The sequence below is a fragment of the Dermacentor andersoni genome, chromosome 4 (genome assembly GCF_023375885.2).
Source record: "Dermacentor andersoni chromosome 4, qqDerAnde1_hic_scaffold, whole genome shotgun sequence".
Classification (NCBI taxonomy): domain Eukaryota; kingdom Metazoa; phylum Arthropoda; class Arachnida; order Ixodida; family Ixodidae; genus Dermacentor; species Dermacentor andersoni.
In genome coordinates this window covers 121,332,930-121,393,877 of record NC_092817.1, presented here as the reverse complement: position 1 = coordinate 121,393,877, position 60,948 = coordinate 121,332,930, and the positions used below count along the sequence as shown (strand labels likewise).

At 45.2% G+C, this 60,948-nt stretch overlaps 1 protein-coding gene and 2 long non-coding RNA genes across 5 annotated transcripts; 2 read left to right on the top strand and 1 right to left on the bottom strand.

Moving 5' to 3' along the window:
• Positions 1 to 7,962: 7,962 nt before the first annotated feature.
• SkpA (SKP1-related A) lies at positions 7,963 to 28,569 on the bottom strand. Of its 2 annotated transcripts, XM_055074360.2 has the most exons (6): positions 28,445 to 28,569; positions 27,508 to 27,604; positions 25,156 to 25,370; positions 18,703 to 18,843; positions 10,213 to 10,267; positions 7,963 to 8,480 (listed from the first exon to the last, which is right to left on the bottom strand). In XM_055074360.2, exons 2-6 carry the CDS (start codon positions 27,602 to 27,604, stop codon positions 8,455 to 8,457), a joined length of 534 nt encoding a protein of 177 aa, XP_054930335.1. In that variant the 5' UTR covers positions 28,445 to 28,569; the 3' UTR covers positions 7,963 to 8,454. The 2 variants fall into 2 exon arrangements, with proteins under 2 accessions (XP_054930335.1, XP_050040624.1); XM_050184667.3 differs by lacking the exon at positions 10,213 to 10,267 and having other exon boundaries at positions 28,445 to 28,566.
• LOC129386420 (uncharacterized) lies at positions 8,448 to 8,887 on the top strand. Its single transcript, XR_008613803.1, has 2 exons — positions 8,448 to 8,535; positions 8,567 to 8,887. It is a non-coding gene; the product is annotated as an uncharacterized lncRNA (long non-coding RNA).
• A 739-nt stretch (positions 28,570 to 29,308) lies between the features above and the next one.
• On the top strand, positions 29,309 to 54,780 carry LOC129386419 (uncharacterized). 2 transcript variants are annotated; one of them, XR_008613802.2, is made up of 4 exons: positions 29,309 to 29,479; positions 32,303 to 32,346; positions 41,131 to 41,382; positions 53,887 to 54,780. It is a non-coding gene; the product is annotated as an uncharacterized lncRNA (long non-coding RNA). The 2 variants fall into 2 exon arrangements; XR_008613801.2 differs by lacking the exon at positions 32,303 to 32,346 and having other exon boundaries at positions 29,310 to 29,479.
• The last annotated feature ends 6,168 nt before the right edge of the window (positions 54,781 to 60,948 follow it).

Sequence of the window (60,948 nt, the reverse complement as noted above, 5' to 3'; positions counted from 1 at the left end):
CTAACCTATCGCGGTGAGCGCAGTACGTCTAGAATCGCAGAGTCCTGCGCTCTACGCGGTTGTATGGGACTGGCGGCAGCACAGCGTTACGCAATTCGCGGAACTGTCAAAACTGATCAACAAGGCGAAAATAACTGATATTCGAACTATAACATGAGAAAGACAGAAGAAGCCGTAAAAAATGAACGCAGCCTGAAATCAGTAAAAAAGAATCCTGGCATAGGACAAACCATGATGTATGCACTAAAATATAAGAAGGACAATATCATCAGCAATCTCGAAGATATAGTGAAAGCAGCGGAAAAATTCTAAGCTGACCTGTATACAGTACCCAGAGGAGTCACGATACCTCACTTAGAAACAGTAATGAACAGGATACAGAAACTCTCCTATAACTAGCCATGAGGTCAGAAGGGCCCTGCAAGACATGAGACGATGAAGAGCAGGAGGAAAAAATGGAATAACAGTCGATTTAATCAAAGATGGAGGAGACATAATGCTTGGAAAACTGGCGGCTCTTTATACGAAGTGTCTATCGACTGCAAGGGTCCCAGAAAACTGGAAGAATGCAGACATACTAATCCACAAAAAAGGAGACGTTAAAGAATTGAAAAATTATAGGACCATTAGCTTGCTCCCAGTATTATATAAAATATTTACCAAAATAATATCCAATAGAATAAGGGCAACACTGGATTTTGTCAACCAAGGGAACAGGGTGGCAGATTTTTTACAATGAATCACATCCATACCATCAATCAGGTTATCGCGAAATCTGCAGAGTACAATAAGCCTCTCTATGTGGCTTATATAGATTACGAAAATGCATTTGATTCAGTAGAGATACCAGCAGTCATAGAGGCACTATGTAATCAAGGAGTACAGAACGCTTACGTAAAAAGCTTGGAAAGTATTGCTACATGCGTGTGGTATTTGCTTGTTTGAACGATGCGCGTGGGCGCCATCACTTCAGAAAAGAGGAGGAAGAACGAACTGGGCTCGCGCTGTGAATCTAACCGGTCAGCGCTGCAACCGTTGTTGTAAATATAATCTGTAAATAGTTTCTCGTCTTACTGACTCGTCCTTCGCGGAAGAATATCTACAGAGGTTCTACAGCTACCTTAATTCTATACAAGAAAAGCAGGGGAGATACCTTATCTATAGAGAAAGGGGTCAGACAGGGAGACACAATTTCTCCAAAGCTATTCACTGCGTGCTTAGAAGAATTCAAGCTATTAAACTGGGAAGGCTTAGGAATAAAGATTGACGGCAAATATCTCAGCAACCTTCGGTTTGCCGATGACATTGTTCTATTCAACAACAATGCAGACGAGTTACAACAAATTATTGAAGACCTTAACAGAGAGAGTGTAAGAGTGGGGTTGAATATTAATATGCAGAAGATGAAGATAATGATAAATAGCCGGGCAAAAGAACAAGAGATCAGGATCGCGAGTCGGCCAATTGAGACTGTGAAAGAGTACGTTTACCTAGGTCACTCAATCACAGGGAACCCTGATCATGAGAAGGAAATTCACAGAAGCATAAAAATAGGTTGGATCGCATACGGCAGACATTGCCAGCTCCTGACTGGAAACTTACAATTATTATTGAAAAGTAAGGTGTGCAATCAGTGCATTTTGCCAGTGCTGACATATGGGGCAGAGACTTGAGAGCAAGTTAAGGACAGCGCAAAGAGCGATCGAACGAAGATTGCTAGGCACAACGTTAAGAGAGAGAAAGATAGCGGTTTGGATCAGAGAGCGAACGGGTACAGACGATACTCAAATTGAAATCAAGAGGAAAAAATGTAGCTGGGCAGGTCATGTAATGCGCCGGTTAGATAACCGTTGGACAATTAGGGTTACAGAATGGGTTCCAAGAGAAGGGAAACGCAATCGAGGACGACAAAACACTAGGTCGAGCGATGAAATTAGTAAATTCGCGGGCGCTAGTTGGAATCAGTTGGCGCAGGACAGGGGTAATTGGAGATCGCAGGGAGAGGCCTTCGTCCTGCAGTGCACATAAAACAGGATGATGATGATGATGATGATGATGACGACGACGACGACGACGACGACGATGATGATGACGATGATGATGATGATGATGATGATGGAGGTGGTGGGCCCCCCCCGAAAAAAGATCCTGGGTACGTGCCTGACACGTCTGGTCTGCAAAACCGCTGTCATGTACGTGGACCCTCGGGCACTTTCAAGTGGTTTGCAACCGCTTTTCGCTTGAGGGACCCCGCAACTACCGTGGGTAATGAATTCATCGAAATTCGCAGCCTGAGCTTACCGTCACAGTGTTTCACTCGAAGCCATCCGAGGCTCGAGGCGAAGCTCGCTTCAGTCCTGCCCGGTGTTACCCATAGGCAACAAAGCTAAGAAGTTCACAAAATATGTATTTTTCGTTCCTGGTGAATGGGGCACATTTCGACCAAAATATAAACGTTTCCTTCGGGTATTCTCATGTCTGGCTCCTTTAGGACAATTAACAGGCAATAAGCATATTGCTCCGAAAATGCAGTTCATTTCTCACCACAAGTGGTCAGAAAACGGTAGGTGCATTCAGCGATCAGCCAGGCGCGCTTCGTGCGCAATCAGTCGAAGGAAGGACAGAGGTGGTCTTAAGTCTGGTTTATTTTTCAAGAGGGTGCGCTTTCGCTTTCTTTCTGTCAGTTAAACCATCTGTGCCCTGCGCTATAGAGTTTCCTACAATTACTAGAGAAAACGCTGGCGCTGCCATCGTTCATCCACAATGGGTAGATCATGGATTAATCTGATCTTGCTAGTGGCTTCAGACGATCTTGTGGCTTCATTCTTTTGCGTTTTCGTGGCGTTCGTGGCGTGATGGTTTCAACATTCAGCTTCTGCGGTAGAGGTCTTGTGTTCGAATCCTGCCATCGGACAATTTATTAATGTTTATTGAATTACTCGTAACGCAGTACTTTCCTTTGCAAACTCGCGATGTCATATAAAGCGAGAAGGACGAAGTTTAGGCAAATCGATGTACTGCTCATCGTGCCCATTCCCATGCTCCCCTTGCAGCTTCCGTAGACACTAGCGCCACAGTTCCTCCCAGCGATTGTATGAAACTGACCTACGCATCCTTCCAAACTTTTTTTTTTCTTTACGCGCGTCTTCCTGCGCACGAAAGCCCCGACGAAACGACAGACATGACTGCATTATCTGCTGTAGACAACATGGCGGAATCCAACAATCAGTTTGACAATGTCCAGAACAGTACCCCTGTATTGGCATGCCCGCCTAAGTAGATGCGGAGTAGAAGGTCGACCGGCGGTTTCGCAGGAGGTAAGATGGACTCTAAGCTCCACAAATATACCTGCAATTAGAGTGTTCTAGTACGTACACTCAACTGCAACGCAGCACAAGATGTACACACACGCGTCAATCTCTGGAATGCGGCTTACGTGTGGGTGTACATGTCCATCGTACGAGAACATAGCGAACATAAAGCCACAGAGTTTCATACAATCATTACTAGAGCAAACTCTGGCGCTTGTGTCTACGGGAACTGCAAGCACGGCAGTACAGTCAGCATGGGATTTTTTTTTAATTTATACAATACTGCGGACCTTGCACAGGTACAAGCAGGGGTGGATACAAAAGAATTTGAATAGACAATAAAAAAAGTAGCACATGTCAATGAGTAGTAGGTTCAATTGGGTACAGCATCGAATTTCAGTCGTTAATAGTTCGTGGAAAAATGGATACTTGAACACAACACAATTCAGTAAGTGCAAAATATTGGGTTCAAGTGTGTGGTTGGTGGTGCCGGGTGTGTGTAGTTGTCAATGGTTTTATATTGATGGCCCAATAATTTACGACTAATAAGTGCCGAAAGAAAATCAAGGCGCAGTTTGTTTCTTCATAAAGCTAGAAACTGTATACCATTCGTTACCGCGAGTTCTGAGGAAGAATCACACTGCAAGATTCAGAATATTAACCGAACTGCTTTTGCCTGTATTCTTTCAAGCTTTGTAACGTTAAGTTCGGTATAAGGATCCCAGACTATACACGCATACTGAAGTATAAGCCGGATAAATGATATGTAGGAGAGGAGTTTAACACTAGCTTGGGAGTTTCTTAATTTGTGCCCGAGTGCACTGCTTATGATGGGCAGTAGATGGATTTGTCTAAAATTCGTCCTTCTGGCTTCAAAAGGCTTCGCGACTTTGGAAGCTGATTCTACAAAGTACTCTGTAAAAAATAAACATTAAAATTGTCTGATGGTAGGATTTGAACGCATGACCTCTTGTACAGAGGCCCGATATTGAAACCATTAAATGACGGACGCATGCATCGACAAGTGGCCATAGAACACACTTGTGAATTTCTTGCGGACAAGCCAGCGCGTTGCGATTTGGTCACCTCGACAGGCTGAACAGCGGCAATTAGTAGCGATTGTTCGTGTTCGCAGATCCCTCTGCACTAAGGAAATAGCGCTCTGGAATTTAGGACAATGAAGGCAGATAAAGCGTAATAAACAAGGCCACAAGAACCTCTAAACCTACAAGCAGGAAGATCAAACAAATCCATGTACTACCCATCATTCCCATGATGACTGAACGTTTGTAGGGTCAGAGTTCCCTCTACTAAATATTGTAGGAAACTCCATACACAAAACACCGAGCAGGACGTATGTTCTTGCATTAAACTTACGCTGGCCTTGCGCCTCAGCAGAGGCTCGATATTGGGGCGAGCTTCACCAGTGGAAAAGGCGGCACCGCCGTCAGCGTGACGTAGTTTGAAGGATCACCTCACGCTGACGAAGCGCCGGCTGCTTCGGAAGCGCCGAAGCAAGCTAAACACGGAAGTCCACCTGCGCTGCGGTTCTGATTCGGTGGGGAGGTTTTCCCGTTTGGGGTGTCTGCATGACATCACTTGAAAACACAATAGGCAGTGGCTGCCTTCGAAAGCGTCCAACGTGGCTAAGCTGCCCGAAGCTTGGATCGTGAAACTTAAACCGGCAAGCAGCCATCGGCTATACAAGTCGGGTGTGCGGCCAACACTTCCGCGAGGAATATTTCTGCTACGGCGTCGGGGCTGCGATGTTCAGCGAGTAGCAGAGAGCGCGCACCGAGACGCTCGCCTGCGCTGTTGCGGCTGACGTGTAACACCCCGGGCAAAAAGGATGCTCAAAGACCGTTCCTATTCAAAACGGAGGATGGATTCCTAATTTGCTATGGTTGTCCCGTGTGGTTGCCGGTCTGGCAGGCGCCCCGCAGTGACGACACGCCCCTTTGTGTGTGCCACCAAAGGGAGAACGCATTCCGCGAACCAAATACCCGCGGGTTGCCGCCAGAGAAGGCAAGCCCGTGCCAACTCACCTGGGAGAAGGGATCCGCCGCCTATCCCCGACAAGACTCCCTGGGTGGCCGCCAGAGGGTGCAAGCCCGTGCAAACTCACCTGGGAGCAGGGATCAACCGCCCATCCACAACCAGACTCGGTGCCTGTTACGTGACGTTAACGTGAACAAGATCCTGCCTACGATTTTAGTGGGCCTATTTAAGGGGCCCCGCAATGTACTTTTCAAGTGATTCATTCTCTTCTTATCCTTAACTACCATTGAATAAACAGTGCAAGTTTTCGCACTAGAAATCGGCTCGTCCTTGCCTGGTCGCCTTGGTCTACCGGACGACTGCAGACCGCCGACGCCACGCTATCCAATGGTAATGCCGGTCGTGCTTCGAGAAACAGGCGTCGCAACAGCGCGCGCTGCTCGGCTAACGTCATGAAGCCATGATGAAGCTTTGATCTATGAACTTGATGCTACACTCTTATGCTACACTATGGGGTGTATATTTATACCACACAACAATCGTAATCTGTCTTGCTTGCGTTTCCTTTCTTGAAAACTCTGCGCTCGCTACTTTCCCGTCACGCTGATAACGCGCATGCCGTACGCGACTTGGAAGTACCGGGCTCGCAGCGTTAAAGGAAATGCGGTTAAGACAGATGACGATTATCGTTGCGTGGCAAGATACGACCCAAAGGGCGCAATTTTGTTTAAGGGTGTAGATACTGGCAAGTTCACTGGAATGTAAAGGGAACGGCAAGAAGCACATAAAGAAATCATGGCATATGCTCAGGTTTTGTTAGCACCAATGAATGTACTGGATAAACAGCGGGAGAGTGCTCGCCGAGGACTGATAAACATACAGCGCGATGCAACTTATAGAAATGATACGGAAACGTCGAAGAATTTAGAAGGAAAAAAAAAATTCAATAGTCGCGACGGCACAAGTCCCTAGATATAACGAAATTTTTAACAGCTATAGCGTCCACGTAACAATAGTTGCTTGTACACTGTGAAATGCTCATGAACTGCGGCCACATTCTCGTGGCCCGGTGCCAAACATAGTGCGCGGACATGCATACGCACGCACAGTCCGTCGCTGCGAACCCGTGCGATCGCTGCATAATAGCCCACTATAACACAGCCCACTATAAGGCATTTCAGTTTGCTCTCGGCGAATACCAACCTTTTATCAAAAAATACGCATCTGTGGACTCCATCGCGGCGACAACGCGCACTGGGTGACCACGGCAAGTGTTTGGTAAATAGCGTCTAAACCGTTCTATGCTTTCTGTAAGCTCAACGAAATTATTTCGACAGTAAAACATTTCCGTCGGTTAGAGAGTACTCACAGAATTGTCCAGGAGGGCTCCGCGCGTTTTTATTGAGCGCCGACAACCACATCTATGAGGATCGCGCCACGTGATCCCTCATACTAAGCAAGTGAGAAGCTTCAGACAGATGGCGACTCGGCAAGTCCTCGCCGTCAACAGAAGAATTCAGATAAACGTACAAACGGAAGTCACTAAAAAATTGACATTAAAGGCACTGAAAGAAGAATTGGTTTACATCGGTGAAGTACCCTGCAACAGTGAAAACACCTATCTTCCCACGACGAGACACTTAGTCAGAAAAAAGCGCACAAGCGAAATACACGTCGATCTGACATCGGTTTTTGTGGCATTTTCTAGGGCCTACTTTTAGCGGTACGGATTGACTAGATTGTGTTCTAAAGGAATGAAGTATTAAACATTGGAAGTTTCTGGTACCTTTACCGATCCAAAGCGCCCAAATACGAAAGCATACTTTGGAATCCCCGACGCAACACTGACGTCCAGGTTTCGGCGTGAAATTCGAATACTGGTGCTTTCCCCATTTTCTCATGTAATAACAAACCTATTTTTAAGTGACCGCCTGCCGGGTTCTCAACCAATGCTTTATCAGTCTAAACATATTCATTGTTTTGTCTTAAGTGCCCCTTTGAACTGTAGTCTACACCTATGCAATACAAATGGTTGTGTGGATCGTTGCAGCACAAAACGTGGCTTTCCTGCTGTGTGGCATTTTAATACTGCAACGGGAAACCAAAACACAATGGAGCTGGTGGGCGCCACCCGAGTGCAATGCTGCCAGAAAACTAAGTTTGCACATCCTGCATGTGGGAACAGTGGCGTGCTTGGGTTATTGCTTATTAAAGCGTGCAAGTACACTTCCAACGGCCCAACGCCACCGCTGCTGTGGAACACATGGGTGATGCCCACGGCACAACCAGTGTACAACAGCTACGACGGCAACGTTAGAAGAGGAAAGTGTGCTGGAACTATCAGGTGACAAGTGCGTGGGTACTGCACATGGAATCTAGAGAACTGCTATAAGTGCACCTTGGCCATGCATTGAACGTCGGTGCGAAAGTTTAATGTTGGTGCCAGGAACATATTAATAAGCAAAGCAGTGCAGCTGTATTGGGTCACTGTTTTCTTAACCGTGAACTCTGGCATCAGGAAACGACACTAACCGGGATCGCATAAACAAGATTCTACTGTACACTTTAGCATGGAGCTTTTGTTTTGGCACAGCAATATTAGTCAGTGCTTTTATCATTGCACAAGTCGATGGATAAACACAGCAGAATGACATACGGAGCGAATATATTTTATTCCAGCGTTCACAGAACACTCAAAAACGTGAGCATACAAGCAAGATAGACCCCATAGAACATTGTCACATCACAGAAAAAGCAGGCTGCATACACTGCTACACTGGCATTCAGCAGCTAGGGAGGTAGCATCGTAGTTGAGGGCTGCTAGCTGCGAGGTGACTGACAAAAAGGGAACTATCAGTCATCTATGGAGTAATGCTTGGTTGACCATCTTCACTTTAATGAATAAAAACCACACAAAACAACCTTCAGAAAAGAGCTGTACACAAGTTGCCTTGAAACCCAAAATTTAACATTTTTTTTTCCTCAAGACCTGTTCAGTAATTGCACAGTCCATCGCAAAAGAAAAAAATGTGGCGAGAACACTGAACTGAACTTGAAGGCATGGGTGGACAAGGGGAAGCTACAGTGCCAGATTTGTAAACAAAGCCTGCTCGGCTACCACTAACACAGAAGGTCTCACTTCTCTTCACACCACTCGTTCTCCTTGCGAACCTGAAACAGAACAGGGCAGACCTTAGACAACCAGCATGACTAAGATTAAGGCATGGTGCTGTCACTCACTCAACATCTAGCAGAAGGATGTAAATATACATTTACCAAAGAACATGGCACTCAAAGCTATGGATGTTGCCGAAACCCAAATTACGTCCAAACAGCACTTTTGAGGACCTCAAGACACTATCCACTCTGCAAGTAGCAGCGAGTAGGAAAGCAGTATCGAAAAAATGGTGGCGCAAATCAGCGAAATGCAAAATGCAAGAGAAATGTTATTCAAATAGCAGTGTTTGGGGACTAAGGTTGATCTTGCTCCCTCCCCAGAACACTTCAGAGATCGAATGTGCACATACTGCAGCATGGGATTAGTGAATAAAGGTCCATGCAGTGCTCAATAAGCTGCACTGCTCTCGCCATAGGAAAAAAAAAAAAAAAAGTCAAATGCCCTCTACATCAAGTGACCAAACTTTGCCTTTAACTGAATTTGACAAGTGAAATGAAATGTTAAGACTAGAAACACCTAGTTTCAGAGAGTAGCTGTCTCCAAAAACTTTACATTTGAAATATGAGTGCAGGCATTTAAGAAGGACCTCCGAAACAGATGCATGCGACATGAAAACGATCGGCAGAAGCCACGCATTACCCAGAACATTACGAGATAGTACAGCTTATCGGCACGACTCCAAAGATTTGGTGAAGTCCATGGCACGCTGAAAAAAAAGCCGAGACATGCTGGGACCTTTACCTGGCGATTAGTGGGCATGATGCAAGAGTAATCTGCCGACATGCTGTTTAGAAGCAGGGAAGAATAAAATTGCACAAAGCCAAACCTTGCCAAGATTGCAGTAAGGCGCCAGGCCACATTCAGATGTCAATTTCCTTGAGTAACGTTGACTTCTAGTTGGCAATGTTTCTCATACATGAATATTATTTTCACTTATTCTGTGATGGCTAATGTTAACTAGTATTGTTATATCTTGTGCAGCTTTTTTTTTTACTCTGGAAATAGTCCCAAGGGGGTATTTGTCTTAAAAATATTTGTCCACATCATGTTACACCATTTTTATTACGACTAAATATTTTGAAATGAAATTTTGTGCACCCGCTGCTTACATAGATGCGCAAAATGAACTAGGATAAGAAATTCGTGGGAAATTCTTTGTATTACAGCTCCTTGTTATAAGACGATTAGAGTGGGGCATCTCTTCGTTTCTTTAGGTTTTTAGCGATTAGTTGCTTAATATGCACAGTATTGCTTAGATCCCACACGGCTACATTAATTTCATATAGAAGCTTTCCTCAATTCAGTATTTGAAGAGCAACGGATCACTGTTCGTACAACATTGCAATATTAACATTTTTCGCAAGTCCCCAAATAAAGTGAATTATGTTTAGTACTTTAGATAATGGGACAAATTTAATAAAACGCGCTTCAGAGAAACTTACTATAATTACGGCTGCCGATTAAAAAAATTGTGGCCTCGTACTTTTAACAGTATATACTACTCCGAATTTGCCAAAGTGAAATTTCATTGCTGCTGGCCTTTAAGCATAGTCGCAGCACTGTGCTGTCGTCTCTGCCCCGCTTTGGCATTTTGGAAGATACAGCAACAATCCTAAACCTGCACTTGTCCTCTATCCGCTTTATGAGCTAATGCTGCAGGAGAACACCATGTGGCAACATTTACAGAGAACACTAAAGGAAGGCACAAACAAAGAGCACACACACCGAGTAGTGTTGTGTGTGTATGCTCCTCTTCTGTCCCGTCATTTAGTGTCGTCCCCTGTAATAAAGAACAAACTGTGGGCAGACTGCACACACGGAAGGACAATACAAAATATACCAGGCAACTGATCTAGAGCAACTTCCACAGGCCTAACCTGTGGTTAGCCTACGAGGCTACCTGCTAAAATACCAGACCTTCACAATGCAGGCTTTCCCAACCTGGAAGAGGATATTTGATTATTGCGAAGCACAACAGATGGGTCAAAGTAAAGAGAGACCGACTGGACAAGCGCTACTAACAACTGAACATAACTATTTTGCTACAGCAGGCAAAGCGCACATGTGCCCAAGACACTGAAACAAAAAAGAAAAGTAGGTGCAAAAGGAAAACATCCCACACTGCAAAAATTGCATGCAACAGTGCACAATCTCTTCAGGAAATGAGATAAATGGGAAGCGTGGGGAGAAGAACCGTTCTTGTTGCAATGTCTTAGCAGTGTTTTGTGAAGTTGGCTTAAGTGTTGAGAGTTACAGCCTCACCATGAACGAGTCTTTGCAGCACTGTTTTGGTTTGATCACCCTCAACGGCGCCGGTGCCCTTTCAGCCGGTGCTGAAAAGCTGGTGCTCGGCACTGCTCTTATAGACTTGTACCGTTTATATTTATTATTGGCCTCAACATTGCACTGTTACCTTAATATGAACAAATCTGACTGTACATCACTGCGCTTAGGGCAATTTTCCCCAGTCTTCTGGTTGGAATTTCATAGATGCTAGACGGATCAGGCTCACAAGCACAAGTTTTACACAGATGAGCGCATCTGGTGCGAACCGTAGCTCTAGCCGAGCCTGCACCAAGCACAGAGGCCATGCTTTTCACACAAGACGCCGAAAGATGGAAGGCTGTCCCATAGTTGCAAGGCAAAACCCAAAACGCAGCGAAGTGGCAACAGCAAGATTCAGTTGCTGTGCCCCGAAACAAGATGAAATTCATGCACTTGTGGAGATGAGGTCATAAGGATGAGTGGAAACTACTGCAGCATGCTGGCACTTTCCAAAGAACTTGCCGTAGCAGCTGCAGTATCGCCCAAACCCGTGTAGGGCTGCGATGTTTCTCATGTTGCTTCGGCCGAATAAGTGAAAGTTCAAAAGAGAATACCATCGCGAGCCGTTATCGGCAATAATTTAAAGGAAGCATAGAACCGCAACCTCCAACACTGCAAGTTTACGTGGCAGCAAAGACGTGCTTGTTCATGCGAACTTGAGCCATGCAAATATTGACAAGACACTTGGGCAGCTGTTTGATCAAATTGGTCCTCAAAGAATGCGTAACCCCTTTGACGCTTTCACATTGAAGCTCATGCTGAGCGCGATAGTACACAATGTAGCACATATGGTGCCACATGGAGCAGTTCTTAAAACGAGTGCCACCGTCACGACCTCCAAGATTGGAGACCACGGCAGGGGTACACTGCATTGCTTTGCACTGAAGCACGCCGGAGACATAAAGCACAGGTGCCTTATGGTTGAAAGAGCTACTTTCCTCGTGGCTTCTGCAATTCACACGCGGCACTTGCTCATCTTAGTAGTCAAATGTTCGTTGCAGAGCAGGGGGGGGGGGGGGGGGGGGGTGTGCTGCACTGCACAGTGTGCTTGGGCTTCCATGCTTCACAATTCCGCATGCCCTTTCGTTTTACGGTGACCAGGTTTGAAGTGTTGGTCATAGAAAAACTTAATTGTAATGCACATTGCCTTTGAAAATGTTTGTTATATCCAGATGCCGTTTAGATTGGCAGGGTTGGACAAGCTTAAATCCCATGAAATGTGGTCGAAAATCGTTTTATCCGAGATTGCTATACGAGGGTTTAGACTGTACTACCCAAAACGACTGCAGTGCCAGAGTTGCCTTCACTAATTGTAGGACACTCGAGAACAGATAATCCGTCTATCACGATGCAGCTGGTGGATTTGACGCCAGCGTGCGGCACCATCTACGCATCGCACACAGTTGAAACAAAACTTGCTTACTGCAACCACGACAGCGATAGATTCAATCATTGAAGGAGACTATGCAAGTTTCGAGGCACCCAGCCAACGTGCACCAAGTCAAAGCAAAACTACCGTTTGCCGCATCCACTGTGGCCAAAACCGTGGTCGCGAACGGCATGATCGCAGGTGGCAATTGCGCAGTTCCGAAAGGCACGCAGCCAAAGCATGCACCGAAACCGATGCAGCAAGACGGAACCATGGTCACTCAATACGATCATGGACAACAAATACGCAGTTCCAGAGGCATGTGCACAATGCAGTGCCATGTGTAGCGACAAACGTAGGAATAAGGGCTAGAAAAAAAATAGACTAAGCACTCCAGCATTACAGTCTTTTCCACGCTAATGAATGGCGATGCAGACCAACACTACAGTTTGATGCTAGCGCTGCTCCAAGGTGTGTCCAAACTAGTGTGTGGCCAAATACAGTGGAACCCCGTTCATACGTTTTTCACCGGACCGGGGGAAAAGAAACGTAACAGCCGGGAAAACGCAACAGTGAGGAAAGCTCCGAAAATAAATGAAAGAAGTGCAGCTTCAACTATAGACATTTTCACAACGTGTCCTTAGGACTTAAAGAAGTCCAGAATGGTGGTTTGCCGTTTCTTCCGCTCGCTGGAAATCACCACACGTTTCTCAATAGCCTGGAAGGCCGCATTGCTGTCAGCGTTGCTGTGAGGTGCGACATACCTGGGGAGGAGGTCCAGAGCTGCGACGGCTTCTCCAAAGCTAGGATCTGGCAACTCCCCGGCATCATGTAGCTCGTGCTCCTCGTCGTCATCGCAGTCCGCGGCTTCACTCGCGACCGAGTTCTCAACGATCTCGGCGATACACTGACACGCTGATGTCGCGACGGCAGCATCCACGGTGACGTAGTCGTCGTATGCGACTCCCATGGCACCCAGTGCATTCATTGCCTCATCTAGCTCTTCTTCACAAGAGGCAGTTTGCAATTCTTCAGCCTCCGTGGCAGCTTCCATCTCCGTGTCCGCGCGAAAGCCACACCGCGTGAAGCACCGAAACGGTCGCAGGCTGCTGTCCGCGATCAATATGCGCGAGCCAACGCTTGACAATGCACTTTCTGTAGGAATGCTTCAAGTTTTTTTTATGACGCCAGCATCCAACGGCGGGTCTCTCGAGTGGGCAGCACAATTGTCCAGAAATAGGATGACACTCCTGCACTGGGTCCCCTTGTTATCAAAGTACAGATGAAATTCTTCGAACAAAGAACATGTCATCCATGCGCGACTGTTGCTTCGGTAGTGACATGGCAGCAGGCGAATGTTTTTCAAGCACCGTGGGTTTTGGTATTTGCCAATTACCCATGGCTTGAGCTTGTCTGAGCCATCAATGTTGCAGCAAAGCACAGTCAGTCTTTCTTTGCTACATTTGCCTCCCTGGCATGCTTTGCCCTTCAGGCTTAATGACTTCGATGGCTGCACCCGAAAGAAGAGGCCCGTTTCGTCAGAATTGTAAATGTCACGAGGCTCATACCCTTTAATTATTCCAGATAGGGTGGCCTTCCAATCATCCACTGCTGCTATGTTGACACTCGCTGATTCTCCGCTTACTGTCTTATAAGCAATGCCGTGCCTCTTCTAGAAACTGTCGATCCAGCCATTGGACGCCGCAAAGTCTGTGATGCCCAGTTTGTCTGCTATGTCCATCGCCTTCTCGCACAAAATGCTGCCGTCGAAGTTGACACAGGCAGCGCGAGCTTGCTTGAACCAGGTAAGAAGAGCCTCGTCGAGGTTTCCATACTTGGCGCCACGAGCCTGCTTTGCTTTCGGGCCAAAGAGCGCGGCATTCCGCTATATCGCGGCACTCGCGTTGTCTCGAAGCGTGCCAAGGTCCTTGGCAATGTCTACTCTCTTCCGCGCTGGCTGCCTGTCGACTGCGTTTAATGCGTCCAGCTTTTCCTCAAGGGAAAGCTCTTTCCGCTTGCGCGACGCCATCGAAGCTCAAGTTCGATGTTCACGAGGCTGCACAATGACGCTAGCACGCAAGGAGTCTACCCATCCAATAACCATGCGGTGACCGTAATCAGTGATGATAGTGAGAGCATTTTTCATGAATGGCCACCTAGTGGCGGCCTCTCGAACTGGTGTGCGGCTTCTTGCAGCCAGTTTCATAGCCAAGCCCGGCCAAAACTAGACAAAAGCCAAATTGGTGGTTGGAGCGTGTTGCCTACTTTAGCCCAGGCGGGTTCGGGGTGCCAAGTTGAGACATATTATGCGGGAACGTTTTCACAGCTACTACGTAACAGCGGGGTTCCTTATACATTGGATCCTATGGAAGCTATGCCGGGACCGGATGAAAACGACGTAGCAGCCGGAAAAACGCAGCAGTGAGGAACGTAACAGTGGGGGTTCTACTGTATGTCTAAATGAACAAGAGTTTGATACGAGCTGGGAATAGATCACGATTCAGAGTTGCCCGATTTTAGGTTTTACTGTAATTGTGCGAGGACAAAATAATGGCATACTATTAATTTTAACACCGTCTGCATGATCACATGCAATTTTCTACCAAAGCGCCCGGAGAGAGATACATTTGTGTCTATTCTGCTGGCACCTCAAACCAAAAGCAGTGAAGCCTAGGCGATTTAGTAGCTGCCAACCACGCCCGAACCACGGGACAAACCAAGCCCTGTAGCTAAGTTGTAAATGGAACTGCAACGCTTGGTGTTTGGTTTGCCAAGAGTGGTCTCTTTTCCAGCGTGTTCCTTTGAGAGTTAATGCTGATCGTACTTCTCAAAACACATTTTGAGCTCTATGCAATATTCAGGCCTCGATATCTCGACACCAAGAACAGATGAAACTAATTTTTTTTTTTTGCAATACGGAGCCTACTGTGTACTGCTCAGCAAGCAATGTTTTTTTTTCACTTCGGCCTTAATCAATAGAAGTGACAAGTTAATTATAGCAAGAATTGAGCTATTATGAAACTAATTGCGTATTTGTAGTCTCATGATTTGTGCCACTTTCAAAGTTTCATTAATATTGATGAAAAAAACATTTCAATAGTCGTGTCGACCTTAAAAATGTCACTTCATACACTGCAATGAACGTACCCGCACTTTTGTCCTAAAGGAAATTGTGTGCGTGTGCGAAGTATAAATAAAACACCATGCTAAACAGTCACTGCCAATGCGAGTGCAGATAATGTATGCCTCAACTTAAATATCGAACTTTTTTGTGGCAGAACGCCATCCGTCTAATGCAAAAGGAACCTTGTTGCTTAGAGCGATGAAAGTGCAAGGATGTGCTAACAAAACGAACAGCATAAATTCTCCAGCCTTTGATTGTTGCTACCGTTTGAGTTTTGCAAAGAACAAACTTCCTTGGGAACCTGCTGCGTTAAGCTGCGTGAAGATATGATAGGCCCGTGCGCGAGCTGTGTGGCCAGTTTGATTGTTGAGCATGTGGTGGAGCACGATAACTGCAGCTGGATGGCACATCAGCAGCGATCCAGTGTGTGCGCTACTGGCAAAAACTAGGACTAGCTTCATGCTACAAAAAAAGAGGAAAGGACTGCCACACATTTCCGAGGGCCAAAACAAGGAAAGTTTCTTGTGGAGAACGAAGTTCTGGAATATGTTAAGAGGCTCTGGAGTAAAGGCTCTGCAGTGTCCCACAAGCAGATTCAGAACTACACGCGAGCCCACAACTAGAAATCACGCCATTCCTGCTTGCAATGTTAAAGCCAGCTGTGGTTGAACAAGAATCGTACACCGAAAGGGGCTGTAGCTTAGAAGGCATACAATGTTATGACAACAATTGCCGGTAGGACTGCGAAATCAAGAGTTCCATGGGTGTGTCATTTGGATCCGGCAGGAAGTTCTATGATTGAAAACACCGAGACTGCTTTGAACAGCAAAATGCCACGAAGCAGCATGGTGGAACTGAAAGGAGCGAAAAGTGTGCATGTGAAGACAACAAGCACTGAAAAACAATGGTGCACAGGGATGTGCGAACAACTGACGGCAGGAAACTGCCGCTGCTTGTCGTTTTTGAAGTGGAATACACTTCCCAGGAACTTATCCCAGTGGCATCCATGCCTGTGCTCAGGAGGGGGCCTGGATGTCAGTGGAGCTGATGGTGAACTAGTTGACAGTTTGAGACGGCATCCGGGGGCCCCTTGTGCCATTGCTGCTTGTCGTGAAGAGATTCTGCGGCCATCTGGAGGAGGGTGTCCGGTGCGAAATGAAAAATGCACACGGACATTGCCTTGGTCCCGTGTGGCCCGACGTCTGTGCTGCAGCCCCTTGATGCATCTATCAATAAACCTTTTAAGGACGTGTGGTGGCTGTACACTGGATGGCTGAGGGAAACCACAACCTTACTCCAGCAGGCAAATGTAGGAGGCCGTCCATTGACATGCTCTGCGGATGGATTCGGGAAGTATGGAGTGCATTATTCTCAGCGATACGATCATCCACAGCTTCAAAAAGCCGTATTTCGAACAGCCTGGATGGCACAGGAGATGGACTGTAGGCCGCTGACAACGATGAAGCAGCAAGCGACTAAAAAGGTAAAGTTTTATCAGCAAGTTTCTGATGCATGTCTGTAATATCAAAATTCAACTTGAATATAAATCTGACATAGCGTTTCCTCACTCCAAATTGAGGCCAACAATTCTGAGAAAAATATAGGTTCATTACACCAGTAAATACAGTGCTAAGAGTGGCAATTCTCAAAGAACAATGCATAAAAGAAATTTACCTCTAACATGTACAAGCCTTCTATATACAAGGTCAGTAGGCAAGACGAGGCCTTGAGCACAAAAGACTACAATCCTACATTGTGCTAAATTTAATTTAAGAGAAAAGCTGTAGGAAGGCTTGTAGCATAATTCATGGCCTCCACACAGGAGGGTACATTAACCCTGTCAGGGTCGATTTTTTTTGCCATATGTGACCATCCAGGGTAGATTTTTTATTGAAGATTTATATTCTTCAGGGGCACCTATGTCTAAAAATTACAGCAATTTTTCTACGGAGACCGTAAAGCAAGAATAAAATATTTTGCATTGGTATATATGTACTGCTTATTCATGAACTACAACAATAAAAAGAATGAAAAATTTGCATTGTTGCACACATTGTTCAAAGCTTAGAAAATGCGCACACGTGAATATCTCAAGTGTTACTACTCGTACACCAATATTTACGTCCATAGCGTAATGGAACTGCATAGGCAAGCGCACTCAAGAACTGTATGGTTGTGTGCCCATCGAAAAGCAAAACATGTGACAAACTTCTGCTAATCTTTATCTTATTGCGAACTAGAGGCAATAAGATGAATTATTTGTGTCTAATAGAAAAGACAAAAAGAAAAGGGAACATGCGTGGCAGCATCCTGTGCATGTGCACCCCTTTAAGCAATAAACAAGCAATGAGCAATAAGTAACGACAGCCATCAGGCCAAAACTGTCCACGGAACAAAACCCGAACTGCTGCCCGCCCATGCATGAGGGGTAGCATACAGATGCGCAGGAGCAAACAAACTACCTCTAAAACAACCCATGCAACGAAAACAGAGGGAGGCGTGAGAAAAAAAAAAAAAATTGGTGTATTCCCATAGTAGCAGCACATGCCAGGGAAGATAATGCTAGGAAATTGGGGTGCTTTTTAAACGTACAGACAGCACCGAAAGTATAGGGCATCGACAACTTCGGGCTCGTTCGTGGCGCCGTATATAGTATACGTCAATGACTGAAAGGGTTAAGACCTTAGTAGCAGTGCCAAAGAAATGGAATTCAAACTGGCTGTTGATGCAAACGAAATGAGCACTACAAGAGCTAGGTTGGTACCACCAGTACAGATTAGATTGCAATTCAGAAATACTGTACCAAGAATTAGAGGCAAGTTACGAACCTGAAGAACTGAGTGGGCAAATGTACATAGACGGGACCCACGAGCTTCTGCAATAAAAACTTCCGCGCATTGTGTCAATCTACTGAACAGCCTTGGTTTCTGGCGGCAATTTTAGCAATTAACCTTTTCATAAATCTGCGACACTAAAAAGCGGTAAGAGGTTTTGTAACGTGGAACAGGGTAATGACGTTTTTGCCGTCTGCTCTCAAGATTTCCCATACCAGACAAGATAGGCTACGCTGCACTGTTGCATTGAATAGGTAAACATCTGGGCCTAATACAACATCTGTCGATCCTGAAACAATTTTGCGACATAGAACTGAACGAAGTAGGAAAGCGCAGCAAACTAGCAAGCAAGTTTTGCAATGCACAAATAGGTCTGAAGCACAGAAGCAGAACTTTAAGGCTGTGTTACATTCAATATGAATTACAACTTTGTCATAACAAGGTTTAACTAACATACTGAAAATGCATGCAAGCTCACCTAGACAACATGAACGCACTTGATGCGTGCAACCCTGAACAGCTTAGCCCTGCCTATGGTGCAAAGTACACTTTAGGAATGTTACCTGCTCTTCCTCGCTGGGAGTGAAGTCGTTCTTGATGTTGAACTGTTTACGAATCTCCTCTGGCGTTTTGCCCTTGATCATGTTGGCAACAGTCTTGCAGGTGACATCAAGCAGGCCCTTAATGTCCAAGTAGTTTGCAGCCTGAGAAGAAAGAAGAGAGATGCAAAACAAACGCAATGTGAGCGGAAGGTGAACTTTGTTTTTACTTCAGAAAACATAGCACTGGTCATGAAACTGCCCAGTGGGTGAAGAACATCTTAGTGGAGCATTCTGGATTAATTACGGTCACCTGGGGCTCTTTGCCATGGCTTCAAATCGCAGCAGAGCAGCACTTTTGAACCTTCCCTACATCAAAATACTGCTGTGGAGGCCAATAAATAAAGGCACAATTTGCTGCTCTGCTTGAAAAGTAGCCTTTGGCAACTAGCGAGGAAAAAAGTCCTAAATCGTCAATGCATGCCACATTGCTGGTGGTCCCCCCCGTCACTTGTGTTGGAACTACCTTATCTGTTGCATTATACTGCAGTCACCATTATAGGCACGTGTGCAGGTGGGATACCCATGGAAAAGAAAGGCGTGCACACTAATGTGAGGTGATATACAATAACGGGTGAATTATTCAGCATTAGCGAGCTCGCCAATAACCAAAGCAAAAAGTTGCTTTCACAAGTAATCAGAAAAGCTGAATGCAATGCTGTGTGCAGAAGGGTACATGTGAAAGCCACTGTATTTCAGCTATGGTTATGCCATCGCACAAGAAAGTACCTGCTGTATTTACTCGATTCTACCACGCACCCATTTGCCGTGACAAAAAAAAAAAAAAAGTCCTTTACAGTACCACACACACACCCACCCTTTTATACAAAAATAAAATGCGGTTCCATGAAAACCATGTTCCATCAAGCCAGCAACTAAATAGTCCACCTAAGTCTTTTAATCAACTAAGGATAACACAGGAGTCCAATCACGAAAAAAAATATTGTAGCTTTGCCCAAAGGGTGAAGCTATGAATGAGCTAGCAACATGCTACAATTTTACACGAATTGCAAGACTTGTAGCTGTAGTGGCACCATGAACACAAGCTGACCAAGTGGAAATGAGCTGTTGTTCTAGGGGTCTGTCTAAATCTTGCCATCAGACAATTTAGGTCTATTGAAGTCATCTCAACCATTACTTTCTTGCATACTGCTTGTTTCGAACTTCTCGGGCCAATCCCAGAGGTAGTGCGCAGCCACGTGAATAAAATTCCATCGTGTTCAGGTTTGCACTTACATTGTTTCACACAATTAATATTTAAGTCCAAGAATATGGATGATAAAATGCACACGCTGCATTTTGTTTCCCCGACATTTGCTTGTGGGCTGCCATTCTGAACATTCCGAGGAATTCTCAACAATGCAAGACCTGGTATGAGCAGCTTTAGCGACAGAATGGTATGGCAATATAACCGACACACACAGTCAAACCCACTTATAATATTGAAGTGCCATGAAAATTCTATGGTTATAATCAAGTGTTATAACTAAATATCAAGTAATGGGAAGGCAGAGATGTACAAGAAAACTATAATGGTGTGGGGAGGCCAGTGCCCCTCCCCCCCCCCACCTTCCTACATCTGGCTTTAACTGCTTCCCGGCCGCTCCTACTGCATGTAACAGGCCGCAGCTGCCACCATTACAATGGCAGTGCTATAACAAGTGCAAAGAGGAGTCGTGGGCGGCAAGCGAAATGCGAGCTCCACAAAGGCGTTGCCTGGGTGGCCCCAGAGGGGAGTTTAAAAGATGCTGGAAGGTTGCCGCAGCAGTCCATCCGTTTCGAGAAATCGAAATGGAACACCAGGGCGAGATCGCCAGAAGCATCTCGCCACATGCTGCTCCCTGGCTTCCACGAGGAAACCGTATGTCCGTCAGCCTTCCGTGCGTTACGTGAAGCTTGCCGACATCCCTCTCCAAGGTGCTCTATGTAATGCAGCAGAAGGTTCCTCGGGAAAATGAAGCCCTCGAGGGACCGAATCATCTGCCTGGCCTCCTGCGAGGACAACGTTGAGGCAGCTTGCCCTACTGCAACACCACCGTTGTCGCCGTCCGATGCAAGCACATTCGTGATGATTGCCACATCTGTTGGAAGCAGTTTCCAAACCTATAGCAGTGAGATTTCTTTTCACCGACAATGTCATGCATTGCTGATGATCAGTGGGTGGATCAGCCATCTTCCTGTTTCGGCGTAATCTAATGAGGCCAAGAAACCACGTGGCCAGGAACGATTGTGACACAACCAACAAAGAAACTAGCGATTAAGCCGTTTGCACAACTGCACTGAATGAGGAGACTGCGAGCAATCTGGGAGCAGCGCAGTTGGCACGGTCCGTTTGCGTTTCGAGGGGTGGAAGGGCAACGGGAGAGAGGTGCACGGAGAAGGCTGGAAAATTAGTGCATGGCGGCTGTAGGAGCCATGGTGCAGCAGCTCCAATTTCTTGTTTTCTTTTCAAGGATGTCTTATTTCACTAGCTTTTGGCACTGACAGCCAGACGTCATCGTTATAACCAATAATGCTGCATTGGGGCATTGTAGTCAGCGCATTATTTCACCATGAAAACTCAAAAGTTCACGGTACAGCAGCTTCTCGTAACCAATATTGTAACAACCGTTATTGTTACAAGTGGGTTCAACTGTACGCATACCATATAGCATACACGTACTAACATACGAAACCGCACAGCAATGCCGATGGCAAAAATTGGCTTGGGGTGTCTATGGAATAGCAAGCACGATAAAAATAAATGCTCTATACCAACCTGGAGCAAAGGAATGCAAAAAGCTATCTGGGCCAATTTCTGGCTCCGAAGAAAAGGGTCCCGTCTTAAAGCATGTGCATGCAGGTGCCATGTCAAGCGTGCACTTCGTGCAGCACACACTGCTTTAGCTTGCCATGAAAGCACAGCCATGTTAACATTTATACATATGCAAGCGACAAAGAAAGCAAGTTATTGGGAGACATTGCGAAGCTGCAACGCAAGCCCACAGTGCCTCACTATACATCGGTAGTAACTACATACATGACAGATGCCTTTGTTTCGCCCCACACAGCAATGCCACTGTGTGCGCCCGATCAGCCTCACATATAAGGCGGGGAGCGACTTCCAAGGCTAAGGATTCTGGAAAAGAACTTGCACGCTATATTCAAATGCAATACTGCATGTGACCGGATCTCCAATAAACTAGACATGCACTCAGGAGTACTACAAGCGTTGGTGCTTGGCCCACTGCTTTGGTTTATGCTAATGATATCAATTTATCAGTGCAACCACCTGTGAAGATTACACTTTTTGCAGACAATTGTGTTGTTTATACCAGCATAAGTCAACACTGATCAAGTCTGACTGATTCATTACATTCAAGCAGTGCATGGTGCAACAAATGGAGCTTGAAGATCAATACAGTCGCCGACCGTTTATTCGGACCTCACGGGGACTGCGGAAATGTCCGAATAAACAGGTGTCCGAAAAAGGAGATTAAGAAGAAAAAAAAAATGAAATCCTTTATTTCCACGCACTTATTCGGGCTCGGCAGTAGGCTTAAAGAAATCATGAATGCGCCGTTGCACGCTGTTCCGTTTACGCGCAATCAGATAAGCCTGAATCTCGGAGACGGTCGTACGGTCACTATAGGCGGCTGAAAGCGTAGCCACTGCTTGTACACGATCCGCATGCGACGGCAGCGTAGCACATGGTGCGTCAACTTCCGACTCGGTCATCGTCCGGCGGTGCAGCAGAAACCTGACGAATGATCTCGCCGTCGTCGAGTTTTGCGCATGTCAGTACAGCAGTGTCACCACCTGTGAAACTGTCAATGAGACGGTGTCCGGAATCGCAATGCAACCACTGCGCAAGTCTCGGCAGAAAATTTTCCGCGTCGGTAGGGAGCACATCGGAAGGCGACAAACCTTAGGCCTCCCGGCATCCGCTTGCCGGTATTCCGCAGCGCAGTCTGCGCGGGCACTGTCGGCGCCATTAGAGACTTGACGCGATGTTTCCGTATGCCGTGTTGGATCGCCGAAACCTCGACACAGCACACAAAGTAAACACCGCAGTGCCGACACCAGTCACACAAATGAAAAAACGCGGCCTGCTTGCAGCGTCGTGCGCGAAGAAACAAATCAGCTGCGGATTGTCTTGACATGGCTCACTAAGCTGGAACCGGAACTGCCGCAGAGCCACTCTACTCTATCGAACCAGGCAGAAACGATGATGATGAGCGGGGATTTCCAGTAGCGCCACTTCGTGGGGCAGCAAGGAAGCTCCGTTCAAAACAAAAATGGCGTTCAGCAAGTCGAACCGTTCACCGGTCAGAGTCTGTGCACGGTGCTCTCGACCGAGTTGGCTCAAGGAGAGTCCGAAAAATCAGACGAGAGGTTGCAAGGTGTCCGAACTTTCGGCAGTTGTTATACATTATGGTCTATGGGGAGAATGGCGATGCCGCGAAGCTGACCGAATAATCGGGCATGTCCGAATTTTTGGAGTCCGGAAAATCGGTCGGCGACTGTAGTTCAAAAAAGGGGCAAGCTTAACATTTAGGAACAAAAAATGGTAGGAGATGCTAATCTGACTTTGGAGTCTCTTAGTGGCACTCGTACCCGAGCGTTTGTGTTCTGTAGGTTAAGCAAGCGAATGTCTTTTCCTTGGCAGGATATGCGGGCAAGGAGCAAAAGAGGGCAAGGAGAAGTACAGAGCCTGCCACCTGGCGCACCATATGCACCCTCTCTGGTGCCAAGGTCGGAGCATGTAATGAGCATGCACCCAGCTGTGGCTAGCGAGCAAGCAGTTGAGCGCCGAGAAGTGAGAGGCGGGAGCAATGCCACATCCACTGCTAGGCAACCGTTTAATGATCCGGTGAAATAGCAGGACACCTTGTGTGGAACAGCATTACTTTTGCTTTCTACTTCCAGGAATATTGCCATAGTCGTGCTCATATGGAGAGTGTTTTAGTGTGCGATAACCAGCGATTTCGAATTCCAAGTATTCCATAAACATCAGCAACTCGAACTGTAACCTATGCTCGGACATATCTATAATGAAACGCATAAATGTGTTTCACTTTTTTTTTTATTTCTTTGCCGATATTGAATCTAGTCCCTGGTCATCTTGGGAGGTGAATTGGAAGTGCTGTGGAGAAACAAGTGACTTGATGCTTGTGTCACTAAAAGAGAGCCTTTAGAAGTTGCTTACACCATTAAAAATGCTTATGTAAAAAAACTTTGCAAGTATTTGGGTGTTACACACGAGTTAATTGGGAACCCCATATAGATGTTAGTAAAGCACCGAAAAAGCTTGCATTTTTAAAAGAAACTACGGCATGCGTCACCCACTGTAATGTTAACAGCATACAAAGCTCTCGTCAGGTCAAAATTAGATTATGCAGACCTAGTCTGGAGTCCTTAACAATATTTAATTACAAAAATAGAAAGGGTGCAGAACTTAGCCTTGAGGTTTATCTTCTACCTATTTGTGTTTCTCGAGCCCATCTGTTTTGAAATAGAGCAAAGATGAAAACTCAATTGTAGAATGGTGTCCAGATTAAAACTCCTCTGGCATCTTTACTATGGTCACTTTAAAATACCATGTGGATGGCACATAACCAAGGTGTCCATGCGCTTTGCACTCGCACCTGTAGCAAGTAGGTGACGCCCCCTCGGACATAATCTTGGTTCGCCCGCCAAGCTCGGTGGCCTGCTAAAGCTCGGCAGGCAACATTGGTCGCCGAGCCACAATAAACACCGACGAGGACGGCGGCTCGCCGGTCAGTAATCATTCAGCACCACCACGCTGCGGAGCGTCCGGCTATCGGAGGGTGCCAGAAGCCCTCCCTTGTTCACGACCCGGGGTGGATCGTGACAGCACCACAACAATAAAGTTAGGCAACCATGTAGGTACGTTAAGATACGCCAATATGCCCCGTTTCGTCATGCTATTATATTATAGAATTACCACAAGTTGTAGTTAACACTAATACGATACAATCGGTCGTTCAACTTGTGAATACGTTCTCTTTTCATTATGCTCTACTACACAATGAAGGAAAGGGATCAATTCTTGCGTGTGCAGTCAATGAATATGAGGTAAAATGCTCAATGCACTGAACTTTTATGTGCATGGTATATCACTGCTTTGTTTTTTGAGTTGTGCAGTAACCATTGTTGCTACTCCATATTTATTGATAATTCTACATTGCAAATGTTGATGTCCTTGCATCCGTTTTCTTTATTTTTCATTTCTAGTTGGTCTATTACCAATGATGTAACGACTTCTGTGTATGCCCAAATAGGGCCTGCAGTATTTATTAACTACTGTAATGTAGGACCCATCACACAACTAGCGGATAAACTATGAGGTAGCCTGTCAAGAAGCCTCAATAGATAAGACTCCACAACTGGAGATATCAAAGAGGCTGTACTGACCAAGATAAGTTCGAACAGGGTGCCCTGGTCCACCTTGAGGAAGTCTGCATCCCAGGATGAAATGTCATCCGTGCGCTTTTCCTTGTTCTCGTCATCCTCTGGTGGGGGTGGGTCATCCTTGTGGTATGTGGCCCAGTGGATGACTTTCTTCAGGATGGCAGAGTTGACATTTGGCAAGGGGACCACCTCGTCTTCGTCGTCATCCATGCCCAGGTCTGCATGTAGAAGTTTACAGAGTGCATAGCAGTGTGGCGAGGTGATGTCAGCGGAAGAAACAAGATGTGACAATGGCTAGTCTAGAGCAACTAGCGAATATGCAAACAGCAGTGCCATTATGCAGAGCCCAGTGAGCAGAGGAAGCAGTTTTTGGTAGCATAAGGCACAATGTCATGCTAGCTAATAGGCCGCTCATCTTGAGACAAGATTTCTGGCTACCTAACCAACTGAAGTCTGATCTGGATATAGAGAACCCCAAAAGGAGTGCAAAATAGTTAACTATATCAATAATTGAGTGAATTTACAGCTGTTATGCACAGTTCGTTATATCCAGGCTCAGATTTAGTCATTGGTGTGGTAGAGAACCAAAGTGCATGCGTTTGCTGCGTGTGTCTACTTATGAATGCGGCCCTGCTAGCATGCATCAGGCTTAAAAGAAATGCCGATACATGTATAGGCATGTTTCATAGCACGCCGTCACTTCTGGGGAACCTCCCTTACAAGATGGTGCAGGCTTTTTAGTTTCTGAAACAGCTGCAGCAACTCCTGCGGGTGCTTAAGCATTTACCCAACATGGTCAATAAGAACTAGGAGGGACAAAAGCTGAAGAATTGTCCAAGTATGAAATTTCAGCCATAATTAAACGGGAAAAACTGGATGTCATTGAAGATGCAGCAAGGAGAGAAATACCATGTCAGCAAAAATGCAATGCACACTAGGCAATGAAGTCAGCAAACTATGCACAAGACACTGCAGAACATTGCATAGAGCAGTGGCCAAACAATGGGGCACTGCAATGGTTCATTAAAGTAATCCAGCGAGTGCATAAACACCGCAGCTGGTAAAGATGTTAGTGCAAAAATGGAGCTCGGGGAGATTTGGCAGAAGCGGCCAGTAGAGTGTAAGGCTTCCATTAGAGATTCTATTTGAGTCTTGTGATCAATGCTCTTGAAAGGCCAATCCTTGCGACAACATACAGTGCTGTTCCAAATCACTGACGAAGCGCAAGAAGAAAGGAGAATGAATGCTTGAAGTAGGTGTACCAACTTCCCACAATGACATCAGGAAGCATTTGATAGGGGCTAAGGAAATGCTCATTACGAGAATGAAGAGTAAAATTGTACGTTAGCCAACACAACCTACCAATGTTCGCAAAAGGGACCAAATGAGCGAAAATGAAACCCTGCACAACACTATGCCAGTGCTGTGGATGTGCAAGTAGGTTGACAAACTTGGGAGGTTTTCCCATACGAGGCTCTTTTAAGCAACACACCCTTAAGAGAATTCGGACACCTGGCCAGGGGGCTGCTTGCACTCGTCTGAAAAACCGGTCAGTGCCTGTTGACAAGTATCGAACCAGGCACATCCCGCCTCCAGCCCGCCACCTTATTTCCTTCGGCACATGAGGAGTTATTTTGACTAACTAAGTCAAGCACACACTTCCAAGGTGCACTTCCGAATACAAAGGTTAGTATCCTATAGTAACGAGCTACAAGAAATTTGCAAAAAAAAAAATAGTGCTGCACATGAGCGAGAAAGATTTCCTAGCCAACGAATCTTTACCATAGACTAGAAACTCTGCCTTTACCACTTTTAACAGAGAAATATATGATAGAAATAATAAGAGTGCCGGGTGATGTTACGAGATGAATCAAATGATGCTTTCTTTTTGGATGCCGTAGACGTGCCTTCTATTTTGGCACTTTGCACTGAATTGCCTAGGAGCAGAAGCGTCATGTACTTGTACCCCCCCCACACCCACTGCAATGCCTTGGTGCTGTGGGTTCCTTAAATAAACAAATGAATGAAGCGGGACTATTTTGTTTGCGTTAAGTGTTCCTGAGCGTGCCAATACCTGAGACCACAACGCCACTCATAAGGCCTTAAAAAGTTTGTGCTGTTGAAGTCATACAGCAAAGGAATGACCTGCGGCGAAGCAAGAACGACGTCGCCAACAAACAAAAATAAAAACGCCCCCAACGGTTTGCACCATGGTAGTCCGCTACGGCAGATTGCGAACGCGGGGTCCGCAGGTTCGGCAGCTTATCGTAACAGCACCGACGACTATCACATCAGAAAGCACAAACGCTGTGCACAAGCAATGCCATGCAAGAATCGAGCTACAAATACGCTTACCTTCAAGCATAGTCTTGATTGTGACTGACGCCTTTGCTATTTCGACGTCGATTTCGAAGACTTCCCCATCGGAGCTCTGCAGCTTGATGACCGGCATCTGAAAACAAAGCATCAAACAAAGATGTCAGTGAAAAAGTCCGTTACAAGTAGCTACTTGCTAGTAAATGCCCCAGCCAGTAAAGCGCAGTTTTTTTTTCGCTTTCCCTGCGCTAACTGCAATGTTACAGTTCACACGTGAGAATAGAAGCAACGCTAACCACGTGGATCAGTTTACTAGTCAACGCCACCATGAGGCAACACTAACGCAGACAATGGCACACACTACCAGTGTCACTGGCGCTAGAAAGGAATTCAAACGCAGCTAAATTGACACAAGAGTTTTGCAGATACCGAAGAGAATAACGCGCCGCAGAGCTGTGGCCATTACAGCACGTTGAAGCATTATCAACTTTCGAGCATAAATGCAACGAAGTCGGAAAGACATGCCAAAACAAAAACAAAAAAAAAAAAAAAAAAAAAAAAGGAAATAAAGCCGAAGTAGGGGGAGCGCGGATAAATGGACAGGAAAAAAAAAAAAAAAAACGGTTGCGCAACCTATTTACAAGGAACAATTAGTAGCGCATTCATGACAAAGCAGAGAACAAATGTCTCGCAGCAGCGCTTAACATATATAAGCGCCAGAACTGCTCACGAACAGTGCCGACTGGAAGCCCGGGTAGAACAATGGCAATAATACCAGGCCACATATTAAAAGCATAACACACACGACTCAACACAACGAAAACAAACTGGAACCAATGGTGGTCCAAATCAGCAAGTTAGGCTTAAAAGAATAAAAAACGAACAAACACAGCCAGAGTGTGCTTTTGAGCGACTTCGGAAAACGTACTACCTAAGGTCAACAAATGATGTTACACGGGTTAAATTCGATACTTACGTTGAGTGAAAGTCCGACTACTCAAGTCGCCCGATCAAATCTACAGAGCACTACCTCAGCACTGCAAACGCACGGCGATTTCGAGAGGCTTATGAAGCAATATCCACAACGCAGCCGCCCTCTGCTGGTTCGAAAACCACACTTCCTCTTCACGACCCCTCTATCTTCACAATGCCTGCCCAATGGCGCCAAAGCCAGAGGTGGTCTGTGTTCAAGGTAGGAGCTAATATTGAGAGGGCGCTATTCTCCCAGCTTTTGGAAATCTTATTAATTTTGGTTTAGATAACGTTCAATTTATTTCAGCGCATGTCATACAGTGGAACTTTGTGAAAAGTAGCAGTGCACAATGAAAGTTATTTATGTTCTAACAACACGAACAAAAATCATTTATGTTGTAAACGTGGCGTCGCCCTGGTGGATTACTCCCGAGCATTCAGGCGCGGTAATTTAGGCATTGGATTGGTAGCGACTGGGTAGGCAGTGCAAGTATATGAGAGGGTAGGCCCTCGTGCAGTCTGATGTTTTGCACGTCGCGCACGAGCATCGTTCGAGTCACCTTCGGCATTGTCGTCGTCGGTTAACAATTTTGAGATAATCAACTGCTATTTCAAAAACACATTTGCAAAATTCAAAAGCAAATTACATAAAATAACGCTTTTAGTACAAGCCAGAATGGCGCTGATGTTAATGATACAAATTATAGTGAACTACAAAAAATATAATAAATACACTCTTTGGGGCTTGTCTTGTCCTACAACGACGATAATCTTAATTGGTCTTGACCTCATTTTAAAAGCTGCGAATATGCCGCGAGCCCTGTACTTCACGAGACGGTCATTTGAGGGATGGCCTGACGTTTGTGCGCAGGCGCGCGTAAGAGCGGGCGCGAGAAAGAAAAACTTATGCAGATCCCAGGCACTGTGGGAATCGATGCTAGCGAAGCTTTCCGTGCCGGATGCTTTGATTGACGATAATTAGTGGGGATGTTGACGGCTAAAGCTTAGTTTCTTCAACGTTTAGGCTAACACGAGAGTGGTGAGTTGATGTTAAACGTTACCTTGCGTGCACCACTGCTGTTTGTCTGCGTAGTACACAGAACACACAGGAAGAGGTGTTTGCTGGAGGCGTTGTTGTGCGCCGGCGTTGTCATTTCCTCACATCGCATTGTGGCAGCAGTATTAAATTGAATAGGATTATGGGGTTGTACATGCCAAAACCACACCCGGATTATGAGGCACGCCGTAGTGGCGGACTCCGGATTAATTTTGACACCGTGAGGTTCGTTAACGTGTCCCAAAATCTAAGTGCACGTGCGTTTTCTATTTAGCCCCCGTCGAAATGCGGCTGCCGCAATTGGGATCAAATCCGCTACCTCTAGCAATGCCATAGCCGCAAAGCTAACGCGGCGGGCACAGAAGTGTCGGTTGGGCGGTCGACCGCTTCCGTAGTGTCTCCTGGACCCTGCGGTGCGCTTTGATTAATGCGGCTCTGCTTCTGCACGCACTGCGTAAGTTGCCCGCTTGACATACTTGTATGTCGTTTATTTTTCAGAAATAGGAGCAACGTACTGTACCGTACCTTTAACTTAAGCTAGTGGCGTTTCCTTGCCTTCTCGCGTCACGTCCCCCCCCCCCCCCCCCCCCCCCCTTCTCTTATATGGGAACTGCCTCTTCTATTCCCGTTCCTTCTTCTCCTCTCTACAGTTATATCTGCGTCCCCTCTGGCCTCGCACGTTAGTAGAAAGGGAAGCGCTGTAGTTTCCGCAATGCTTTTGATGGGAGTCACGGATAATTACAGCTGTCAAGCGGTTAATGTGGCGACGGCCGAGGAGCTCCAGAGGGATAGTTCAGCACAATGCGTTGGCGGGCTAGTTGGTGCGGATCCATAAATACTTCGTTTAGCGCAATACAACGGACACAAGAAAGGCGACAGGACAAGGCTCTAGGAGAAATTTAGCGCCTTGTCCTGTCGCCTTTCTCATGTCCGTTGTATTGCACCAAACAAAGTATTTATAGCTACAGAGGGCGTTGTGCACATTCGACGCGGTATTACAACGCTCATAACATCAATACATCCAGCGGTGGGGTGAAAACGAGTTTCTCCCGTCGCCTTTCCTCTGTTACTCACGCCTGTCATCTATACACACGCTCTGAACCACCCCACGACGCGGTGTGCACTACAGCAGCCCACAGCAGCAGCAGCAGTGGGAAAGTTGAAAGAAGAGGCAAAGAAAGCTTCGCTTTAAAATCTGGGGTCTTTTGCTCCTTGAATATGAGTCTGCCTAGGCACTAGGGAGGAGGTCTGTTAGCGCTTGTTGTATGCGTTTGTCCCTAGGCGTGCCGGCATTGTGGAGTGGGGTTGAGTTTGTTTGCGCTGGGATGCTGGCTGCTGGCATGGTGAAATAGGTATTGACGCCCCATGGTTCTTTATTCTATTGCCCCATTTGGCGACCGCTGTGTTGGACAGACTGTCACGCCCCTGCGGCGCTCATGCTTAGTCATTCGTGTCGGATCATAGCTTTATTTCGCCTAACAGCGATGTACCTTGAAAATAACATCACAGATGTTTCCGCGGGAGCAGTAGGGACTGTAGTAGAGGCTGGGCCGCATATATTGAAAATAAAGAAGTCAGAGCGCCTTAGCAACTGCGTTTGAACGCAAGTGACTGAAATGCCGCCGGTGACTCTTGACGCCCCTGTAACCACTATGAGAATAGGTCGCGCTACTCTAATGCCTCTTATGCTAACCTAACCTAACATGGCCGAGACGCAAAGACAAAAATCTGCATGGTGTAACCGCTGTGAGAATACACCGCGCTAACCTAACGCCTTTTACGCTAACCTAAGGTAACCTAAGCTAACCTAACTTAGCATGGGCGAGACACAAAGCCGATAATCCTCACTGCGGCTTTGTATTGATATGATGCACTGGCTACTGGAAACATTTGAGTACACCATGGCATTGAACATAGTGATGCAGCAGTCGTTTAATGGAATCATCACATTGCGCTCTGTGAAATGCATGTTTGTTTGGAATCTCTGTGTTTAGAATGCTCCTTCAACAGCTTCAACTGTTCAGAACTTGCGCTATCCATGTGACTTGTAACACTTGAACTGTCTTCAACGTTGTTTTAGATTAAACATTGTCGCGAATTTAACTCTGTGCACTGAATAGGAACAGATTTCATTGTACTGGCTCTTCTCGCTCCAGACCATATGCACACGTGATGTCTTGGGTTTTGTTCTTGGTGTGTTTAAACTGACCTGATACTTGGCCAACTGTCAGGTGACAATGAGTGAGTGAGTACAACTTTATTAGGGTCTAGTGCAGATGCGGAAGTCACATGACAATTAGCCTCACCTACTCGGGATGGCGCGATCGAAGCCACAGCGTGGCATTTGCGGACAGTAGCGTTGCACATGGGGCACTTTCGAGCGCAAACTGCCGATATTCAGCAATGCGTTTGACGTGAGCACGCACTGAAATAATGCATGTTGTTACTTTAGCAAGGTAGCTCTAGCACCACCTGTGGTGATTGACTCTTACGTACAGCTTATTTCCTGTACAATTTTGAAGTTCAATTCATGCTTAGTTGGGGGTGTTAGAGAAAAAGGTAGATAAAGACGAGCATCTGTAATAAGAGATAACACTAGTTGTGCTACTGTGCAAGGGTGGAAGGAGATGATATATTAGGAGAAAAGCTGAATGTAAAGTGCACACAGCAACACTATCAATACAATGCTGGCTGCCTTTCGACAGGGTATAAGGAATGATATAGGCACATATTGAGAAAGAGGAAGAAGGAAAAGTGGTAATTAGTGCATAATGTGAATGCCCACTATTACATCCTATCATGCAGGCCCATGGCAGCATTATGTTCTCATGGGAGAGCTCAAATTATGGGTAAGAGCAGCTTACTTTCTTCATATCTCCGTGGTGCTGTGTTTCCACCATTCTAACTATGGTACATACCTGCCAATTCTCCCGAATTTCATGTAACGTTTGTAAATTTGGGCCCGCTCTATGATTTTATGGACAATAAATTCTTGCGAAAAATCTTCGCTTGTCGGTGCCTGACCATATCTTTTTAAGTCGTTGAAAGGTAATTACAGGGGTACTGCCTTGCAAGATTGTTCATGTGCGTTCCGGATTCAGGTGAAATCAGCAACAATAGAATCGCGTAGAAACTAGTTGTGATATAAAAACTCTACATTGTTATTTAGTGTCTCCTGCTCCAAGTTCACTGCTGCCTGTGCACTACATTTAAAGGTAAATCATTGCTAATAACATGCATATGTATCTCACAACACGTGTTCTCAGGGTAAACCTTAAAAAATAAAATGTATGCTATTTCTCCCCTCCCCCTTTCGTCTTCGTGTCCGTCAATATTTATGAATTGTAAAGTTAACAGGTTGGCAGGTATAACTCTATATACTTTTACATAGTGACGGTCTAGAAGAAAATGGTGTTATGCTAATACTGTGAGCTAAATATCAAACTTTTTATTGAGTGTACTTGTGCCCAGAAAAGCAAGCAACTCTAAAATCATAATGATACTGGCAAGCACAGTCATCGCATTTCAACTCATGGGTCAAATCCGTCTGCTACTTTTATGTGTATCGCCGTACATTGCAGAGCAATCGCTCATGCTCGTGTACATTAAAAAAAAATCGGCAACACTGAAAAAATGTTTAATATGGTATATGTGCACCTTGCACTGAATGACAAATTGTTAACAGTCATAACCTGGTAAAAAATGGTTGCTGTCAAAAAGCAAAACAATGTGCTATGTGTGCGATAATATCACAGGAAAGCTAGGCATGACTGTGTCATGTTGCAGACTGGTGGGATGCCAGAACAGTGATTGGCTGCAACAATGGTATACAGTGATGAGAATGACTCCACCAGTCACAGCATGGCAAACTTGCGATGGCTGCGTGCAAAATCATCCATAAAAAATCATGTTCATTTTTAATTGGACTATGTGCTAGATAACTCAGCAATGCATTGGATCAAGCTAGCCAATCGATCCCATGGAACAGCTGAAGCGGCAAACGCTGCTCCGAGATGTTTATATGCCAGTGATAGGGAAATATTTTCCACCATGGCAATTGTCCAGAGATGGTGGTTGGCACTGCCTGGACAACTGCTGTGGATGCTCTTGGCCGAGATAGAAAGATTAAAGATGTTATCAGCGGAAATTAGAATGCTATGACTGACACTTCAAAGAATGACTAAAGTGCAGTGAGCTCCACCTCAACAAAGATCAGCAAGGACATGTGGGTGCTGTGTTGCGACCGAAGCAGTCCTCGAACCTGACTATTCCAGCAAAATGTGAGCAGGGGCATGTGGACTACACTGAAAAATTATATGTCCAGTAACATATAACGCCTCTCAAACCTGCATCAGGCGCCAGGCTAAATACATATTTATTTATTTATTTTTTATTTATTTATTTATTTATTTAATAGTACCTCAACGGCTCGGGGTACGGGGTATTGCATGAGGGATGGGTGGTTACTTGAGTGAAGTGTGATTCTATGGCAGCCTTGAAATGATGTAGATCAGAGGGGTGCACGGTGTCAGTGAAAAGGCTATTCCAGCCCCAGACAGTCATCATAAAGAAAAAAAAAGAAGATTTGGGTTGTCTGAGAAGGCGGAGGGTACACGTCTTTTTTGTGGTTTAAACAATAAGATGGACAGTTCATTGGAAGAATGGCTGAAATACTAGGAGAAGAATGATAAAATTGGTGTTAAAGACACAGTCTAAAGAATTATGCGGATGCCATGCACTGTGGGAATTGATGCAGGCAAAGCTTTCTGTGCTGTTTGCTTTGATTGACGATAATCAGCGGTGATGTTGACGGTGAATGTTTAATTTGCTCAGAGAGAGAGAGAGAGAAAAAACATTTATTCGAACCATCGAGGTGGTTGAGCTTGAGGTCGAGTGGGTGGTGTCCTCAGCGTTAGTCCGAGATGAGAGTGGTGAGTTGATGTTGAACATTACCTTGCGTGCACCACTTCTGTTTGCTTGCGTAGTACACAGAACACATAGGGAGAGGTGTTTGCTTGAGGCGTTGTTGTGTGCCGTATTTCATAACCTCTGAGAGGGTTGCGCATTGTCATGGTCTCAACTGGCACATTGCATCCTGGCAGAAATATTAAACATTAATTGAATTATGGGGCTGTTTGTGCCAGAAGCACAACTGGATTATGATGCATGCCGTAGTGGCGAACTCCAGATTAATTTTGACGCCGTGGCGTTCTTTAACGCGTCCCTAAATCTAAGTGCACGAGCGTTTTTTTATTTGGCTGCCATCGAAATGTGGCTGCCACGGAGGTAATCAATCCTGCAACTTCAAGCAATGCCATTGCTGAAACACTACTGCGGTGGACAAAGAAGTGTTGATTTAACGTGCGACCGCTTCCGTAGTGTCGCCCAGATCCTGCAGTGCACTTTAATTAAGGCAGCTCTGCTTCTGTACCCCCTGCATGAGTTATCCGCTTGACATATTTGCATGGCATTTGCTTTTCAGAAAAAGCAGAAACATACCATAATGTACCCTGGAACTTAAATTTATCCAGTTTATCCACAACCACTGTCATCTCTATGGTAGTAGCGTTTCCTTGCCTTCTTGCGTCGCCTTTTCCCTATGCCCCCCCTCCCCTTTTTGAAGCTGCAACAGTGGCAAGGCTGTTATTCACTCATTTTGCGACTGCATCGGTTCTACCCTATTTCTGCCCCCTCTACCATTCTGTCTAGCTTTTCTCTGGACTTGCACGTTAGTAGAAAGGTAAGCGCAGCAGTTTCTGCAATGCTCTTGCGGGGGGGGGGGGGGGGCTTACGGATAATTAGAGCTATCAAGACACTAATGTGGGATTGCCGAGAGCTCCAGAGGGCATTGTCCGCATGCGGCGTGGTTCAAAGGTCCAAATGAGTTTCTCGTGTTTACTTTCCTCTCTTCTACGCTCTTTCCATATGTGAATATATATATATATATATATATATATATATATATATATACACACACGCTCTGAACCACCCCTGACGCGGCATGCAAGACAGCCACGGCAGCAGCAGCATTGGGCAAATTGGAGGAAGAGGCAGAGAAAGCTTCGCTTTAAAACATGACACCTTACAGGTTAGAAATGACAGGTTAGATGACCTGTTAGAAATGCCTGCTTTCAATTTTAGTTGAGAGTCGCTAATTCCTTCTGGGCCATGTTGTTGCATGTTCAGCAGAGGGGGAAAGTCTTCTGTGGCCAAGGCAGCAGTATTGAGGCACTTAAAGCCAGACAAAGCAAGCAAGAAGTAGCCTTTGCTAGCTTTACATCCACCTTTGAGCTAGGCGCAACTACTTCAGGTGCCAGGCAGCGTTCAGAAACCCCCCATATACTTCAGCATAGTGGGACTGCATAATGACATAACAATCTGGCTATGGAACTGTAGAAGCTTTGGAAAAAAATGAAGTAACCTGCAGTTCCACATACAAAACCTTAATGAAAAAGCCCCTAACCTTGTTGCCTTGCAGCAAACTTTTGGCAATGTTAAACTGCCAGAACTATAAAACCTACGAAAACGAAATTTCAGAGAAATGCCGAATCTCCACATTAGTTCAGACAAGCCTAACGGCCGTAGAACATGACCTAGAAATGTCCGACTTGGACTGTCTCCTAGTAGAACTAATTCCAGAAACGGTAAGCATACCCACCACATTCACGTGGAGAGTGTGCCTACCATTTAGTTATACGCCTACGTTTATTATGTAATATATGCCTACCGTTTATTATATGCCTACGTTTGTTTACCATATGCTGTATGCATACAGCAACCCAAAGGGAGGACACGTTACCATTATTGAAGCAATAAACGTGACGCTCAAACTTTTTAAACATAATCCACTAGTTATAGTGGGAGAGTTTAATGCACAAAACATGACCTGGGGATAGAGAGCCAATAAGAAAAGCACGGACATCTGGAATTAAATCCAGGATGCGTGCCTTACCATACACGAAGACCCAATCACCTCTACTAGAATTGGCAGGAGCGCGCAGGTTAACATCTCCGGACCTGATGCTCACAAAGTATATAAGGCAAGTGACATGGCAGAACACCATGACTAACCTAGGTAATGACCACTACATAGTGGAAACTACTATAACTGCCAATTACCTCAGAGGTAGAGGCAGAAAGCCGGTCCACATTACGGACTGGGACAAATTCAGACAACTCTGGGATCAAAACGCAGGGCATCAAATAAGCAACCTAGAGCAATGAGTCAAAGATCTTATCAGTGATGTTAAAACAGTAGCCAATTCAATCCCATTGTTAGAGGCACCACAACCTGTGGACACTCGGCTGCTGCATATGTGGGAAGCATACAACAGTCTGCAGAAAAGGTGGCAAACGCAGAAACTCAATTGGCCACTGTGCATTAATATTGCAAAGCTATCCAAAGAGAAGATTATGCACAACAGCTTGCCAGGCAAAAATGGGGTCAAGTTTGAAACCAAATGAGTTGCAAACTTGGAGTCAAGGATGCTTGGCACCTCCTCAGACACCTGCTGGGTCCGGAGAACAGCAAAACAGCACACAGTAAAAACATCATTAGATTAGTGCATACCCAAGCATTCACAGATAAAGAACTCGTTGAGGAACTCGGACAGAAGTACGTAGAGACGTCAAAGTCTTTCTGCCGAGCTACTTTGGAACCCCGAACTACAAACTGGGTGAGGAGATCCACGAGTCTGAAGTGCGAGCTGCGCTTCAAAGACTCCAGGCCTCCTTAGCTCCAGGCATGGATGGGATTACAAACAAATCACTAAGAAATTTAGATGATGCCTCGATTGAAGCAGTTACTAAATACCTTAATGCATGTTCGAAAAGAGGGGAACTTCCCTCATCCTGAAAGCATGCAAAGATCTTCTTCATCCCAAAATTGGGAAAGAAGCTTGATTTGCAGAACTTCATGCCCATATCTGACACCTCCTCCTTAGGCAAAGTACTAGAGCATGTAATTCTAAGCGGGCTTCAGAGCCACATAAATTACAGGAATTACTTCCCGCACACCATGATAGGCTTTAGAGCAAATCTATCAACCCAAGACATCATGCTAAATCTCTCAGAAGAGGTTGTACATCCTATTCACCGGAAGAGAACTAGAGCTGTCCTAGCCCTAGATCTAACAGAAGCCTTTGATAATGTGAAGCATGAAGTAATCATGCTTGCATTTGATAAAGACAATGTTGGGCACAAAACTTGCAACTATATCAACGCCTTCCTCTCTGACAAGACTGCCAAACTCCGACTAGGCTCCATCGCATCTTCCACATTGCAACTTGGCAGCAAAGGAACCCCACAGGGATCAGTACTATCCCCTTTCCTATTTATCATCTCTCTTATACTGCTAGCTACTGCACTTAGCACAATCTCTAGTTTAAGACACCCACTATGCGCTGGCGATATCACCCTCTGGGCTAATACCAGAAACGATAGTGACATAGGGGAAACACTACAAGCAGGAGCAGATCGAGTGTCATATCATGCGAATCAAATAGGTCTCTCGTGCTCCCCCCAAAAGTCAGAACTTCTGATTATAAGGGCTCAACCGCAAGCAAAAACACCTCACCCAGATATCAAGCTGATGGTAGATGGCACATACGTACAAGAAGTGCAGACGTTTAGAATTCTGGGGATACACATACAAACAACGGAAAGAATGAAGTTGCCCTAAGCAAAATCATAGGGTGTGTTAGCCAAACAGCCAGGCTAATTAAGTGAGTAGCAAACAAACGTAAAGGCATCAAGGAAGTGGATCTCGGGCAGCTTGTCGAAGCCTTCATCCTGAGCTGGAGGCTACATTCCCCTCCTGACCTGCACCCCTACCTGGCTGAAAAGAAGAAAATTGTTTGCCTAATTAGACAATCTACAAATAAGCCCTTCACCCCACTAAGTTACACGGCTAATGGGAAACTCCTAGAATTGGGAATCCACAATGCCCTAGAGGAGCTGGCCAAGGCACACAAACTAGCCCAACTGGAGAGGGGATCCGATATGGATCCACACACACCTCAATATGTAAACTCCCACTAATATACCACAGGAATTTAAGGATTGACCCAATGCCAAAAAACATGCATCCTGAGCATCATAAGGACTGAAGGAGAGCAAGAGCTAAAGCTCTACATAAGCACTACTTGGGCCTGCAGGATATAGTCCACGTCGACGTTGCGGAATACCCAAGCCGAGATGCCTTCTCTATAGGCGTAGTCAACATTGAAGGCCAGACTCACTCCGCAGCAACAGTTAGTTGCATGCATGCATAGGAAGCAGAAGAGGCAGCTATAGCTATGGCTGTAAATGGCACCGCTGCGAAAATGATTTTTAGCGATTCCAAAACTGCAGTTAGAAATTTTGCCTGTGGCAAAATCCACAAACCAGCCCTGCAAATTCTAAACAAATATTCACCATCTGATTGCCAGATTCGAATTGTCTGGGTCCCGGCACATTCCTCGCACCCAGGAAATGAGGCTTCCCACAATTACGCCCGAGGTTTCATCAGCCGGGCATTGGGAGGCCTTGACCTGCATTCAGCGAGGGATTGAATGGTGACATTCCATGAAATTACTATGCACGACCACAAAGGTAGACAAAAATACTTCCCTCCACATAAATCACTGGATAAACTGCAACAGAGTACCTGGAGACATTTGCAGACTGGCTCATTTGCCAACCCTTACAAGTATTCACTAATATATCTGGGCTGCTTCTCACCTAAATGCAAAAACTGCAATGCCCATAAGGGGGACCTGACAAGTGTTGAGCAACTGCCCCAGGCTAAAGCCAAGGGTGGAACTTAATAACCCTTTGGACTGGGAGGTAGTGGTATTCAGCTTGGATCCTGCAGTCCAGCTGCGGGCAGTCAACTGGGCTTTGGAGATCGTCGAAAGTCAAGGACTTACGGCCACCTCATGCTGCCTGGCAGAAGAAAGCACCCAGTAATTCAAAGAACTCTAACATCTGACGAAAGTAAAGTTCTTCCTCCTCCTACTTTGTGGCCAAGGTAAATTAATGACGGATAACACCAAAGACAGTGGTATGAGCCCCACAGATGGCTTTTGTCTGTGTGGCCTGCAGTTTACATTTTACAGTTTCAGTTTATTATCCATTCCACAAACAATGATTATGTACAGAGATTATGTAGCCGACAGTCCCAAAGTCAACAATTGCAACAGGACCCCTCTGAGGCCCCTAATGCATCATAATGAAAATGCCTTCAGATTAAAACATGCCTCTCTATGCACCACCAAAAGTAGCAAGATAGTATATTCAAACACTGGCTAACTACGAGTGCTGCAATTTCTGAAGCATCGCGGCACTGTGTTACGTGTTAAGCACTGCAAAGCCTCAGTTGTCGCACATGAAAACAACGCTGTTGAAAAGTGGCATGTTACAGGTAATGTGGGTGAAAGGCCAGAGTCTGAGATGGTTTCTTGTAAAGAGACAGCTAGCGGGCGTGGTTTCCCTGTCTACAGCATTTCTTAAATGAGCAGTTTAAAGATCGGTCTCTTTATGGAAAAATACAAACTCCAAGATGTAAGTTTCAGATTTAGCTAGGATCATTCAATTTATCTGTATGCATAACTTAGGTGCTACGTGAAAGACGGCATCATATGAAGAGAAACGTGAATTTGCACAGAAATAAATATGGAAAAGTGGGTTAAATGCAACCTCCACAGTTGTTTAGCACTCTGTCCAATGTTCTATGTTCGTTAAAAAGCATTGCATGGATCAAAATTCAGTGACATATGTACTGGGAGCTCTATGGACAAAAGAGCAAATGAGTTCTGCAGTTTTTTTTTCATGAAAAAAAAATGTTTTGTCATATTCATTGTTCCTGCACCTCAAGTTATCGGTTAATTTGGCCTTGCGCTGCCGTCTCCTAGCCTCCTTGTTAGCTCAGATGGTAGAACGGACGTCTGCCATAGTGCATCCATATTTTGAAGCATGGACAAAGAGGCCATGCTTGCGGTGCATCAAAAATACAGCGTGTCCAACTCAATGACTGGCAGGCCGTGTCCTGGAAATGCTTCTGCTTGTCAGCATCATAAATGTTCTTGTCGCAAAAACATTCCTCTAAGCTGATAATGCATTGTAATTGATCTAACATGGTTGCAGACCTGCCAACCTGAATGTTTGAAAATATTAGTCAATGCCCAAGAATACAAAATTTTGTTTAATTAATGCACCAAAAGTTGTTTTAATACTGCAGATGTTTATTGTTTATTAATATAGTTCACAGGCTTTGTTCTGCAGGGATAGTGGGAACAGGCCCTTCTTTATAGTCGCAGCTGGAATGATACAAAAGAAAATATTCACGAGGTATTTATTTGTGAAATATTTTTATAATTGCAGCCAAAAAGTTTGTTTCCGTTACATACTGGTTCTGTTGAGTAGGTGGCATTGCTTCGGGTGTCCATCTGAATAATCGGGCAAGTCCAAAATATCTAGCCAGCTCTGAAAATTTGTTGGCGACCATATTTACATTTTTTGAAATAAGTTTTGCCATAAACTGCATGTAAATAAAGAGTGTGAGCACTTTATTTGCATGAGGGCAAAGTGCACGTGGGCAAAGTGGCATGCTGGAAGCCATGCCAACTAAAAATCTACTTCTGTTCCTTGAACAGGTGGTGCTGATCAGTGCAGTTTTTCAAGCAGAGGCATAGAATATGTCTCCTGTTACACTGGCTTCTGATGCTGCTGGTTTCGAGCGGATCGCCGGCACCACAGCCGCAGCATGAGAACTTGGACGTCATGGATGGATCGTGCGATATTCACCTTGCCGTATAAAGCCGGAGCCCTTGCATGCAACTTCCAGTGGGGAAGGTGGCATGCTGGAAGCCATGTCAACTAAAAGTTGACTTCTGTTCCTTGAACAGGTCAGCTATTACTCCTTCTGTAGTTATAAGAGCGACAATTGCTTTAATATGGTGTTCCCTTGCCCAAAGGTGGTGTATTGTGTGTTTGCAAGTTGGCGTCTTTTGCTTTCTGGAGACATTGAGCAGAACCTGTGTATTTACACAGGCTCTTCTGAAAGAATTATGTGATGGCCAAAAGATTATTCAAAACGGTTAAACAGTCTGAAAATGGCCTACAAATCCTCAAAGAGCACAAAAAGTCAAGCTATCTGACAGCTGACGAAAACTGTAAAAGAAATAGATGCAGCTATTCAAAGGCAACAGGAAAGGCTTATTAGCTTCCAGGATAGGAGCAGATGGAACAAGTTAATGGTATTTGGAATACCGGAGGAGGAGAGTGAGACGCCAGATGGCCTGCACAGTAAAGTGCTAAAAGATGGGATGGAAAAGAAGCTTTGTGTCACTCTAAGCGCAGTTGAGCACGTGCACATAATTGTAAAAAAGCAGACTGCGAGGCCTCGCCCTGTTGTCTCAAGGTTAAACGATTGCAGAGAAAAGGCAGAAATCTACAAAAATTGTAAGAATCTGAAAGGAACTGGCATATTTAGTTTCAGATAACTTCTCAAAAGAAACCTTGGCTAAACGTAAATTGCTTTGGAAATCCACTGGGAAGGAAAGGGAGGAGGGACAGCATGTGCGTATTGACTACGAAAAATTATATATCAATAAAGAGGCATTTTATTGGAACCACTCAAGAAACCGTCGAGTCAAGGTTAAGTGTAGTCCACACCCACCAGTGCAAAGTAGCCAGGACTGAATATGTGCGCACAACAAAAAAGACAAGTTTCGGCTTGTCAATTTAAGCGCTGGAAGTCTGGTAAATAAAAGTGGCGACCTAGAATACATTCTAGCCAGCTATGACCCACCCATTGTCACAGTTACTGAGACATGGCTACATCATGACATACGAGACATTGAGTTACTACTGCCCGGTTATAAGATAATGCGGAATTACTGTGAATCCTGAGGAGGTGGTGTTGCCATAGTTTTTAAAGAAGATGTTGAATCCGTACGTTTGCAAGGTATCCAAAACCACGAGAGTGAGTGGTGCAACGTTAGGATTGACAATGCCTTAGTCCTCCTCGGGGAAGTTTACAGAACGCCTAATAAGTTGGCTTCGTACCTACAGGATATCAAGAGTTATTTAGATGAACAAAAACCACAATATGGTCGTGTCATTATTTCGGAGGACTTTACCAGATATCGATTAGGCGTCTCTCGTTGTAGGTTAACAAGAGCGTTCAAAGTGTCACTCATTGATATAGCTTTTTCCCACGACTTATCGCAAATAGTTCAGGAAAGTACCCGCACGGCAGGAGCAGCAGAATCCAACATTGATTTAGCATTTCTTGACAGGTGCTTTGATAATTACAATACAACAGTTGACAAGGGAATATTGAATAATAAATTAGCATTACTTCAAACAAAGCACAATACTGTGCACCAAATTTCTCGAAAGCCGATGACACTAGTATAATTTATTATCTCTCATACTCCTTAGCTCGTTTCAGCACCGAGTCTGACGTCAAGGTAATGCGGGCTAAATTTAAAGCTATTATCTTCCATTGCATTGACAACTTCATACCTGTTACAAAGAAAAGGACAAACAAACAGAACCCATGGATTATCCGCGAGATCATCCACCTTAAGTCAAGGATCAGTCGCCAAAGACAGAAAACGAAAAGGGGTTGTCGGAAAATATCAAGCATGTCAGTGCTACTACAAAACATGCTAACAGAAGCCAAAAATAAGTAACATGCAAAAACCCTCACAAACTTCATTAAATCATCCTCACAATGTTTTCTTGGCACTACCTATGACATAGTGATAGCAAATCTTACAGCGTAGTCATAAATGATGCGCTTGTGACTGACCCCGCATTGATATCGTCATGCTTTAATTCATATTTTCAGTGAGTTTTTACAGCTTCAGATGAAGTTGGTTCATTGCCTTTTCCTTGATATCAGTACTATTGCGCACCAATGTCTGACATAACAGTAACATACGAAGGAATTCTGTCTCTTATTTTAGACGGATAAAAAGAAAGCTGTTGGCCCAGACTAAATACCGAACACATTTTCACGAAGATATATGGAATGTGCAGCCCACTACTTGGAGATACAGTTAAATCTCGATATAACAAAGTTCAATATAATGAAGTATTAAACTTTTCATAACCTCTTGCCCATAGAGCATGATGCATTTAGAATCTCACTATGATGAAGTGCGTTTGTATGCGATTTGAATATAAAGAAATTTTAATGTCACTGCAAAGGAATGCCAAGACAATAAATGGAAACATCTGCTGATGCAGATGGTCGAAGGATTGAATTACAAGCAGTGCTTGCAAATGCACCTCTCAAATCATTCGCTGCACGACAAGAGCAACCAACCGCCGAAGTGGAGCTGCATCATGTTCCATGCGAAGTCTAAGTGCAATAAGATCCTGTCTCGCCCCACACACTGTGTGTTTTAGGTACGAGGATGAGACAAGAGAGATAGTGGCTTCACGAATGACGCCTTCCAGCGCTAGCAAAAAGAAGAAAAGGGAAACATGATCAAGTGCATGCAAAGGGGCGGGCAGGAAGGGGAAGCGAACTGGGGGTAAGTTGGCGTCTCCATTTCTGCCGTGTCTGGGGGGGGGGGGTGCTGCGCATGGATGTAAGCATGGCTGAGCGCATACGCAGTCACGCACCCTGCTACAGAAGTAATCTGCCGCAGGTGCAAAGAGTGCACGTGCTGAGACGGCGTGGCACCAGGTAAATGACATCAATGACAAAAAATTGCTCAGTGATGCCCTTGCTGCCATTGAAATGGGGTGTGAAAACTGCAAAATGAAGATAAACAAACAAAGAACAGATCTTTTGGGTATTGAACAAGATAAAGGATGCCTTGGATCACACATGCTTTGTGAATTCCAGAATACTCGCTACAGTTGGTACACTCAAATAGCTAGGGATAACTATCACCAAGAACCTAAGCTGTAAAACGCAGGTCACGAATATCACAGGCACTGCCGAAAAAAATAACTTGTTTCTGCACGGAAACTTGTAGCTCGCGCCTCAATCTGGCAAACTAGCTGCGTTTCTAACCTATGTGAGGCCAAAGTTAGAGTATGCAAGCATTATATGGGATCCGTTCCAAGTAGGTCTAATAAACAAACTCAAAAGGGTACAGAGAAGGGTATTTTGTCCAAGTATTCCTCTGCCAACTTGGTAACAGAGATGTTAAACCTGCTTCAACTACGACCTCTATCGCAGCGGTGCCTAGTGGCAAGAATGAAATTCCTATTTTGCTTTGTAAGCACCTTTTTTAACGTCGACCATTGCAGCTTACTTAGCTCCTCCCAAAAAGTGAACTCTCAGGAAAAGGCAACGCTCAATGTTCGTTGTGTCCGAGATACATATCGACACATCAGCAAATTCATTCCTACCTCAAGCTGTAAGTGACTGGAATGCCCTGCCATCATCATATATGCAGTGCACCTCAGCTGAAACCTTTGAAAAATGCATAACGCCGTCATTACCAACCTGAATGTTTGTTTGCTTCCATTCTTGTACGTATTAGGTATACGTTTATTTTTTTTCTCAACTAGTGCCATATACCACATATCGTCTGTTTTATGAATTCGAGTGTTTTTCATGAATTAGAAGTTAGAAAATTGATTGCGAAAGTATTGTACTACTTTTAAAATGATTAGTTTACCTGTTTTCTATGACTGTCACCTTATTGATGCAACTTAGAAGTTAATTGCCGAAGTGTTCTACTACTGTACAAATTATTAGCCCACCTGTTTTCTATGACTGACACTTTGTTGATGTAGTTTACTTTTGTAACACCCAGTTTGTATTTTGATAACTACTGTTCAAATTATGGCTTTTACCCGTTTTGTATGACTGACACATCATCGATGTAATTTATTGTTGTAACATGTAGTTTGTAATTTTGAAAACCTATTATTGTTGTAACACCCAGTTTTGTATTTGCGATGCTTTAAAACCCACTCTGTAATGGCCTTATGGCCAACAGTATTGTAAATAAAAAATAAATAGTAAAATCGTTGGTGTCTATATGACAGTCGTAAACAAGCTGTAAAAATTTGGCATTTTTCGATTAAATCATAAAAGTTGGTAACTATGTGGTAGGCATTAGAGAAAAGTTTGTTGCATAAATGGCAGGATATTGCTGGGCATATTCTGTGGTTACGCTCGACATGCCCCCTCAGCTTTTTAACTTCAGAAGTGTAGCTGTGGATGGGTATGAAGATTCAAATGAGGAGCTCATCATCGTGGCAATGGAGATTACCTAAAATTTTCTAACCACTGTGCAGATTGTGAGTGCAAGCTCACCATGGTGTAACTGCAATAGCTGGTTCTGTCAAGTATGGAACATCTACCTGTGCTTAGAGGTAAAGTCCTGTCATTACTCTACTAATTAGGCTACAAGCTGGTCAGCACCAAGAAGTGTTCTAATGAAATGTGCTGCATACATCAGGAAGAAGTCCTGGCACTGAGGAGTATAGTTGCTAGGCAACCAACCATATCAATTGTAAATGGTAATGATGACAGTACAAAGAACAAAAGTGGGATGAAGAACCTCTTCAAAAGGCTTTCCTTCCTATCTTTCTTTTCCTAGTAATAAATAACATAAATAACCTCTTCATATTGCTACGGAACAGTATTTGCGATGACGAAGAGGCGAGCAGTGTGAAGACGACGACTATTAGAGGCTAGCGCGGGCTGTTGCCTCTTGGCCAAGTGCGGCGTATTTCCTTGTAAATACACTTGTATATAGCTTTTTGTCTGCGTTTTCCTGCGTAACATATCTGGTGGAGGTCGGACGTTCCCTGTACCTCGTTGCGGAGCTTCGCAGTGGACGGTACGTCAAGCCTCCCTTTATGGCTCCCGGCGACAACTCGACTCAGTCGCCTCTGACACTTGTTGCCACTTCGACAACCTACATCGCTCTCCCCGCTCCCCGTGATCCTGGCGTATTCTCGGGCAAAGATTGGGAAGACGTTGAGGACTGGATCAGCCTGTACGAACACGTCAGCCGCAATAACCGGTGGGACCCTACTATCATGCTCGCCAACATAGTCTTTTACCTCGGTGGCACACCTCAAGTTTGGTTTCGGACACACGAAGATGAGCTCACCAGTTGGGATTCGCGTAAGCAAAAGCTTTGAGACTTGTTCGGCAACCCCTACGGTGACCAGCTTGCCGCGCAGAAGGCGTTATCCGGCCGTGTGCAGACGTCAATAGAGCCCTGCGTTCACATACATTCAGGACGTCTTGGCTCTATGCCGCAAAGTTGATGCACACATGACTGAGTCAGACAAGGTTTCCCACATCCTCAAAGGCGTTGCTGATGACGCCTTCAACTTGCTCGTTTTCAACAATGGGGCGATGGTGGATGCAGTTATAAAAGAGTGCCGCCGCAAAGAACTCGCTTAAAGCTGACGTATCGACCAGCAGTTTGCCCGTCTGCCCAACACCCCAGCGACATCTTCCTGTGCCGACGCCCCTCGTCCCAACAACATTGGCGATGTTACCAGGATTGTCCAGCATGAGATCGAGGCTGCCTATCTGGCTGCCTTCGACTCCAGCTCCTCCAACGCACCTGCAGTCACGGTTTCCCTGATCCAGGCTGTTGTCCCCCAGGAGTTCGCAAACATGGGTCTTCACACCATCTGCTTGGCCCATCGCCTTGATACCTACGCGGCTTCTTCGATTCTGCCCCGTCCCGCATCTTATTACCCACCACATTTCTGCGACCCATCTGAATGGCACACTGCTGATGACAAGCCCATTTGTTTTCACTGCCGTCGAGTCGGGTCCATTTCTTGGCACTGTTGCAGTCGTTGGAGTTCCCCGACCCAGTCTACTTATACTGCCTACTCTCGCCCCCCAGGTGGCCCTTCTCGTCCCTATGCCGCACGCTCTAATAATGTTGCCACTGATTCTCCTGCGCTGAACCGCCCCTATTCTCGTTCGCCTTCGCCCCAACGACGACAATCTCGTTCTCCCCAGCCCCGTAGCTCCTATTCGCAGACTCCCTTCGGACGCCGCTCCCAGCCGGAAAACTAAACGGTGCAGCGCCTCGAGGTGTCGCTGCATTGCTCCCTACACCGCCAAATCCTCTACTGACGTTGCCCACTCATTTGAACCTTCTTGACGTGCAAGTCGACAGTGTTTCTGTATCTGCTCTTATAGACACTGGGGCGCATTTGTCGGTAATGAGTGCTGACCATCGTAACCGCCTGAAGAAAATAATCACGCCCGCCACGACGCCTGTTCTCCGTGTCGCCGATGGCAGAACAGCCCCCGTAATTGGTATGTGTGCCGCCCGTGTCTGCTTTGCTGATCGCTCCACTATCGTGCTATTCACAATCATCGCCCACTGTCCCCACGACATCATCCTCGGCTTAGACTTCCTCTCCGCACATTCTGCTTTCATCGATTGTTCTGCCAGTACTTTCTGCCTTGACCTGCCTGTTCTGGATCCCGCTGAACCACACCCCAGTCGCCTCAGTTCCGTCGACTTCGTTCGCTTGCCACCTTCGGCACTGACTTATGTTGACTTAGTGTCATCCCCACCAGTCCCCGATGGTCACTACATCGCAGCTCCTATGCAGGACGTCCTCCTTACACATGGGATCACAGTACCTCATACAGTTATATCTATTACGGTGAATTGCGTCTGCCTGCCAGTGGTCAATTTTGGCTTGACGACACAAGTGCTGCCATGCGGGATATCTCTGGCCCAGCTTTGCTCATTCGAGGATCACTCAGTAGCATCTATCGCAGTAGACGACAGTTCAGCCGATCCTCCTCTACCATCGCAGTCGGCAACTTGTACCATCGCCGACTTACAGAAAATGATTGCGCCCGACATGCCGTCCGAGCACGCTCGTGAGATCTACCTCGTTCTGTTTTCCTACCACAATATTTTTTACTTTAACGATCGTCCGTTGGCCCAAACTACAGCTGTTAAACATCGCATTAATACCGGCGGTGCCCCTCCTATTCATCGCCGCCCGTATCGAGTGTCACCGGCTGAGCGTCAAATTATTCACGCAGAAGTTCGCAAAATGCTTGCCAAGAACATTATTGAACCATCGTGTTGTCCATGGGTGTCACCTGTTGTACTGGTAAAAAAGAAGGATGGCTCATGGCACTTTTGCGTGAATTATCGGCACCTTAACAGGGTTACCAAAAAGGACGTGTATCTCCTACCTCGGATTGATGACACCCTTGACTGCCTCCACGGTGCTCGCTACTTCTCCTCTATTGACCTTCGCTCCGGCTACTGGCAGATTGCCATGGACGATCTCGACTGCAAGAAGGCTGCTTTTGTAACACCCGATGGTCTTTATCAATTCAAAGTGATGCCGTTCGGTCTATTTAACGCTCCTGCCACTTTTGAACGCATGATGGGCTCCCTTCTTCACGGTTTCAAATGATCCATGTGCCTGTGCTTCTTGGACGACATTATAGTATTCTCCCCAATGTTCGCTACGCACCTCGAGCACCTCTTAGCAGTCCTGGACGTTTTTCGTCGCGCCTGTCTGCAACTCAACGCATCGAAGTGCCAATTCAGCCATCACCAGATTACCGTCCTTGGACATCTTGTTGATGTGAATGGAGTGCAACCAGACCCAGGCAAGATCCATGCTGTTATGCACTTCCCTGTTCTGAAGTGTGTCAAGGATGTGTGCAGCTTCATCGGCCTTTGTTTGCACTTCCGTCGTTTCGTGAAAAATTTCGCGGCCTAGCACGGCTACTAACCAAGCTTCTAAAAAAAAGATGCCCTTTTCCAGTGGGACGATAACGAGGCTTCTGCCTTGTCGCATCTAATCGACCTTCTCACGCCTCCCGTTCTGGCCCATTTCGATCCTTCTGCGCCTACTGAAGTCCGTACTGATGCCAGCGGTCATGGAGTTGGCGCAGTACTGGCACAACGCCAGCGTGGCAACGACCGTGTTATCGCTTACGCCAGCAGGCTCCTCCCACCCTCGGAGTGCAACTATTCCATCACTGAGCGTGAGTCTCTGGCTCTAGTTTGGGCAGTTGCGAAGTTCTGCCCATACTTATATGGCCAACCCTTTTCCATTGTCACAGACCATCACGCGCTTTACTGGTTACGCTCACTGAAAGATCATACAAGAAGACTTGGTCACTGGGCCTTGCGCCTCCAAGAATATTCGTATTCTGTCACCTACTAATCTGGCCGACTACACAAGGACGCTGACTGCCTGCCTCGCTACCCGGTAGACAAGCCTGACGCCGCCGACAGTAGTGCCGTCAACACCATTTTCTCTGTGTCTACCTTCACTAACATCGCCGATGAGCAGATCCGAGACCGATCGCTGCGAGCACTCATCGAGTGTCTGCGCTCTACACCTACCGATGCATCCGTTCGCCGATATGACCTCCAGGGCAGCATTCTGTACCGAAGGAACTTCCTCCCTGACAGATCTGATCTTCTTGTTGTGCCAAAACATCTACGACAGACTGTGCTCTTTGAGATGCATGACGCACCCACTGCAGGATATCTTGGGGTAACCTGCGTGTACGACCGCGTCCGCCGTCGCTTCTATTGGCCTGGTCTCGCTCGCTTCGTGAGACGCTATGTTGCTGCCTGTGATCCCTGCCAGCATCGGAAAACACCTCAGGTGCTACCTGCCGGTCATCTCCAGCCGATCACCATCCCTGTGGAACCGTTCTTTCGTGTTGGATTAGACCTCCTCGGTCCCTTTCCCACGTCATCTTCTGGGAACAAATGGGTAGCCGTCGCTACTGATTACGCCACCTGATACGCCATCACGCGGGCTTTCACTACCAGTTGCGCCACTGACGCCGCGGACTTTCTCTTGCGTGACATTATCTTACTTCATGGCGCTTCACGACAGGCTGCTTGCTGACCATGGTTGTAACTTCCTCTCGAAAGTTATCACAGACATTGTGTGTTCCTGCTCCACTCAACACAAGCTGACTACCTCATACCATCCTCAAACCAATGGCCTGACAGAGCAGTTAAACCGTACTCTTACCGATATGCTGTCCAAGTATGTTTCCAAGGACCACCACGACTGTGACATTGCCCTTCCTTACGTCACATTTGCGTATAATTCTTCCCGGCACGACACCGCCGGATTTTCTCCATTTTATCTACTGTACGGTCGCGAACCGACCTTGCCTCTTGACACGGCATTTCCTCCTGCTGCGATCTCAACAAGCGAGTATGCATGCGACACCATCACCCTCACTGACCATGCACGCCAGCTTGCCCATACTCGACTGACGGCCTCACAAGCCATTCAGCAGCGTAAGTACAACGCCCGCCACCGGGACGTACAGTTTTCACCTGGTGCGCTCATGCTCCTGTGTCACCCTCTCATCAAGTCGGACTTTCAGAAAAGCTCCTTTCGCGATACACAGGGCCCTACTGCATGCTGCGCCAGGTGACGCCTGTGACGTGCGAAATTACTCCTGTGAGTTCAACCTCGTCCTCTACTCTGGCATTTAGTGATGTCGTGCAAGTCACTAGACTCAAGGCCTACTGCACTGCTTCCGAGTCCGGCCTTTAGTCGCTCCGTGACGGCGCTTTTGCCGCCAGGGGTAGTGCTACAGAACAGTATTTGCAATGACGAAGAGGCGAGCAATGGGGAGACGACGACGATGATTAGAGGCTAACGCGGGCTGTTGCCTCTTGGCCAAGTGCGGCGTATTTCCTTCTAAATATACTTGTATATAGCTCTTCGTGTGCGTCTTCCTACGTAACAATATGGCTGGTGCATGTTCATTATGTGGATGGGGCAGACATGATGCCAGTGCTGTCAAGGCCAGATGTTGGTAGCAGTGTTCAGTGGCTGTAAAAAATTTGTGAGCAGTGTGCGATGTGCTTGCCAACTTAGTTGCTGCGGGGCCACCACTGCACGCACAGGTTGCTTGTGGTTCTTATGCTGCTTGTTGCCTGTAGCCACCATGAACGTGACCTGCTGATATATAGTATGCTGTAGAATGCGAACGTATTATCTGGACCTAAGCTGATGTCAACATTATTAAGGTGCATAAGATTGAATGGCAAGGTACTTACGTGCAGCTGTGACAACTCTACCAGGTCTATGTTTCTATAGATGTCTTTGGTATCGTGCCTTTTAATGCATCCCATTGGCAAGTCTCTTTATGCAGAACCATCTTTGAGAGTCCTTCCTTTGGAGTATATGCACATTGGAAAGTGTGATGCCTCTCTAAACATTAAATTTTTTATTGAACATAGAGGTCACAAGAAAGGTGGCAGTGATATCAACAATTCAAAAGGTAAAATGTGTTTTACACATGGTAAATGGAGATGATTGTGGCAGTTTATAATATACTGTATTTTATTGTGTGCAGCCACAACAATAATAATTATGGCTAGGTGTATGGGGGGTTTTCCCATGCTTGTTCCTCCTTCCTGGATAAATTTTCGTCCAACTGTGAGGTTTGCTTTTGAGGTGCAGACCACAGTAGTTGCTTTGTTGCACTGTGCTACACTTAAGTGAATGCAGTTCTTTCTTGTGTATTGGCACATGTACTTGTTTATCCTTTTCCGGTGACTGCTTTTAACTCGCTAACACGTGTAGATTAAGTGTTGTTGCTCGGTGCACTATGTGCCTGCACATATCGGAACATTCTCGATTCCTGTAGCCGGTTCTATCTGTTGTCTTGGTTGTCGCTGAGCCTTTTGTGGTCGGATTGCATACATGATGCGAAGGGGGTTGTGCATTCTGGAACTTGTGCACACACCAGCGGTTGTGCTGGAACCTTTCATGAGTCAGGCATGTAGTAGTAGTAGTAGTAGTAGAAACTTTATTGATACAAGATTCTCTTCGTGGTTCAATCCTGACCTGCAGATCAGTTTGATGATCGCCGACTGTGCTTGCCATATCATTTGTGCTTTGAGTGTGACTTGTTCTTTCTGTACATAAGGTGACTCAATAAAGAGTTAGTTTTGTGACTCACAGCTTTGCTACTGTGTTCCTCACTGTCACTACGACATGACAGTATACTACTTGTGCCTTGCATAAAAAAAAAAAAAAACACTGCATCAATTGCATGTATTGTATATTCTCATCCACTGTAATTACAGTGTGAATAGTAGTAGTAGTAATAAGGTGAGAAACTGGCGAACTGGGGCACCTTTGGTCCCATCCTTTCTAGCATGTTGTGCAGGAAGCAGTGAAGGATACTGAAGATAAAATGAAACGAGAGCATGTGCACATCCTGCTGTATTCACGTTGGTGCTTACAGTATTTGACGTGTGTCACACATCTTTGCACTGAACAGTATGTGTTGACATGTTTGTGCCCACTGTATCTATAAATGGGATGGAGGCCTAATCTCATTGTTTGCATATTGCAATATTGTTGAATATTGTTATTCTATACAATATTTTCTTAGTACGTGGCATTACTGGCAACATTTTGTAATGTCTGAAAATACAGTACTCTGTCAAGTGCTTTTTTGCCTAGCAGTGGAACAATCTTAAGGCTGTTCGTTTTAGATATATGAAAAAGATGCAGTGTTCTGAACGTATTGGGAGACATGAGTGAGGCGCAAGAAGACGCCAGAAGCTACATTTAAACAAGTTCAACATCTCTAAACATAAGTAAATCACGAAGCAATTCAATTAATGAATTCCAGTGGTCGTTAATGCAACAAATTGCAAGCTCTGAATGAAGCTGGCCAAACTGGGTAGTGAAAAATAACAATGTGGTTCTGTACATCATGTTTTTCTAGCTTTCGCTGTAACATTAGAATACAGAAGAAATTTCACATTCCTGACATTTCACCCTGTTAATTTTTATTCCATAATGCATAATACTTCAGCAAGAACAATAATGCTGTCTTTTAATCGTAAATAGTGATAGAAAAAAAAATTTTACTGGAGCCAATGTTTTGACAAGAAAACTTATCTCCTTCTCTTTGTCGAAACACTGGCTTCAGCGATGCTCCTTGTTCTGCGGCTCTTCATCATTTCAAGTCTCTCTTCCTGTGTACCTTTGTACTTTCAATGTTATATCACTGAAATTGTAATAACGGAGAATTAGTAAATGTAGCCGATGAATAACTTGGGCTTGCTGGTAGATAACGACAGAGTAACTGCGCAACATAGACATACGGACAAAGGAGGCTTATGTGTGTCGTCTCCTCCAGCCATGTCTCTCCTTTGGACAATTACTCTATCTCGATGTAAAAGTATCGCCCTTTGCACAATAATGCTGAAATGAATAAAGGCCAGGAAAGTGGACACAAAAATTACAACAAATAGCATCATATGCTAATGAGATATGCAAAAGTGCCTGCTACGATCTGTCTCAACCATAACGTGCTGGATAAGATGGCGTCTTCTTCTGGATCTGTGTGTTCTGGATGTGTGTTTCCAAACAAGTGACATTATGCTTATAACTGCTCTTTCCAGGAGGGAAACAAATGCAGGACGCAAAGATCCAACAGCTGTGGCCACTGCTGGTGCTACCCCGACATCTGTAATATAAAATATTGTTAGGAACAGGACGCAGACCCGGGCAAGGTCCATCTGTTTGAAGTTTTTAAAGGGTGAGAAATGGAAAGAAACAAAATTTAGTTGTGCCTTTTAGCATTCTGAAACTTTACAATGGGTTATGAAAGACACCATAGTGCAGGGTTCCGGAATAATTTTGACCACCTGGTGTTCTTTAACATGCACCTAAATCTAAGCACACAAGCACTTTTCCATTATCCCCCTTTTAAAGTGGACCCGGCTTGCTGGTACAAGCTTGCTTCACGTTTATTAGCGAGCTTGAGACATCATGATTAAGCACTGTGTTGGCATTTATTGTAGTCGAAGGGTTCGTACATTCAAGGTTTATGAATCTTTCTGTTGACCCATACGGTAGTGCTCACAGCAGTCTTTCAAGCTCTGTAAATCTGGCATGCTAATTAGGAAAAAGAACCAGGGCAAAAGACATTGTGAAAACATAGAAAAGAAGTTGATAGGACAAGTCCTAGGCTAGCAAATGCAGTTAATTCATAGAGCAGAAGGAAAGCAATAAACGCTGAAGTGCATACATATGCTGAGAGCTAAGAATCTTATGGAATAAAAAAATGATAGGTGCAATCGCATCAGATGCTGTCAGAAAATGAGATTTTTTTGCTTATAAAATGTATTAATCGTTTTCAATTAATGAACTATACCAATGCACAATCTTTTTCCTGCATATCATAGTCGGATTATAGCTACGACGGCAACTTAAGCATAAGAACTGTATTCTAATTTACTGCTACAAATGTATGTCTATTTTGTTGGCATAAAATGCTTCATAAATATTTTCAATTGAGTTTTCTTTCTTATATACCGGAACGCCCATTAAGTGAGGTGTACACCTACACTCAACGCATTTTGATAACAGTTTGTCACCCGCACCTGCTGGAAGTTGCTTTTGATGTTCATATCGTTTCTTATTCATGCCACAACATATTCAACCAATATTGGCTCAATTTTGTGATAGCATAATGTGGAAAACAGGAAATTACTCAATCTGTGAACATAGTGATATATTTCCTGCCATGTGTTGCTGTGACTGTTTACATTGGGAGCCATACGATTGCACTAAATGGCAAGTTTACATGGTGCTGAGAGGACCAACCCCATGCTGGTGCTGGAAAGGCAGGCGCCCTTAGTCGAAGTGGAGCAGGCTCTGCCTTTGGGGTGGATGAAGACCTTCAAGCAGAAAGACAAGCAGTTTAGACCATCACCTTCTTCTCTTCTTCATTACACACTGCCTTGTGCCTCATTCTTTTGCAGCATTCTTATTTACAAGTACTAATAGCAGACGACAGTCATTTTGCTTGATTGAACAGGTGCATTGAACACAAGATTTCATGCGCATGTCACTGCCAGAAAATAAAAAAAAAGCAAATGTAACTGAAACATAGATATATAAAATTTTTATCATTATTGCTAGCTTTTTCTTCTTTCTTTTAATTGAGGGAAGTAATGTGAGTGCTGGCTTCAGTCGCATGTTTGTGATGAACGCTCCATATCCGTCTACTTGGGGCCCACTGTCAATCTCTTGAGGGACTTTGGTACTCTGCTGTCAGCTTGATTTAAACTCTCACAGCTGCTGGGACAAACAAACAAAACAAATAAGGGACAGAACCGACTTCAAGCAGCTTTAGTGTGGAATATGCAACAAATACTTTATGCATCTGACTTTCCCCACGTGATGGGCACTGCTTATTCCCACGGATGGAAAACAAGTTGGGTTTATTTTCATGGCATCTGGGTGCATGCTCATGAGACTGTGGTCTGTGTGGAGCTCTCACAAAGCAGAAGGAGTACTGACGCGTTCCCTGTGTGGGCTAGCTTTTCTGCTTTTTTTCTCACGATATATAGGTGGCCCCATGTCAGTCCACAAAATGAGTTCAACCGGTGTGAATGTTTCTGCAGAGACTATGGGTCTTCTCTCTCATATTTTATCCTTTCTCCAGTGCTCGAAGTCTACAAAAACCAGCCAGCCTCACTCCAGATGTCTGGAAAACTTCCAGCTTCATGTACGTACCATGATTGTTGTGCATTGACTGTTGTATAGGATGTGCAGCTGACCTGCAGAAGCTGATTGGTTCACTGTCGCAGCAATTTTAAAGGTTGTTCGAGCTCTTATCACCAGCCCATCTCACTATTCCGAGCTCTTACATGCACACTTATCAGCAAATGCTGTCCCTCAGTAACTACAACATTGACTGCAATGCATCAGAGCCTACAGTCTCTTGTGTTTGAAGCAATACATGTTCCTTTTGACAATTTTGACTGCAACATGCAACCCTATAATTTTTAGCTGGACAATACAGCCATAATGACAGACATGTTGGCTCACTTGTCTCTGCCTGCCTGGTTGCAAACTTACACTTACAAACCCTTATTCTGTTGCTGCGTCTGCCACACAGTGTGTCTGGGCAAGCTTTTTTGTTTTTAAATTGAAGTTTGCAACACCTTGGAGGCCCTAGAAATGTCCTAAGGAAGGAGGGGCAGTAAATACAACAGCATTCATTGGAAGCAGCGTAGAATTAATGCAGTGATTAACATGACATGCATCAGAAAGTTGATATGTCAGAGAAAAGAACATTGCAGAAATGGATACAGAAACAGCAAACACCACAAGCATGCTCCCATCTGCCCACGGGGTGTCGTTGACTGCAGCAGTAGGCATATTGATTATAATATTCACTATGGCAGAGATGATGACACAAGTGCACCATCTTCTTGCTCATCCATGTCTTGTGTGCTGTTTTCAGTCTGGAATGTAACCTTTTGAATTTATACAATGCTTTTGCGGATCTCATTTCAATGCTTGGTGCACTGTTCATGTGCATGGCACCAGGACAAATGCAATGCATAGCAACGGCAAGGTGTTGTCATCTCACTTGATGATATAAGCATTCCCTGACTTATAATGAACAGAAATAGGACCAAGCAAGAGAGTGATCCCTGAATCTGGGTGAACTTAGAGCATGGTATAGCATGTATATATTTTCCACACTGTAAATGTTGACAGAGCTGTGGCAAGCTTCTCAATTTACTTCAGCATTCGCTGAATGGACATAGCTAATTCATATACTGGCTAAAGCCGTGGGTTCCCAGCTTATCACGCAAACATGCACAAATGTTTATGAAAGAAGAAATGCTCAGCTTGTGAGATATCATATCACATGCTGCGCTATGCTTTAAAGTTGTATATTTTAGATACCAACACAATGTTACATGCTATGCTAGCTTGACCAATATATTGACAAGTGCCGTCCTGCTCAGCTGCCACTATTCATGCACATTTGACTGTTTCTCTACACAAAAACCTTTGCATTTTCTGTTACCAAATGGCATGTCCAAGTCCAGGGCAATGGTATAGCGGCTGTCCCGGAAAGGCGGTGGTCCCGGGTTCGAGTCCCGGACCAGGACGAATTTTTCTTCAACTGCAAGGCTTTCTTTTCGAGGAACCCGTATGGCTTTCCTTTGTAGCAATTGCTACAATTGGGTGGATGTCTCATTTTCCCTTTATTAGAGCTGTGCATGTTGCACACAGGTGCCAGGTCCTGAGCAAATGCATGAGGCGTTTAACTCCTGAATAAATTGAAGTCATGCTAATCAGCATGCCGTGATTTTAGCTGGCCTGTGAACTTGTGGTCTCAATTGAGGCAAAACAAATTATTTTTGTCCAGTGTCTCCATGTTCGCGTCCCTTTAAATCAATGTGAGGGGCTGTAGTATTACAGCACCATACATTGGTTTAATTTCAGTGCTCTGCATGCATATGTGGCTATAGTGTCGGGCTGCTGAGCACAAGGTCGCGGGATCGAATCCCGGCCACAGTGGCCGCATTTCAATGGGGGTGAAATGCGAAAACACCCGTGTACTTAGATTTAGGTGCACGTTAAAGAACCCCAGGTGGTTGAAATTTCCAAAGTCCCCCACTACAGCGTGCCTCATAATCAGAAAGTGGTTTTGGCACGTAAAACCCCACAATTTTTTTTTCGGCATTCATATGGGGAGGTGATGTCCCCTTATTATGTTATCTTTTCTAATATCTGGTGTACCAGATAACTGAGAAAGCATGCAGTTTATCATTAGTGAGCTCTTCAGTGGAATAGACATCCAATTGTGAAGGGCATTACATGCATGTATCAAATGATGCAAATAAGCGTTCTCCATGCAGATCTAATATTTCAGTTTGTTTAAAAATGAGCAAACTTTCGATTTTTGAAACGTAACTTTTCCCAAATATTCGTATTCAATTTGATTAAGAAGTTTTACTATTTGAACACCCCACCAGCTTAGCCACCGGTTTAGTCACAAGAGATCTGTGCAAAAAGAAATGGCACTGTCACGCTTTTTCAAGCTTTGCAGATGATTATGACAATCACTATAGACAAGCACTTTGATCTTACAGGTTTGCAACGCCATCGATTTGGCCATTTTCTATCACTGTTAATTATCTTCCGGCAAAATGATTCAAAGAACAATGCAAGCAACAGTGACTAAATAACACATGCTCTCCTTGCAGATAGAACAAACATCAGTGTGGCTCTGTCAGTTCTCCACTGACAAGTCTTCTTGCACATATCTCATATGCTTGTGCAGTGCCATCTAAAATAAGGAAATGCCAAAGGCCTTGGGAAAACTATCTTGCAGCGTCATTTGTCCTCTTTGCGGATCATGACGCATTCCAGGGTACTCTTTTCTGCACCTATGTTTGTAAATGTACTTCCACCTTTGATTCCAAAAGTGCAATGCAGACAACTGTGCCTGCAAAATGACACTTTGCAGCCTGGCAGCCAGAATCTTTGTAAGTATTTTGAGTATTTTGTCATCCACATTTGCTGACATTGTAGGTATGGCACACTGACTGAATATGTAAAGCTGAATAATTACATGTTTTCATGGTTTAATTATTCAGTTAACTTGTGGAGTTATTCATGTTAGCTAAAAAAACTTAACTAAGAATTTTTGTATACAATCTTCAGGTCAAAAACAAATCACGCTATTTGAAGCAAGCATCACCTTTAATGTGCATGCCAGTGAAGCCATGCTTGAGTGGACACATATCAAGCATATCAAACTTACTCAGACGTAATCATCGAAATAATAAGCCCAGCATGCTGCTAGGAATTATTCCCTTGACTATTTCCCACTGGCTTAACTACGGGCTGTGTGTGGCTTTTGTTCCGACTCCAAGCAGAGACATGCATGTAAACATTTGTCCTAGTTGGAACATTGTAACTCAGTATAAGGTCCCTCCTGCCTCGTGGTTGAGCAATTAAAGCATGGATGTTGGTGTTGCAGTTTCCGTAATTGCTCATGTGACCTCAACCGATCATTCGTAATGAAAAGACTAATTGCAATTAAAGTGTAACTATTTGTAGGTTAATCCATCAGTCATCCAGCCCTAACTATAGGCCTGCAGCCATTGAGTGACCAAAGTTGAGCTCACCATGGTTGAGTTTCATCTGTGGATCTTGGGATGACGACTTTGGGTGCCTGTGTGGAGGGCAGTGACTACTTTATGTGGAATGAGTTGGAAAAAATGTCCCGCCAGACCAACACAGCTTGCAGCATATATGTTGTTGATGGCCTGTGTGCCTACTCCTGGTTTAAGCTTGCAACATGCAAATATGCAAACATAGGCGCTGACTACGGGGGGCTCTGGGGCTTGAGCCCACACTGAAGGCTACTCCTCCCCCCCCCCCCCCCCCGCCCTACACACACCTAAAGTATAATTACCAGAGTTTTGTCACCCACATCATTTGAGGTTTCTTTCAGCTTGCCTCGACCTTTTCACCTAAAGTTTTATTGTGGCTAATAGCTTACTGCATCATTGTTGGTGCGGACATGCACAGCATTTAACTCATAATTTGGTTTCATTTTTGCAAATCTTGACAATAGCAGGACAAGCACACTAAAAGCACCAGCGGTGGCTGCCTCATCCGTATTTTCTCACTTCAACATTGTTTTAAATTTTCATTGTAAACACCATGCACATATACAATATATTTAAATATATACATACCGTATTTTCGCGATTCTAAGCACCTCCCACCCCTCTCTATTTTCGTGAAAAAGTTGGGAAAAAAGTTTGCATGCGAATCTAAGCACACCCCTATTTGTTAGGAAGAGCGCGTAGCCAAGGCCGCCAAACGCGCTTGCTCACTCTGGAATCAATGATCGGCGGACATGCAGGCACGCGGTCGATGCTTCTGTTGGACGCGTTTCGCGGCCATCTGACCCCGGAGGTAAAGTCAAAGCTTCGCAACATCAATAGCGACGTGGTTGTGATTCCGGGTGGCATGACACCAGTGCTGCAACCCCTCGACGTTTCAATCAACAAGCCCTTCAAAGCCAATCTCCGACAGGAGTACGAGGAGTGGTTGCGAAACCCTTACCGGAAGAAGACGCCGACGGGAAAGCTGCAGAAAGCGTCCCCATCAACCATCGCAAAGTGGATTTTGGACGCGTGGAGGAGGGTCTAAGTGGACGTTGTGGTCAAATCATTTAAGAAGTGCTCGATAACAAACGACTTCGACGGAACGGAAGACGACCTGCCGTGGGATACCGAGAGCAGCGGTTCAAGTGGTGCAACGAACTCGAGTGGCAGTGATATAGTGACCGAGCATCCTACACGAGCGGTGGGTTCACTGTCTGCACCGATTTTTCTTTTGAATGTTTGCAAAATAAAATGTCACTTCTCGCACCCGTCTCGTCGTGATGTCACAGCGAAAAGGGAGGGGGGGGGGTCATTCTAGATTTTTCGAATCTAAGCACCCCCCCCCCTCTCACTTTGGGCATTGCGATCATGAAAAAAAAAAGGGGGGTGCTTAGAATCGAGTAAATACGGTAGGAGAAAGTTTATTATATATATGAATGAGAAGGAGGTAGCCAATTAACAATTACTTCTAAAGGTATGGGCAGCCTATGCCTAGAGAATGAATATGTTGCTGTATGTTCACATCGC

What these genes read in the sequence shown, in the direction of transcription:
- SkpA (XM_055074360.2), bottom strand. Translation starts at nt 27,604, where the DNA reads ATGCCGGTCATCAAGCTGCAGAGCTCCGATGGGGAAGTCTTCGAAATC. An exon ending in CTCCCAGCGAGGAAGAGCAG is followed by an intron (nt 10,268 to 18,702) that starts GTAACATTCCTA and finishes TCTTTATTACAG; the next exon opens with GGGACGACACTAAATGACGG. An exon ending in TACACACACAACACTACTCG is followed by an intron (nt 8,481 to 10,212) that starts GTGTGTGTGCTC and finishes GTTCTGTTTCAG; the next exon opens with GTTCGCAAGGAGAACGAGTG.